The 72089-nt window shown below is 37.9% G+C and overlaps 1 non-coding gene across 1 annotated transcript; it reads right to left on the bottom strand.

The window, feature by feature from the left end:
• Positions 1 to 41831: 41831 nt before the first annotated feature.
• LOC140885708 (small nucleolar RNA R71) lies at positions 41832 to 41937 on the bottom strand. The gene has a single exon (XR_012151126.1). It is a non-coding gene; the product is annotated as a small nucleolar RNA R71 (small nucleolar RNA).
• Between the last annotated feature and the right edge of the window lie 30152 nt (positions 41938 to 72089).

Genomic DNA, 72089 nt, shown 5'->3' with positions numbered 1-72089 from the left:
AGTCCCTTCATGCATGCGACACATCATTAACTCTTTTACAGTAGCGAACCTTTCAGCTCTCGATTGAGCCTCAAAAAGTTCCTTGAGTTGTACGTGAATGTCAGCAGCATTCACGGTATCCTCAAATCGCCTCTGGAGTTCATCAGACATCGAAGCTTGCATATAGCATTTGGCCTTGATATCATGGTCCCACCATTTATCAAATTTGGCCAACTCTTTCGGACTTATATCAGCTGGTGCTTCCTTCGGAGGAGATTTTTCTAACACGTAGAACATCTTCTCCGAGGTCAAGACAATCTTCAACTTACGGAACCATTCCGTATAGTTTGCGCCAGTCAGTTTGTTTTGTTCGAGAATAGAGAATAGTGGATTGCGCGAATTCATCTTAATGAAATACTGAAAAGAAACAGACAATAATCAGTGATTGTTTAATTAATTTACTAAGACATAAATAAGTCAAAATTTATTTTATGAATCTCACTCCCACTATTTTAACGATTTTACTACCCTCTAGTGAAAGACGAGAAACATTTTCTTTAGTGGGAACATGGAGTCTAATTGACAAACTATAGTCCCGAATAATATCAGCCAACCATAATTTTCAAATGGTAGAGCCCAATTGCTTCCAAAGAAACCTCCATGTTTTTTTTACCTCATGTCCAATAAGGCCCAATAATATGACGCCGTTTATTGTGACACGTCAAGATGACCCATCAATATTAAGTTGTGATGGACGGTCGCCATGTGGATCCCCAATAATATGAGCGAATCCCATGGGAGTTCCATCCAACTTACAACATGTGTCGATCCAATGTACAGCTTTCCGACGAACGGGCCCCCCCAATAATATGAGCCGGACCGTATCCGCGGGTAGCATCTCATACATTGATCGTTGATGGAAGGTAGGAACATTTAAACAATATTTAAATTTCCTTTATTTATCTTGATATCAATTTTAAATCATATTTAAAATGAGGGATTTTTAATTTTGAAAATTTGTCTCATTATTTAAAATTTGTATGCTTGCGGGATTCATACAATTTAGTCTAAACATGCATACAACAATAATATCATATATTATTTTAGGATGATCGATTCCATTACTAATCGACCCGTGGTTGCCAATCACGAGTCTAAGTCCAATCCTAGGTAATATGCAAGTATGCAATGCAATCCTATTACATTAAGCTTCCAATTTACATTTCTTCGGTCTTTATCATTGCTTGCTGGTCCCACCTCCATCTTCAAAATTTCCCACTATTATTTCTATTGAATTTACAATAAATTACTATGACAAATAAAGGGATACATTATAGGGGTGGGAACGGACCATAAACCAGGCCAACTTTTATTACAAATGATAAAATCAAATTTGGGCCATAAACCAGACCCATTAATAAAATCCAACAATCAATAATAAAGCCAAATGTAAACAAACTAACATACACCTATAATATTGGTCATGGCAATCGATCATCCTTATCCAATAATATTTAATTCAAAAATTAATTTATTGGACATCATGCAATGACAATAAATATAAATAGATAAAATCATATTTCATATGAAACGACCCTAACTCTATAATAAATAAATATGCGGAAATTTTTTTTTTCTACTAAATAAAATATGTACATATATGCCCATACATATATGCACAGAATAAAATATTTAAAATAAATACATGACTAAATAAATAAACAATTTAAATACTTAAGAAAAATTGCATTCTTTGAAATAAATAAATATCTGAGTCAACCCCATAATTAAAAATATACTGCATAAATAAAATAAATAAAAAGTGTGCATGCACTAAAATATTTAATAAAATATTCAAACACCTCAACCCCTAAAAATTAAAATGTATCATAACACACATGCATGGTGACTCAGAAGCTGTCACGGTCACGGGGCCACTGCAGCTCCGCTCATACGTCCTCACCACCGGTAGAGGTAACCTGCTCCTCTACATACTCACCTGCACCATATCAGTGTAGTGAGCCTAGAGGCCCAACATGCATACTAACAAGGGTTTAAAATAATTTAATACACTTTCATACATAATACTTATACTATAAATGCATGAGCATGCCTTAAAAATAATAACATAATTGTTAATGAAAGGAATCACTGAATTATACATAACATACATAATATCATACATACTTGAGTTGTTGAGCACTTATTTTCTTAACATCGAATGGTCCTATCCGTAAGTGTGACCCATACTTATAGTGCGACTGATCAGTCTAAGAAACCATCGTACGAGGCTGGTGGCGAACCACCCATACATAAATGGCAGAAACTGCCCATACATAAATGGCCACACTACTTCAATTTCCACCTATAATATTTTATTTGCTCAATCATAGAACTTCAATCATAGCATAAAAATTTATTTCATGAATGCATGCACTTAAATAAATTGTGTGTCCTTCATTTATATTTAATTTATTTTCTAATATCATATAAATATTCAAATAACTTGTCATGCATAAAATAATTAAATATAAACTCAGGACACATGAAATTTCTCATGGTTTGGTTCAACTGCTGGCCCTAGACATGCAAGCCCATTTAACTTAAGACTTGGCCCATTAGTGTACTTAAGCCCATTAACAACCTTTCTAGGCCCAATAAATCAACCAAAGCCCATTAAAACTAAATTAGGCCCAATAACACTGTCCCTGGCCCAATGGGCCTAAAAGCCCAATAACAGGCCCAATAACTTTCATGGGCTTCCAAGCCCATAAAAATTTCTGGCCAACTTAAAAATTTAAATAAAATTTAATAAAAGCCCAAAAATAATTAAATTAACCCAAAATAATTTAATGGAGCCCAAATAAATTAAATTTTACTAATTAAATTTTTGGGAATTTAATTAGCCCATTTAATTCCTAATTAACTTAAAAACTTAAAAATAAAAATACCCGAGCCCAAATAAAATAACCCGGACCCGGACCCACTTAACTTAACCCATATTATTTTAGACCCAACCCGGACCACATGACCCGACCCGGATCCACCAACACCCAAAAACCGAAACCCTATTCTCCCTTTTCCCCTTGCCACGGCCGCCGCGTGCAGCAGTCCTTTAGGGACTGCTTCCGCCTCGCTCCGGCCGCCCCTGGCCGGAGCGCCGCCGCCCGGACGTAGCCCACGTCCGGGCGGACCGAACCTAGCCCAGCCCCGGTCCCCATGCAACCTAGCCAAGGAACCCGAAGCAGCCTTCCATGAACCCTAATCTGTGCAGAAAAATGGGCAGTCATGGTTCAGTCCGAACCAGACCGATCCTAGCCCCTTCCAGCCCATGTCTGACCCTACCACTCGACCCTAGGGACCCCAAGGAACCCCTCTAACCATGGACCAGCAGCCCACCTAGCCATGGACATGAAAAACGTGAGTCATGAACATCAAAGCCAAAACCGAGTGCTTAAGAGAACAAATTTGAAAAAAACTTGCTGTCAAAATGATGAGTCTCGGTACTACACACCCACACACATACATACACTGATATAGGATTAAAAAGGGAAGCAAATCATGCTTTAACACCGATTGATAGAGCTAAAACGTGTACGACGGGCTTCGGGACGACGGGGCGACGACGGGATGACTTCAAGCTAGAAAACTCACGGCTAAAGCTCTTGGATGGTGATGGCCGATGATGAAGAGGCTGAGGAGTGAGGGTGACGGCTGATGGGGGAGGAAGATAATCGGCTAGTAGGGTTTTAGGTAGATTAGGTTGATTTTAGTGTTAAATAGAATATAGGTTAAATTAATAAAGATAAAAAGGTTTTTAATTATTAAATATGCAACTTAAATTCTTAATTAAAACTTTAGAACTCTGATACATTTTAAATAATAATGTTGGTTATTGAATAAATTATTTTTTAGAAATTATGTCAAAACTGTATGTATATATGAAACGACCCTAGATATTTTACTGAATAGTCTAAATTTTTAAATAAAAAAAACGCTGAAAATAAAATTTCGTCTGGAACTCAACAGATCAATAGTAACTCATATTACTATTCACCGACATAAACATTTTTTTTAAGAATAACATTATTTTGAAATAACACTAATTAATTAAACCACAAAATATCTGAAAAGCGAAAATAAAAAATAAAGATTCTCATACTAAAACTTGCAAGAATCGTAACATTAAATAAATATTGACAACCTAAACAATTTGCACAAGTTCCTAAATTTACTCACGACCCTTAAACAAAATAAATGACATCAAACTAAACGTTATATAACATTTGCGGAAAGCTAGCATAGGTCGGAGGGTGTCGTGCTTTGCCGCATCGCAATCTACTCAAGCGTACGTCATGCCTCTCGATCACTTTGAAAGCCTAACCTGAACTAGGAAACTACATCAAAAAAATGTAGTGAGCCTAAAGACTCAACAACTATAAAACTTTAATAACGAGTACTAAATAATTCATGCACATGCCTTTAAAATAGTGTACTCGTCAACTTTGAAACTTTACTTGAAAAATGCTTCTAAAAGAAAACTTGAACTTAAAGAGGTCACATGCATTAAAACTTACTCAGCTTGAACTTGAAACTTTAACTGAACACATGATTGAAACTTTAACTGAAACTCATGCTCAAAACTTTAACTAATCTTTGACTTAAACTTTTCTGTGAATTTAGATCCTTGATTGTGACTATTGGTTCGACTGATCAATCTATAGTTATAGTACTATACTAGAAAGAAAACCAAGATGTCTCTCGGTCCCACATTGCCCCTCGATGACAAGAAAACCAAGATTTCTTCTGACCCCTCCTTGTCCTTGCTGATTGGAAAGAAAAACAAGATTTCTCCCGGCCTCTCCTTATCCTGCTGATTCTTAAGGAAATCAAGATTTCTCCCGGCCTATCCTTACCCTGCTGATTTGTAGGAAAATCAAGATGTCTCCCGACCCCTCCCTACCCTGAGTTTGGCAAGTAAATCTAGACATCTCTCGGCCCAACATTATCCTGATAAAGTCACAATCAACTCTTTTCGTTCAAAACATTTTCCCTTGACTCAAATTACGTAAAACTTAACTTATCTTGAAAAAAATTTCTTTTAAAATAACTCAACATTACTTTATTGTCTTTCTTCTTTTGTAAACATGATATAAAAAAAAAATCACTAAGAGGGAAAACTTAAATAATCATGCATCAACACCTTAAAAATAGACTCCAAAATATACTAACACATTTTAAAGTGAGATCTTTAAATGATGCAAATGGTGGTTAAGGTGTTGTAGCGACCCAACCCGGATCCACTATGATATGAATTTACGAGGTGCTCGAAGATTCATTGTAACGCCCAGAAATTTGTCACGTAAATCCGCATGCATAACTAGGGGATTTAATAATTTTAAAATAATGTAAAAATGTGTTAAATTGTTTTTATGAATGATTATTTAAATTATGTGATTTATTTGCATGTTTTAAATAATTTCTTTCGCCATTTAAATCTGTTTGATGTGATTTATGAATTTATTTGAGAAATCTTATTTTTATGATCGCGTAGGCGGGGCCGTGGACGGACGAGATGTTATTTTCACCCAAAATATTTTATGAGATTGTTAGGAGCCTTAAAATATTATTTTAAGGTATAATTTGAAGAAAATTATGGTATTTATATATATGTATATTTAGATGTCCATTTTTACCCAAAATAAGTCATTTTAATGACTTTTATTAAGTTTTAAAAATCACCTATTTTATTATTTCGGGATTTATTAAGTTTTAGCAAAATAGCATGTATGTTTTTAAAATTTAAATTATAGTAATTATCTATCCAAAGTATTTATTTAAATATTTAACCTAGACTACCCAAAATATTATCCTAAGATCTTCTACTCTCCTCCTACCCTTTACCCTACGTAAATTCACCCCTAAGCCGCCTACAACAGAAACCATTCTCACTCATCACACACTTTCACGTAAGTTTGAAGAAAAGTTTGGAGATTTGACGTCTCGATCATCCCGGTGCGCCGATACGTGTTGCTATCACTTTTTGGATCAAGAAATCATCGAGGCACGTTTGATTTCCATTCTTAAACACCATTTAAATTATATACACTGATTTTTACATGAAAGAATCTGTTAATGTATGAGTTTTTCAGATTTTGCAAGAGATTTTTCATAATTCATGCATAACCCACGTTTTGATGTATAATGGCTCAGTTTGGCATGTTTCCTATCCTTGGACTGATCGAGTCTGCTGCCTCTTGGGTCTTGGGTCTAGTAGGGTCCCTTAGGGTCGTTTTGGCATGATGGTTCAGTCCTAAGAGTGGCTGGTTGTGGCTAGAACCCTACTGGTGCATGCGTGACGGGCTGCACAGATTCTTGGAGGAAGGAGGGATCGGGTTCAGCATAGGGGGGGTTTTGGCTGAGCCTAGTTTGGTCCTAAGGTGCGTTGGGACCCTGGGGTGGTCCAGGTGTTGGAGCTCCGGCCGGTGGTGGCCGGAGCTGGTCAGAAAAGCCTTGGTTTGGGGGCTGCGCAAGCTGCGCGACAAGTAAGGATGAGAGGGGGGTCGGCTGCTCCATGCAAGGCATGGGGCTGGCCCAGGGCTGTCTGTTGGAACCAGCAGGACCCTGGGGTGGTCTTGCCGGCGGAGCTCCGGCCAGGGTGGCCGGAGCTGGGCGGTAGCAAGGGGAAAGGGGATGCTGCCGTGAGGGTTAAGAAAAGAGGGGCTAGAGGCTTGTCATGTGTTTAAGCGGGCCGGGCTCGAGTTTTTGGGTCCGGGTCGGGTCTAAAATTTGATGGGTCAAATTATTTTAGCCCAGGTCTAGATTTTTAATAATTAGGCTTGGATATTTTATTTTAATTAATTAAGTGTTTAAGTTAGTAATTTATGAGTATCCAGGCAGCTAGTACCCGTGACCATAGCTCATTTATGATATTGATGTTTTAAGAGTAGAACGTTTATTTTCGCATATGTTTTATTATTATGGATTTTTAGTATGTGCATGAAATTTAGATTTGAGTATTTATTTTCTAAGTTTTCATGAATTTTTGTGAAAGAAATATTATTTAGAAATTTTATTATAAAATTCTTATGAAATATTATTTAGTAATTAATTTTAAGTATTTATTTGCATGTGTGTACCTTTAATGTATTTTTTGTGTATTTGTATTTTAAATTAAGTAAAATTATTTTTAAGTATGATATATATATGTATGGGCATATATATATTTTTATTCATTATTTTATTATCAGAGAGTTTTTTTTAAAAAAAAAAAAAATTCAGTAGTAGTTTTAGGATGTTTCAATTAGTATCAAAGCCATGGTCCTTGGAGGGTGACTAGCCTGCTGCTCGAAACTCAGACACCGCACTGCCAGTCTGTAAGTTTTAAGTGTTTTAAATTATGATTTATGCATGGGACACATGAGATATATTTTAATGATTTATGAAAATGAGAATTTAAAGTTACGAGAGATTTAAAGTCAAAAATATTAGTTATGCATTGCGATTTACGTGGGGAAATATGTGGTGGTTGCTAATATGATGGCAGGAATCACCGCATTGCTGGAGCAACAGGCAGCACGACCCCGACTTTCACACGACGAAGATGTTGCGGAACGGTTCCAGAAAAAGGGACCGAAGGAGTTTTCTGGTGCCACTGACCCACTCGTGGCTGAGGGGTGGATTCGTTCCTTGGAGACCATATTTGCTTATATAGGACTCACTGATGCCGATAAAGTAAAGTGCGCGGTGTACATGATGAAAGACGATGCTGCCTTTTGGTGGGAGGGCGCAGTTCGAGGTGTGAACCCACAGACTTTGACGTGGGAGGAGTTCAAGCGGATGTTCTTCGCCAAATATTTTACTGAGGATGTGCGCAGCCAAATGATTCGGGAGTTCATGAGTCTCCGGCAGGGGGACAAGACGGTGGTTGAGTATATCAAGCAGTTCGAGAGGGGGTGTCATTTTGTGCCCCTGATTGCTGATAGTGCCCAAGAGAAGATGAGACAGTTCGTTGATGGGCTTAGGGCGGACATCAAGCATGATGTACGCATGATGGACGTCACCACTTATGAGGCAGCGGTGAGTAGGGCACTACGATCCGAGGATGGTAGGAAGGAGATCTTGAGGGAGCAGCAGAGGAAAAGACAGTTTCAACCATCGTACCACGAGTCGTATCCACAACATGATGAAAAGAAGCAGTACACTGGGCCGTCGAAGGGCCCAAATCCACCGAGACAGCAGGGAGCTATCGTTCCTCGTGCAGAAGCACTACCTCTCTGCCAGAAATGCCAGAAGCCCCATCCAGGACCGTGCATGAAGGGATCAGACATGTGCTACCATTGCAAGGAACCGGGACACATTATGCTGCACTGTCCCAAGAAGAATGCTTCCGGACGTGTCTATGTGATGGAGGCGGAGGAAGCAGTGCCGGATACTTTGCGCATCACGGGTAATTTTACATTCATATTGTTCCAAGATTTGCTCCGTGATTTACAATCAAGAATTGAAGGATTTGGAATTCATGGCAATCAAGTTGAAGTACTTGAAGATCAATTTGGAAGATGTTATAATGCTATTGAAGGCCAAAAAGATCAAGAAAATGAAGGATTTTCACGACAGGACAACGCTCCAGCGCTTCAAATCAGGCGCTCCAGCGCCGAACCTTCATATTTTGAAGCGCCCCAGCGCTAGTCAATCGGAGCTCCAGCTCTGTACGGAGAGCTCTAGCGCTGACGTCCTAGCGCTCCAGCGCTACCGCACTTACACACAGTATGGCATGTAGTGTGTGTTTTTGGATTTTTGAGTATTTATGATATTTTTTTTCTATTTTTGAGTATTCTAAGCCTACTAGAAAACTTTTAGATGATATCTTTTGATATCTTTAGCATTATTTTGCGTTATCTTTTATTATTTTGTAGTTGTATTATAAATACAACATATACATTCATTATTAAAAAATAACATAGTTCATATTATTGATTTTATCAATTGAAATTCTCTCTAAAATTTTGTTCAAAGCTTTGCTTTGTTTTCAAAAATCAAACTTATCAAAGTTTAACAACTTTGTGGCGTTTGTCGATTGATTATCTTCGTGGGTTGTCAAAGACAGGTTTCTTTGAAGGCCCCGTTGTGATCGATTGTTTATTCCGCAATTATCTGTTGCTAGTTACATGTTCAACTAGAGGTGGATTTTGCAAACTTACTTGTTTCAAAGATAGGAAAAAATCGTTGTTTCTTTTGTTATCGAATTGAGGTGCGATTCAATGAAGTCGTGTTGCCTTTCATACATAAGATTCACATCATTTGGTATCAGAGCTTAAGTTTTTGATTCAAGTAAGTCGTATCTGTAAGGTCTGAAAATATTAAATTATTAATTATGAGATTTGAGAATTAAATTCCATATTATGGGTTAATATTGATTTGAGAAGTTATGGAAATGATAGATTTAATTTTCGAGCCGAAAATATTTAATTTGAGAATTTACGGATTTTGAGAATTAAATTCCGAGAATTCTTAAATTAAAAGAATAAATATTCGATTTGAATATTTATGAGATTTAAGATTAAGTTCCATGTTTTGGGAATTAACGAAGATTAATTGTGAAGATACAAACCGATCAGGGACTGATTTGCAAATATTGAAGTTGCAAGGGTTAAAGTGCAAAAGGCCAGGATTATTTAATTAATCCAAATTTATTTATTTTAATCCGAGTATATTTAATTTGGGAATATTTAGAGTTTCGATTTTAATTCTAATATTCTTAAATTATTTTGGATTGAAATTGAATTAAAACGAAGGCCGAGGACTGAAATGCAATTAATGAAGACTTGAAAGACTAAATTGCAAATATGCAATATATATCCGATTTGAATCAGATGTATAAGCATATTACGTGGATTGTTCAGAGAGAATGAGAAATTCAGAACAGAGTTCGAATTCCCTTTTATTGTCTTGAGATTTTGATTTTTTAAATTGCCGTAACTTTTGATCCGCTCGTCCGATTTCAATTCCGGAAGATGTTCTGGAATCCTTGTGACGAGGGCTTCGATTTCATGTAAGTATTTTGATGTTTCTCATAGGTTTTGAAGAAAGAAATTTGGCAGAGATCAGATTATGACTTGATATTTGTTTTCATGAGTTCGTATGCCGTTCGATATCGAAACCGACTTGAATATTGATTATTGCATGAACTTGAAACGATTTCCAGCATATATTTCGAGATGTATAGGTGCTGAGATGCTGGTTTAGGATGGTATATTGCTGATATATGATGAATATGATGTTAGTTGAATTCGATATCGTTTTAGTAACCGATTTTATACCGTTATGCCGTCGGTTCAAGAGTTTGGTCATGTTTGAGTTTATAATGCTTGAGCTGAGTTAGATATGAGTTGGTTGCTGATTTATACAGCATGTTTATACTTCATATCAGATTATACTTTAATGTTTCGAGTTCGAGAAGCTACAATTCGAATCGGTCAAGAATTGAGCAAAGTTTTGTAACTCATTTTGCTTGAAGTTTGAGTTATGATTGAGCTGATTTTTATGTGAGTTGTAGCTGATGTAAATAGCTTGATATGATATGTTTCAGATTGTAAATAAGATATTCGGACTCGAGATTTTAGCATTTGAGAAACGAGATCGAATAGCTCAAGGTTGAAGTTATGCTACCTTGAAGATTGGATGATGAACTTGAGCAAGTTTGATTGTTATTCTTTGATGAAGATTGTACAGATTTGAAGCAACTAAGACTCAATGAAACGAAAGGTATAAGACGATATCGAGTTTCAGGACTATGATACTCAAGATTTATGAATCTTGAGTAGTCCGCCAAATCACATACTAATTATGTTTTCTTTTGATTGAAGAACTTGTTATTGTTTTGATGTTGTCGATCCATCCCAGGTAGTGGATCTTTTATTTTGAGTTGATATGATTTTGATATGATGATGATACAAATTGATTCTATGCCAAGGTCGGAGGACGACTTTATTTTCCTATGCCAAGGTCGGAGGACGACTTTATTCGAATCCGAAATGATTTTGATAGATGGATATCCATGTCAAGATCGGAAACGAATCTTGATGGCAACGATGATTTATGAATCAATTTTGAAGCGAGCTATGCGTTATTTTTACTCTATTCTTGAGTTGATATGTTTAGGGTTGATATGAATTTATTTAACGCATTTATATGTCGATTATACTGAGAATAATTTCTCACCGGAGTTTATCTGGCTGTTGTTTTGTTTGTATGTGTGCATTGCAATAGGAGGGGCAGGAGCATGGTTGAGACGACCTTGATAGCTCGGAAGAGAGATGTAGCAAGTGTGGACTCGGGTTATAGGTTGAAAGAATGATACTTTGATAGCATAGAACTTGATATGAACTTGTGTTTAGAAGCTCACCTTTGAAGATGATGTGTAGCTTATTGTTTCATATCTTTATGCTATTTATTGGATGTAATAAGCTTGTGTTATAATGCATGAAACTTGTTATATGATTATATGCATGTTCTCAGATTTTATAACATGCTTAGATTTGATTTGAATGTTGATATATACCTTGGATTTGGTTTTGACAGCAAAAACTCAGCAGCAGAATTCGAGCAAATAAGGGCTCGCTCGATCGGGTAAAAGTTACCGATCGAGCGAGGCCTGTTTTTCAAGGGCAGTGAATTTGATTTTCTTGCTCGCTCGATCGGTAGCTTTTGGCCGATCAAGCGAGACTTTTTGTGCTGCAGGCCGAGACTTTTGATTTGATGCTCGCTCGATCGGTAGCTTTTGCCCGATCAAGCGAGGCTCGGGAAATTTTAAAAAAAAAAAATTTATGCTCTTGATTTATTATTCTTTAATTGTTTGATTAATTGTTTAATTAATCATTAGTTGCCACAAAATGAGATTAGCAACCCGAGGTCCTCATAGTATCCTTCTTTAATCTATATTCTTTCTTCGTTCTTCGTTCATCTTTCCTTGCTCTTCATTCTTCATCTCTCTCATCTCAAATTTCTGTGTCATTCTTTCAAACTTGTTATCCAAGTCTCGTGTCTTGTGCTACAAGTTATAAATTCAAAAAAAAAGGGAAAAATCGAAAAAAAAAAGCTTAAAAAAAAAAGAGGGAGAAGAAAAATAACTTGTGTCAAAGTCTTGTGTCTTGTGAGTATTTGGGTAAAAAAAATTATTATTTCAATTTTCATAAGTCTCTTGACTTGTTTTTGTGCAATCTACGTGAGTCGATTGGCAAGTGTTTACAAGTTTTGAACTTTAGAGTTTGATATTTAAAATCACAAAGCATATTGTATTCTTATAGATTTCTTTGGAGTGACTTGTGAGATTTTGGGTGAGAAATATTGTAATTACTAACCTTCTTCTTGCAGGTACGATGTCCTATAGAAATTATTTTGTTGGAGGAGATGATGAGTACATGGAGAGTAAAAGGAGATTTTATGGGTGTGGTAGTAATGGAAGTAATAAAAGTAAAATTCCATTGTTCCATGGAGATGAGGATCCGGAATTGTATTTGAAGTGGGAGAAAAGGGTAGAGAGTGTATTAGATGATCGTGATATTTCTGAATCTAGGAAGGTAAAACTTGTCATAAAAGTGTTTACCGACTATGCTTGCACTTGGTGGGATAGGTTAGATGAGAATCGGGAGAGGCGTGGAATGAGTCCTATATCTACGTGGGATGAGTTGAAAAGGGTGTTGAGGAAACGCTTTGCTCCTAATCACTATGAGAGGAGAAGTGTTGTTTCCAAACGTGAGCATCAAGGTACATCGAAACTTACAAATTCTAGTACCTTTGATATTGCATGCTTATGGTGTCATAGAAAAGATAAGCATGATATGAGCCAGTGTTTTAATGAGGCTATAATGAAATTGGAGGATTCTCGTGTAGAGATTGAATCTAATGGTGTCGTAGAGTTTGAATCAAAAGTTGAAGTTGAGTCGATAATTGAGGATGAAACTTCATTGATTGATGATGTGAGTGTCAAAATTTGTGCGGTGGAAGGAGAGTGGATTAATGAAAAATCTTTTATTGTACATGGTGTGGTTGATAATGTTGGAAAATGTGAAGTAGTAGGTGAGTTTGTAGTTGTTGAAGAGTTATCTAATATTTTTGTGGTAGATGAGAGTCCTATGGATGTTCATAGTGGGACTAGTAATTTGTTGTTGGATGAGTCTTGTAATCTTGCTATTCTATTGAGTCCAAAAGAATTTCTTGAGGATCAATTGAAATTCGAAAATTTGAGTGATATGGCTAAAAAAATGAGTGATGAAAAAAGTAAGATAGCCATTGAAAAGGAAAAAGAAAAAGAAGAGGCCGAAAAAATGAGTGTTCAAAAAAGTGAGATGGCCTTTGAGAGAAAAAAAGAGAGGAAAGAAAAGAGAGGAAAGAGACCAATAAACATAGAAAATATTATGGTCCAAAATAGTGAGGTTGAAATTTTTGTGCAATTGAATGAAATTCCTAAAGTACTTATGTACAAAGAAGTTTTATCTCATTGTGATGATATAGCCGGTTCAATCTCGAGCAACGTTTGTTCTTCTTTGCAGAATTTTGGAGATGTATTGATGAGCAAGCAAAGAAGATACAACATGTTGGATCCATGTGAAGTAGGTCACACACGAAGTGAGGTTAGAGATTTGAAAGTTGTTTCATTCGAGAGGTATGAATTAAATGTTGAATACCAATCAAATTTCTACTTTCAAAGGTATGATCTCAATTCTCAATTGTTGAGATTTAATGACTTCATTGAGAGATTTATGAATGTTCTATCTATGAAATATGGATTGAATTCAAATCTTAATCTTAAGTTATTGGAATCTAGGTATTTGAATAATTTGGATCAGATGATAGTGTTGAAATCATTTGTTGATCTTAATGTGTTGGAATCTTGGTGTGATATGAGATTAAGCAAGTTGATGTATGTTGTTGTGAATTATTTGAATTATTTTTATGTGAGTCAATTGTGCATGAATAGTATAGGTTGGAAGTCCTATTTGTTTGATTGGTTAGTGTTGACTTTTGGGCTAGCTAATGTGCGTAATATTTTCATGGGATTGATGAGTTGTGTTTTGCATGCCTCTAGGGATATATTTGTTGTTGTGTGCTTTGATTATATCTTAGTATATAGCAAAATTTTTAAAGTGCATGTTGAACATTATAGAGTTATGTTAATCATGTTGGATATGAAGTTTTTGGGTCATGATCATGTTAGAAAGTTGAATGTCTTTCGTGCAAAGGAACTTATTGATTTTGGTGTAAGTTCTCAAGGATTAAGAGTTGTTGGTGAAGAGTTGATTAAGTACCAACGAGGTAAGAAAAATGTGTTAATTACTACACTATCACAAAGGTATGAGTTCTTATCTCTTTTGGTTACAAGGTGCTTATGGTTTGAAAATGTTAATGAATTGCAAGAATGGGTTAATAATTTTGAGGATGTGTTTGAAAAATACTTGTGCAATGTTAATGAAAAATTTTATGTGAGCACGTATTTGTTTAAAGAAAATAAGTTTTTCTTTATATGTTCGTCATTGCATGATTTATTTGATGAAAGGACATGTGTGTTCAAAATAAAGTGTAATTTTGAGAGGTCCAAAAGAATGAGTATAATGGATGAATATTTGTTGTGGTTACACATGAAGAGATATGTTGAGTGGAGTTGTAAGTGGGATAATGCATGTGAGTTGTTTCTTATTCCTAGAAAACAATGGTTGTATTTAACTATGCATTTTGTGTTAGGGTTAACTAGGTCTAAGAAGGGGAGGAACCTGAGTTTTGTAATGCTTAACGGAATTGTGATCATGTTTATGCATGCTAGTGGTTATAAGGTGTTTAGTTTGAGTACGAGGAAGTTTTTATGTCTTGACATAGTTTTGAGTGTGCAAGGTATATTATTGCTTATGAGAAATATTTTTAAAGTTTCTAAGTTTTGCTTGGTTTTTGTAGACAAGGGGCAAGATTTGAGGACAAATCTTTTTGAAGAAGGGGAGTCTGATATGAATTTAGGAGGTGCTCGAAGATTTATATTGTTCCAAGATTTGATCCGTGATTTACAATCAAGAATTGAAGGATTTGGAATTCATGGCAATCAAGTTGAAGTACTTGAAGATCAATTTGGAAGATGCTATAATGCTATTGAAGGCCAAAAAGATCAAGAAAATGAAGGATTTTCACGACAGGATAGCGCTCCAGCGCTTGCGCTTCAAATCAGGCGCTCCAACGCCGAACCTTCGTATTTTGAAGCGCCCCAGCGCTAGTCCATCGGAGCTCCAGCTCTGTACGAAGAGCTCCAGCGCTGACGTCCTAGCGCTCCAGCGCTACCGCACTTACATGCAGTATGGCGTGTAGTGTGTGTTTTCGGATTTTTGAGTATTTATGATATTTTTTTATATTTTTGAGTATTCTAAGCCTACTAGGAAACTTTTAGATGATATCTTTTGATATCTTTAGGATTATTTTGCGTTATCTTTTATTATTTTGTAGTTGTATTATAAATACAACATATACATTCATTATTAAAAAATAACATATTTCATATTATTGATTTTATCAATTGAAATTCTCTCTAGAATTTTGTTCAAAGCTTTGCTTTGTTTTCAAAAATCAAACTTATCAAAGTTTAACAACTTTGTGGTGTTTGTCGATTGATTATCTTCGTGGGTTGTCAAAGACAGGTTCCTTTGAAGGTCCCGTTGTGATCGATTGTTTATTCCGCAATTATCTGTTGCTAGTTATAGGTTCAACTAGAGATGGATTTTGCAAACTTACTTGTTTCAAAGATAGGGAAAAATCGTTGTTTTTTTTTGTTATCGAATTGAGGTGCGATTTAATGAAGTTGTGTTGCCTTTCATACATAAGATTCACATCATTTGGTATCAGAGCTTAAGGTTTTGATTCAAGTAAGTCGTATCCTTCTTTAATCTATATTCTTTCTTCATTCTTCGTTCATCTTTCCTTGTTCTTCGTTCTTCATCTCTCTCATCTCAAATTTCTGTGTCATTCTTTCAAACTTGTTATCCAAGTCTCGTGTCTTGTGCTACAAGTCTTGTGTCATTTTAAGATAATAATATGTTAAACTTGATTAAGGGTTGGTAATTAACCAATTCCGAGATTTAATCGGACTTTAGAAGCAAGAAATAAAATTTCATTGTCTGAGCCAGTTCGGACGATCCAAAGAGGACTTCGGACGGCCCGAACTTGACCACCAGGGGCTCCAAAGGAAAGCTTGGTGACTTCAGAGTTAAGGCTGGTTCAGACGATCCAAACTCAATTTCGGATGGCCCGAACTTGTTTGTGCCAAGAAGGCAGGATTACTCAGCAATGAATTTTGACAAGTGTCAGACTTAGAGCACTTCGGACGACCCAAAGTAGAGATCGAACGATCCGAACTCGACGTGTCTTGCATACAGACAGTGAGTTGGATCGGACGATCCGAACTCAGGTTCGGAGGGCCCGAACTCATCCGAAACTTTTCTTATAAATAGGGCTCATTCGATTTCATTTTGAAATACGAATTCCCGAGGTTCCTTCTTCAGTTATATAGTGTGAGATATACACTTGAGGGCCCTATCGGTTATAATAGAGGTTCTGAAATAACCAAGGAGTGGTTATAGTCATCCGGGACTAGCGACTCCAAAGGGCTATCTATGGACGAAGGTATGGTCCGGGAATCTATTTAAGTTTTGGGAGTAATTATTAGTTTAGTTAAGGCTTATAGAATTTATGTAGTGATACGGTGAACTTTTGAATAAAGGCTTGGAACCTAGGATCCTACTATACTTGAACTAGCCTAGAGGTACGTACACATTGACTGAGATTGCCAGCGAGTATACATGTTTATATGTTGCATTTATTTGGCATTATTATATGGCATGATATATGATTTACCGCTTTCTATATTCATATGTCATGTGCATATACACGTTGAGCCTATACCTTGTTATACCTGACTATAGAGCCGCTCAGCTCAATACTCGATAGTCTGTCACTGAGAATACCGCGATGGCGGGGGCATTTATGTCTATCTACTCTGGTGTACTAGACGAGTGTGGTTGCACCCAGAGGTTGATCCGTGCGGTGGCAGCACTCATATGGCGCCGATACTGAGCATGACTTTTCAGATGATCCTTTACCAGTCATCATGTTGCATGCATTATATACATATGTTTACTCATGTCTATGTACTGGGCGTTAGCGCTCACGTCCTAGTTGTTATTTTGGACACCCTATTCCATGGGGCAGGTCACAGGATGGACGAAGCTGGTAGTTCGAGGCAGGACTAGGGAGCCGGAGCTTTTCAGGGGAATTTATACAGCAGAATTTGTTTTAGCTGTATAATGTTTACTTTTAAGTTCTTCGATTTGGTTGTATCACTAAAGATTTAAGCCTGAATTTGTTTTACTAAGCTGATATGTAAATTATGGATTATGTTTCCGCACGTTTTTACTCTGTTAAGTATTTTGCTGTATTAAGTTTAATGCTTGCTATTAGTTGCCAGTTAGTAGGTGATTCCATGCAGGGTCACTACATTTTTGGTATCAGAGCATGCTTAGATTTTGGGATTAGTACTTGGGATTTAGAATTAGTTTTGAGTAATTCTTGCGCATTTGAGATTTTAATGTCCAATTATTTTCAGGATATGGCTGACGAGAGTCACGGTAGTGTTGGCCAGGGAGGTGGTCATCATCATCGTCATCACCACCATCATGATGATCAACATCATCATCATGAGGGTAGACGTCTCTACTCTCTCAATAAATTCATGCAAGTAGGACCGAAACCTTTGGTAGAAGGCGAGAAACCTGAACAAGCAAGAAGTTGGATGTCTAAACTCAAGAGTACTTTTCGTGCTTTTGATTGTACTGAGGATCAGAAATTGGAAGTTCTAGAATTTGTTCTAGAGGATCGAGCACGTTTTTGGTGGGATGACAAAGCTGCTCAAGCATGTACTGAGAGAGGACAGGTGACTTGGGGAGATTTCTGTCAGCAGTTCCAGAAACTGTATTTTCCTCCAGCTGTTCGCCAAGCACGATCGATGGAGTTGCTTACTCTGAGGCAAGGATCAATGACTATCGATCAATATCAGCAACGATTTCTTGATCTGCTACCTTTCAGTCCTCATATTAATGAGAGTGATGCATCGAAGTATGATCTCTTTTTACAAGGCCTGAACCAAGATATCTACTCACAGGTTGTTGTCTGTGATGACCCAGTATCTTATGAGACTTTGGTGAACCGTTGCCGTCTTGTGGAGACCAGCAACAGGTGTGCACAGTTGTTGATGCCAGCACAGCTTAATGGATCATTTGAGCCGAGAGCTCAATCTGTTGTAAGACCTACGTCTTCTTCTACTCCTACTACTTCATCTGGATCTCGTGGTTCACGAGGTATGTTCCAATTTGGGAAGACGAAGAAGAAGGAGTTTTGTAGTCACTGTGGAGGGAAGCATCCTGCAGCTTCATGTCGAAGAGCTACTGGTGCTTGTTATATTTGCGGTCAGCAGGGAAATCTGCGAAGAGATTGTCCTCAGCGCATGGGTTCTGCTAGTGGATCGGGATCACAGGTTGGATCTCAAGCTTCTACTTTTCCACGACAGCAGCCAGCACCACAGAGTTCTTCTGGTTACCGTCCCCAGACTCAAGGGCAGGTATTTGCTCTGTCTCAAGAACAGGCTACTGAGGGAAGCGATCGCATGTTGGCAGGTACCTTTCTGTTATGTGGTATTCCTGCACTTGTTTTAATTGATACTGGAGCATCGCATTCCTTTATTTCTAGTCGCTTTGTTAAGAGAAATAGATTACCTTATGTATCATTGGATATGAATTTAGTTGTATCTACTCCGCTGGAGCAGGAGATAGTAACTATGCGTCTAGTTATGGGTTGCATTCTAGAGTTTGAAGGTAATGTATTGTCAGCTAATCTGATGATATTAGCGATGACAGATTTTGATTGTATTTTGGGAATAAATATACTGACTTTGTATCATGCTACTGTGGATTGTTATCAGCGTCTGGTATAGTTTTATCCTGCTAAGGGTGATAGCTGGTATTTTTATGGTAAGGGTGCGCGACCTCCGAAGTCACTTGTTTCGGCTCTGAAGGCATGTCATGTCTTGGAGTCAGGTGGGGAGGGCTACCTTATCTATGCAGTTGATATGTCCATGAGTAGTACGGGTATTGATCAGTTACCGGTAGTCAGTGAGTTTTCTGATGTATTCCCTGATGAGATTCCTGGTTTTCCTCCGGTGCGAGAGGTTGAATTTGGAATTGATTTAGTACCAGGAACTACGCCTATATCCCGAGTGCCTTATCGTCTAGAACCATCAGAGATGAGGGAATTGAAACAGCAGTTATAGGATCTGCTTGATAAGGGATATATTCATCCGAGTGTTTCTTCGTGGGGATCACCTATTTTGTTCGTCAAGAAGAAAGATGGATCGATGCGATTGTGTATTGATTACAGGCAGTTGAATCGTGTCACCATCAAGAATAAGTATCCTTTGCCGCGGATTGATGATCTATTCGATCAACTACAGGGTACTTCTGTTTACTCCAAGATAGATCTGAGATCGGGATACCACCAGATGCGGGTACGAGACTCAGATATTTCTACGACTGCTTTTAGGACCAGATACGGGCATTATGAATTTCTGGTGATGCCATTCGGTTTGACGAATGCACCGGCAGTCTTTATGAATCTGATGAATCAGGTATTTCGAGAATATCTGGATAGATTTGTCATCGTCTTCATTGATGATATTCTTTTCTATTCTCATGACAAGGATGAGCATGCATAGCATTTGAGGATTGTTTTATAGATGTTAGGAGATATGCAGCTGTATGCGAAATTGAGCAAGTGTGAATTCTAGCTTGATCGGGTAGTGTTTCTCGGTCATGTGATTTCTAATGAAGGGATATCTGTTGATCCTAGTAAGATAGAGGCAGTGCTGAACTGGTCTCGTCCGACGACGGTTGCTGAGAATCGTAGTTTCTTTGGTCTAGCTGGATATTACCGTCGGTTCATCGAGAATTTTGCACAATTGGCCAGACCTTTGACACAGCTTACACGGAAAGATGTTGCCTTCATATGGTCCTCGGATTACGAGGAGTCATTTCACGAGCTGCGTGGACGTCTTACTATTGCACCTGTGCTAGCTCTACCTTCTGGATCAGGAGGTTATGTTGTCTATACTGATGCCTCTGGTCAGGGGTTAGGATGTGTTTTGACACAGCATGGACATGTTATTTCCTATGCTTCTCGACAGTTGAAGACGCATGAGAGTAATTATCCAGTACATGATCTCGAGTTAGCCGCCATTGTATTTGCACTCAAGATCTGGAGGCATTATCTTTATGGCGAGAAATTTGAGATATTCACGGATCACAAGAGTTTGAAGTATTTATTCACTCAGGAGGAGTTGAATATGCGACAGAGACGCTGGATGGATCTTCTGAAGGATTTTGATTGTGAAATCAAATATCATCTAGGTTCTGTTAATCTTACTGCTGATGCCTTGAGTCGGCAGGTGAGACTTTCTGCACTTCAGAGTAATGAAGTATCTCATATGATTCAAGAGTGCTGTTCATTGAGTTTTACGCTCAAGCACAAGAATGGGAGAAATGGGATTCGATTGTATACTATTTTGTCTGAGCCAGCATTGTATTCTCAGATCAAAGATGATCAGATATCTGATGTTAAGACTCAGCGTTTGGCACGTTTATCCAATGGAGTTAATACATCCTAGATTTCATTTTCAGGCAGATGGTTTATTGTGCTTATCTAATCGAGTGGTTGTACCTAATGTTGCGGAGCTCAGGAACGATATTCTATCTCAAGCTCACAGGAGTCGATTATCAGTTCATCCTGGAAGCATAAAAATATATAAGGACTTGCGAACTAGATTCTGGTGGAAAGGGATGAAGAGGAGAGTGTATCAATTTGTTTCGGGATGTTTGGTTTGTCAACAGGTCAAGGCTGAATATCGACGACCAGGTGGATAATTGCAGAATCTTGAAATTCCTGACAGGAAGTGGGAGCACGTAACTATGGATTTTGTTACCCACTTACCTATGACTTCACGTCAGTGTGATGCTATCTGGGTTCTTGTTGACCGTTTGACAAAATCAGCACACTTTATTCCTTATAACCGGGAGTATTCTTATGATCGCATGGCACGTTTATACATCCAGGAGATAGTGCAATTGCATGGGATTCCAGTGAGCATAGTCAGTGATAGAGACCCGCGATTTACCTCACGTTTTTGGGGTAGTTTTCAGGAGGCGTTGGGTACCACTCTGAGTTTGAGCACTGCATATCATCCGGAGACTGACGGACAGTCAGAGCGAACGATTCGTACATTGGAGGATATGCTACGTTCTTCTGTCATGGACTTTGGCTTATCTTGGCAGGATCAGTTACCTTTGATCGAATTTGCCTACAATAACAGTTATCATTGTAATATTGATATGGCACCTTTCGAGGCATTGTACGGTCGATGGTGTCGTACTCCGTTATTCTGGGATGAAGTCGGGGAACGACAAGTCGAAAGTCCTGAATTGGTGCAGCAGATTGTAGACAAGGTAGATTTGATCAAGCATAGGAACAAAGTTGCTCAAGATAGACAAGCCAGTTATGCTAATATTCGTCGCAGGTCACTTCAATTTGAGCCTGGTGAATATGTGTTTCTACGAGTATCACCTTTCAGGAAGGTGATGAGATTCGGCGTGAAAGGCAAGTTGTCTCCTCGTTTTATTGGACCTTTCCAGATACTGGAGAAGATCGGAGATGTTGCATATCGTTTGGCTTTACCGCCAAATCTTTCCAGTATACATAATGTTTTTCATGTGTCGTTACTTCGACAATATATAGCTGATGAATCTCATGTGATTCAATCTACTGATATTCAGCTAGAGCCAGATCTGTCTTTTGTTGAACGACCAATCCGTATCTTAGACAGAAAGGAGAAAGCTCTTCGGAACAAGACTATACCACTTGTGATGGTACAGTGGCAGCGCCGAGGCATTGAAGAAGCAACTTGGGAAACTGAGAGTCGTATGCAAGCAGAATATCCTGAGTTTTTGCTTTGTATTTTTGATTACCATGTAGTTGTAATTACATTTGTTGTAATAAAACATGGTTTGATATTTCATATTGTTATCTTAATTTGTCTTTAGATGTTATTTCGCGGACGAAATATCTAAAGGTGGGGAGAATGTAGTAACCCACAACTCATTTTAAGATAATAATATGTTAAACTTGATTAAGGGTTGGTAATTAACCAATTCCGGGATTTAATCGAACTTCAAAAGCAAGAAATGAAATTTCATTGTCTGATCCAGTTCGGACGATCCGAAGAGGACTTCGGACGGCCCGAACTTGACCACCGGGGGCTCCGAAGGTGAGCTTGGTTACTTCGGAGTTAAGGCTGGTTTGGACGATCTGAACTCAAGTTCGGACGGCCCGAACTTGTTTGTGCCAATAAGGCAGGATTACTCAGCAATGAATTTTGACAAGTGTCAGAATTGGAGCACTTCGGACGACCCGAAGTAGAGATCGGACGATCCAAACTCGACATGTCTTGCATGCAGACAGTGAGTTGGATCGGACGATCCGAACTCAGGTTTGGAGGGGCCGAACTCGTCCGAAACTTTTCCTATAAATAGGGCTCATTCGATTTCATTTTGAAATACGAATTCCCGAGGTTCCTTCTTCAGTTATATAGTGTGAGATATACACTTGAGGGCCCTATCGGTTATAATAGAGGTTCTGGAATAACCAAGGAGTGGTTATAGTCATCCGGAACTAGCGACTCCAAAGGGCTATCTACGGACGAAGGTATGGTCCGGGAATCTATTTAAGTTTTGGGAGTACTTATTAGCTTTGTTAAGGCTTATAGAATTTATGTTGTGATGCAGTGAACTTTTGAATATAGGCTTGGAACCTAAGATCCTACTATACTTGAACTAGCCTAGAGGTACGTACACATTGACTGAGATTTCCAGCGAATATACATGTTTATATGTTGCATTTACTTGACATTATTATATGGCATGATATATGATTTACCGCTTTCTATATTCATATGTCATGTGCATATACACGTTGAGCCTATACCTTGTTATACCTGACTATAGAGCCGCTCAGCTCTATACTCGATAGTCTGTCACTGAGAGTACCGCGACAGCGGGGGCATTTATGTCTGTCTACTCTGGTGTACTAGATGAGTGTGGTTGCACCCAGAGATTGATCCGTGCGGTGGCAGCACTCATGTGGCGCCGGTACTGAGCATGATTTTTCAGATGACCCTTTACCAGTCATCATGTTGCATGCATTATATACATATGTTTACTCATGTCTATGTACTGGGCGTTAGCGCTCACGTCCTAGTTGTTATCTTGGACACCCTATTCCATGGGGCAGGTCGTAGGATGGACGGAGCCGGTAGTTTGATGCAGGACTAGGGAGCCGGAGCTTTTCAGGGGAATTTATACAGTAGAATTTGTTTTAGCTGTATAATGTTTACTTTTAAGTTCTTCGATTTGGTTGTATCACTACAGATTTAAGCCTGAATTTGTTTTACTAAGCTGATATGTAAATTATGGATTATGTTTCCGCACGTTTTTACTCTGTTAAGTATTTTGCTGTATTAAGTTTAATGTATGCTATTAGTTGCCAGTTAGTAGGTGATTCCATGCAGGGTCACTACAGTACTTACGTACCTTACTATAGGTAGTCCTAACAGTACCACTCTAGGTTCCAAGCCTATCATCAGCTCTACAATTCAAATTACTCATGGATCAATAATTAAGCTCTAAAATACTTAACTAAGCTATTGCATACTCCCAAATATTTTAAGGAGACCATAGGTATACCTGAGTCCATCGTCAGCCCGCTGATGGCGATTGCCTCAAAACTTAGCCACAACTCCGCTACGACACCGGGATCACTCCGCTACTTTTGGATTCCCAATAGGACGCATAGAAATCTCTAGATCTGACTAGAAATGGCCATGGGAGAGAGAGAAGAGAGGAAAAAGGGCGAGTTAAAAGTGAGCCTCGGCACCTCTATTTAATATTTATAGACGGAGATCGGAGCATTCGATCCCTCATCGGAGCATCTGATCGTTAATGGAGCGTTCGATCACCTCTTCGGAGCCTTGCATCCAGACGTAAGCAATGACGTCACATTGCTAACCTTGAAGATGATGCAAGCCCTAGCCAGATCGGAGTGTCTGATCCTACCGACGGATGGTCCAATCCCATCGGATGGTCCGTTCTCAATCGGGCCGTCCGATCATAACTGATATTACGGGCCATTTTCGAGTGTTCTGGATCTATTTTTGAACTCTTTAGATCCTTTTGAAAATCCTTTAATCATGTTTTAATAAATCTAAATATGATCATTCGATTAATTGCTCATTAATAGTTAATTCCGGATACGGGTCAACTGGGACGGAGCTAGGATATTAGGTCAGTGTGGGCGACAATATGCAACAAAAAAAATATACAATTTTATAATCATAAAACATGCAAAATAATTACCTTACAATTGTTCTTTTCGATTAAAAAAATCTATGCATTGTAGATTTATTGAGTTCCTAATGAAAAAAGTATAATATGTTTACACTCAATTAATACAATGAAATTTAAATTAAAAAAATTAGGTTTAAGCAATAAAATATCAAGAATAAACCAATACAAATTTATAATTGAATAATGCTAGAGGTACAACTAATATATCGTAAAACGATATTTACAATAATTATGTCGTGATATTTTGTTATTATCTCGTGAGATTTTGATCTTATATAGTGAGATTTTGCATTCAATGTATTATGAGATTTAATAAATTAAATTTTTGTATTGAATTTCGTATGGTGTAAAAATTATTGTAAAAATTTCGTTGTACATATAACAATGCTCTTTATAATTTTAGAACCCTATTGTCAAAAAAAAATAATTATAGATTAATCTTAATATATTATGCATCAAACCAATTTTTTTTTTTTTTGTGACTCACTAATTTCCTGCGATAGATAGAATGTTTCAAATTAAAAAACCCAATTTCAAGGATGATCGTGTCATGCATGTGGGCTGGGCTTCAAAAAGAAAAAAGACCTTACACCTCTACTATACCTATATATATATATATATATATATATATATATATATACTATTTTTTTTTGGGCCCAGTGTGGGCAGCTGCCCACACTGGGCCTGGGCAAGATCCGCCCATGCGGGTCAATATAGGTGCTGCCGCCTCTAAATTAATAATTAATTCCCTCAACTTTCTCTTTTCTCAAAAGTGGCACAATCCGAGCATCAGACCCAAAAAACCCACAACTTGGTCATCCTTTACCCGGAATGCTTCAAACTTGAACCAACATCTTCTACACACTCTAAATTTACCCAATAACTAGACCTTAACCTCTCGAGCAAACCCAGGCAGTTCGAACAAAATGGATTTCTGGGCAACAACTACGTTCGACAAAATCCTAAACTAGTCACCTCACATTAGACCACCCTTAACCTATTCCAAACTTAACCGAATTGCTCCGATCCCCAGTTGAACTAACATGACTCTCACATCCTAGACTTGACCTAGGATCAGCCCACAGCTAGCCCTTAAAAACCCAACCACCCACCCGAACCGATTTCCAGACAGATCCTTACAAAGAACCAAAAATCTGCACAACTACACTACACAAACTCTGACCCCTTCAACCCATGATAAATCCACCTAATAACATACCCTCCCACACACCACGAGCCACCTCTAGAACCAACCTTAGCCCCTAGACCACATGGGGTCTCAGTTAAAACCACCCAAGCCGAACATTAAGAACCACATTTCACTCGATCACCAACAAACCACAAGGCCCTAACTCCAAAACTGAGCAACGTTCCCTACCAACACTTGAACCACTCCAAACACATTCAAAACATCACAATGAGTACTCACGAACCTATCCATGGCAGCCCCTTCAACACCACAAGAAACATTTCGAAAATGCACTTAAAATACTAATTTTGAAAATAATTAAATAAATCCTACAATTTTTTTAACTGATTATGACTACTCAAAAATCTTTAAAATAAAGCTTATCTACCTTCCTTAACTTTTAAAGATTTAGAAAAATCTCTAAATAAAAAAATACCTCAACATCCTCGACTCCTCTCGTCGGCCCTGAAATAATGCAACTCAAGAATTATTTTTAAAAAATCAATACTTAAACATTTTGATGTCACATTAATAATTAAAACATTTAAATACTAAACGAAGTGATTAAAGTAATTTAAATAAACTAGATAAATATATAAAATTCATTTAAATAAATACACAAGCGGATTAAAAACTTTTAAAACCGGTTGGTTAATTAAAAGCATTTAAATAAGCAAGTTTAAACCTTTAATATCATTAAAACAAATAATTTGTACAATAAAATCATTTAGATAAATAATTAAAAATTTATTAACACATAAATCAAATAAATAATTTAAATCAATTAAACTTAAAAATAATCATCATAATATTTATTTAATTTTATGAATGCAATTTAATAGATTGGATTTTAGGCGTTACAATATATATATTTATATGGCTCATCAAGTTAATGAAAGGGCCTATATTTAGTAGGGGTGTTTACATTTTGGTTAACCGCTCGAACCGATCCAAATATGATTCCATTTTTGCTTTTTAGTTTTTCGAATTTTCGGTTTTGTTTTTTTGTCTCGGTCAACCGAACCGAAAACCGATTTTTATGTTTATATTTTTAAAAATTATTTTATATTTTTAAAATTATTTTATTTATTTTTATTAATAATAAATAAATAAATAAAAATTTAAAAACTAAAAATTCGGTTAAACCGAAATCCGAACCATAAAACCGAATAGGTTTTAACCGAACTGTAAAATTTGGTTTGGATTTCGGCTTTGAATTTTGGGTCGGTTCGGTTCGGATTAAATAAACACCCATAAACTATTTAATTCGTCTCAGACCAAATTTATCTTAGGACCTCCCCTGATTGTAGTAGATCCATAATAAAAGAAGTGTGTGATTATTTCAGATGAAATGAAACAAAATATATGGTAAATCTAAGACAATTATTGTATGAGGTCTACTACATGCTAGATGTAGAGGCGCATAATAGATCGATATGAAGATCATGGGATGTCCTGTAATAAATCCAGGTATTGTTATCTTCTTCTTGGTTCCTTCTTTCATAACCCAAGCTCAGAGAAGGAAGAGATATATAAGAGGGCCCTATGGAGCATGTGGTCACGTCTTCCATAACCTGAGCTCGAAGAACGAAGAGATAATATTGACGTGAACATCATGAGTTGTCCTGTAATAAAACTAGGTTTGGTTTACCTTCGTCTAGGTTCCTTCTTCATGAACCGAGCTCGGATAAAGAAGAAAAAAAAAAGATAAGAGGGCCCATTGGAAAATGTGGTCAGTTCTTCCATGATTTGAGCTCGGAGAAGGAAAATATAAGACGAAACTATGGAGAATGTGGTCAGAAATCCATAGTTGAACCACCAATTATTCCCATAGTTACTGTAGGACCAAGCGCTTGCCGCTTTACCAAAAGTTATAGCTGGTGATAATGGTGCAACTCAAATCTTTTAAACCGCAAAATAGCCCAAGCATCATGGTTCGACCGCTCTACCAGCAGGAACAATTATTGCACCCCAACAATCTCCACACCCCCAATAATTGCACTCCTTGCAATAAATGGGAATCGAACCCATGACTTTGGCTCTGATATCAATTGTAGGACCCAGCGTTTGTCGCTTTATCAAAATCTATAGCTGGTGGTAATGGTGCAACTCAGATATTTTAAACCGCGCAACATCTCAAGCTTCATGGTTTGGCTGCTCTACCAGCAGGAACAATTATTGCACCCCAACAATCTCTTTTCTTATTGTTGCAGGGACGGATCCAAGAATTTTATTAAGGGAGGGCAACCTAATAGAACCAAAGATCACAATATATATATATATATAAATATATATATATATATATATATATATAAATATATATATAATCTACCCTTACAATTTGACATTTTCTGAAAATAATTAATAATAAATTCATTCGACAAACTACAAAACATATATTTATCAATATAAGTAATTAATATTCGTAATAATTTTCACAGCAAAAATTTTCCAAACTCACAAACTTGTAAGAAAATGAGTATGTCACATATTTTCTTGCTTCGATAATTTGTTTTTATTTGGTTTAAAATACTTAAAATTTATTTGTGTTTATGTTAAAAACTTAGTGCTTGGGCTTCAATTTTTTTAAGACTATGAGCCACAAATTTTTCAGTCACTTTGTACATATTAAACAATGAAGATTAACTTAATTTTTTTTTTGGGATTTTCTCTTTTTATTTTGGTGTTTGGCTCTTAATTTATGTCATAAATTATTATTTTTAAATATAGAAATATATTAGTATTTTTATTAAACAAAATTTAAAAGAGGGGGGGGGGGTACCCTCCCTTGCCCCTTAGTGGAGCCGCCCCTGTATTGTTGGATCCGAAAATGCAAGGAATCTTGATTTTGATGATATAAAAACTTGCTATTGTATTTCTAACAAATTTACGAAGTGTGCATCTAATAGATCACAATTAAAAGTGCTAACTTGTTGAAATATAATCTTAGCTCAACTTAGTTTTTGCTTTAGCTATTTGTTTCAAGCATATCTTTTAGCTCGATGATCCAAATGACAAGCCGTCAAAACCATCGCATGGCCAACGCAAAAGTTTACAAGTCATATCTCGCCAGGTGGACCAATTCGGATGATATCTAGGCCAAATTATTGTCTCAAGATAGAGGTGGATGAAGTGTAGCAGCAAATAGCATGACAGAAATGTTCTGGTTTAATGGTCATATCTCTCAGCTCCGTTATCCAAATGGAATGATTCGGTATGCGTTGAAAATCTAGGAAGATTATCTACAAATCATCTTCACAAGTCAAAGTTTGAATCAGAGCCTAAGTTGCTGATATATTGAGTGTAAGTTCTGGTTAGCATAGGTTGTTTACAGAACTCAAGTCTGTACATAGGCTGGTAGTTTGAATAGGGATGGCAACGGGGCGGGTCTAGGGCGGGTCTGCTAAACCCGAGACCCGCCCCACCACCTTTTGGCCCCGCCCCGCCCCGCGAACCCAACGGGTCCAATTCAGGTTAGACCCGTTGGACCCGCCATAAATTAAATAATTTTAAATTTATTAAATTAAAACATTTAAAAATTTAAAAATTAGCAAAAATCATTAAATTTAATTTCAAATATATATATCGATAATATTTGAGATAAAAAAAAATATTCTTACAAGTTAAAATTTATCAATTTGTAATTAATTAATAATTATTAGCCAAAAAATATTATAATGATATATTTTTATACTTAACTTATCATGATAAAATAAATTCATTTCAATCCAATAATATTATATACTCAAATTATGGATAAAATATTAATTATTTAGTATAAAAATATAATTATATATTATTAATATTACATATATATTTTATATTTATATATATACATGTATATTTTAAACCCGCTTGCAGACCCGCTTTAGCGGGTCTAAACCCACCCCGTCGGGGCAGGTTTCATGCGGAACCCGACCCATTTCCATCCCTAAGTTTGAACATATCTATCTCATATGAAATCCAAATAAAGTGCTTCTTGATGCGTTGAAAAGCAATAAGAATGGCTACAACTTTTATGTTCATATCAACGCAACAAGAATTATGAGTACTTTAATAGACAACATTCACTCACCTGTTTAAGCTCTCCTCAACCGCTGAAGTTCTCCTCGACCATTGTTGAGCAGCTCTGGTATTTCGAGCATAACTTTCGCATATAAACTCCGAACTGAGTGATTTTTAATGTGTTGAAAATCCATGATAAGGGTTACAATTTTCATGTTATCACTTTTCCTAGAAAGCAAAGAATTATGAGAACCTGAACAGACAACATTCATTCATATGTTTAAGCTCTACTCGACTCCTCGACTGTTGTTGAGCAGCTATGATATTTCGAGCATAACTTTCGTATATGAACTCCTAATTGAGTGTATATTGATGTGCTGAAAAGCTAAGATAAAGAGCTACAACTTTTATGTTTATCACTTTACCCTAAAATCAACGCAGCAAAACTTATAACACTTGAACTAACAACATTTACTCGAACAGTCGAAATGTTCTCACTTGGCTCTCAACCGGTAAGATACTCTCACTTGCTCTCACTCGACTGCTCACCAAGCTTGCCACCTGATCTCACTCGATCGCTCACCAAACCTTCACTTGTTCCCGCCAGTCGATTGCTCCAGATCCAGATCCAGATCTAGTCAATCGGTCAAAGCTTCAGTCCAAAAACGCAAATAGGACCGTTGTGTTTTCAGAAACAATACACAATATTTTTCAACAATCATATTACTTGTATCTAACGTCTATATCATTTTTGGAGGCTATAAATATAATAAGATCTGGAGATTGAGGAGAAGAGAGAGTGGAAAACCAAAAGAGTATTCGGCTAATAGCTTTATCACATGAAGAGGGCGTCAAAACAGATTATTTAGCTTAGTCAAGAACTTGCCCTTGGTGTTAAGAACACAACAAAGTTTTTGAGCTTTCACAGTCAAGTTTTTCACACTCCAACCCAACTCACTCACACATATTTGTTAGATGATTTGTATAGATTATTTGGGTGAGAGTCTTTGCCCAAAGACGTAAAAACGTTAAAGATTGTGTAAACTTTGTATCTTCAGTGTTATGTCATTGGAGAGAGATTGAGAATCTAGGAGTTCCGACTTAGGCGGTGGGGTAAATCCTATGATTGGAGTGAGTGTATTACAAGACGTTGTAATAGTCAAAGTTTTCTAGTGCATCCTTGCAAGGGGAAGATAAGTGCTGAAGTAGAAGTGGTTGAGTCTCCGAACATCCATAACAAATATTCGTACATCTTTACTTTATCGCATTTACTTATTTTTGCTGTTTTTGGATGGTTTGTTGAAGCATTTTATGTGTTCTTTAAATTACCAAAATGTTGTATACAAACTGTTTGATAAAATGTTTCAACCAAAATATTTTTACTATCTCAACTTACAATCTTTTCAAATGATTTCTCAAGCGCTTAATCGATTTTTAAAGGGATTATTTCGAGTGTTTTTCGCTTTATTTTGTAACCATACTTGATATAATTTATCGGTGTTCGGTTCATTTTCGAACATTTCAAGAACGAGCTATTGTAGCTCAAAATATTCTTTAATGTGTGTATTCATCCCCCTCTACACACACACTCCATCCCCAACAGTTAGCTAGGTCAACCGTTAATGTCGTCTCTATGCTTCAGTCATTTCATTCATAAGTGTGTGAGAGGTGTGTTGGTGTGCTATTTATCTCACATTGGTTGGGTAAAGTTCCTGGAATTTGTTTATATAGACAAAGACAATTTCCATCTTGAGCTAGCTTTTGGGGTTGAAGTTAGGTCAAAGTCCAAATCTTAACATAATATCAGATCTCAGACTCATCGTTATGTGTTGAACCGCCCATAGTTGAGCATTCCATGCTTCGGCCACCCGTTTATATTTCCAGGCTCTAGTCTTTTCATTATGAGTGTGCGGGTGTGTTTTAAGATGTTTCACATCGGCTGGACATATATAGGCTTGGATAATCCTTCTTTCTTGAGCTAACACAAAGACCAGACCCACCGTTATTTATTGAACTGCCCATAATTGGGCGTTCATAGTTGGATCACCCGTTATTATTTCCATTGTTATGTGTTAAACTACCCATAATTGGGTGCACATAGTTGAGTCACTTGTTAATGTCTCCATGCTCCAGTCATTTCATTGGACGTGTGAGATGTGTGTTAAGATATCCCGCATCGATTGGACAGGACAATTCTACCAACTATGGCTATTCATATATTTATAATATTATAAGAAATTTAAATAATGCTACTAATTAAGGGAGAAAAGTAAATAGTAACTGAATTTTGGTGAAGTTTTTTTTAATATATTAATAATATCTTTAATTTTTTGTTTTTTCAAACATTGATTTACTTTTTTTTTTGTTTTTTATAAATACTTTTATTTTATAATTCAATTAAAAAATTTATGAAATAAAATAAATTAAAAATAAAATCACGATCGTATAAACACGTACATGTATTCTGATACGCTAATATATATATGTGTGTTGTATGTACGTGCGGAAGACATGACCACCGATAATCATGGCTAGTCATATTGTACGTAGTACTTCATGAAATTGCACAATTTCCAACTCCAAAAATACAAAATAAGTTAAGGTTGATTGGTACATTTATATTAAGTGAGACATTTGATTTGTTATTAATCAAGAATTTGATCAATGTGGTGTATTTGAAATCCATCGGATTTTATTGCTTAAACTGTATAATTTTTATGGATTAGATTTGAAATCCACTTAAATTGTTTTTTCAATCTAATTGATAATTTATATGTGTGGAAGGGGTTTTGGATGTTTACTTATTATTTTTACGTAGATTAACTTAGGAAATATTTAAGTAATTAACCTCAAGTTCAATCTCACCTTTGAAAAATAATCTCCTATTGTTTATTACAATGGTTTACTGTTTTGTTCTTTTTAACATGACTTTTATTATTAAATATTAGATTTTTAACCTTCTCAATTTGATGGAAATTTAAAGATGCCAATTTGTCAAAGTATTGTCTTAGTTAGAAAATTTTATGGTTTGCTTTATAAATTATAATTACATATATAATTTAATAAGTTTTATTTATTAATATAATTAATATGACTCTTTTACTTGTCAAATCCTCTAACAACTAAGATGATTCACGAATTATATTATTTTTAATTGAAATTTTTTAATTTTATCTATAATTTACTCTATTTTTTTTGCTTTTAAATACGTATAAAAAAGAACGAAAATCAGAACATAGGTACAATTTTTTATTGATTTATTTGCTGAGTGGATAATTCAGAATGTGGATTATTTATTTTTTATTTTATTTTATTTTATTTTATTGTCTTGGAGAAATGGAAGATGGTAGAATATTAAGAGGGGAGAAATAAAAAAAGAAAGTAGGTCAATAATACAATTGATAATTAAGAGACAAACAAAGATGAGGAGGGAAAATTAGGATTTTGGGTGATTAAGTTTATTGAGATTAAATTTTAAATAACATAAAGAGTAGTTTGGACATATATTAAATTAAAACTTTAAATAAAAATTAGTTTACAAATTAAATAAAAAATTAAGAAGGTAAAAAATTTAAGTAATGAGTAAGAGAGGTGTTAGGATCGAAAATATGCGTAGAGTGGGGAGGGGGGGTGAATACACTATTTTAAAATTTAAAGAGTCTTCGATCTGATTTGTTAAAATCAGACAGAAGTTTTTGTTGCTTAAAACTTTTGATCTGCTCAAAAGATCTGAAAGATAACAGGCGGAAGAAATATTTCTCGCAGATTGAATATATGTATAAATAAGGCAGATAAGGTAAAGTAAGTGCAGTAAATAAATAGATATAGTTGTTTCTGGATGTTCGGAGATGAATTCTCCTACGTCACCCCTTCTTCTGTTTTCAGAAGGATTTCACTAGAAGACTTTGACTTATACAAGTCTTTGTACAAATTCAATCTAATCAATCCTTTGAGAATAACTCCTAGCAATACTTTCTCTCGAAGCAGATCGAACTTTTTTCTTTGAATTACACAGCACAAATACAGAGTGTAATTTGGTGTTTTGATCTGGATAGCTATGAATGACTTTGATCTGGATCGATTTCGTATATGCTTCTTTTGAAGTTTGATCGATCTTGAAATATCTTCTAACTCAGAATATCGAGACTCTTTTCTGATGATGTGGGCATCTGAGTTATGCTGAGTGAAGGCTTTTTGAATGAACTTCGATTTAGATAGCTTGTATTTTTTTTCACTATTGGTCTCGTGTTTGAATCTTTGAAGTGTTTGAGTATTTATAATCATCAAAAGTAGCCGGTGAGCCGCCAATCAATCTCTGATAGATAGCCGCCAACATATCTTAATAAATAGCTCACAAATCTTGACTTTGATGGAGGCAGATTAACGTTCAAAATATCATTAAATGATTTTGTCTTTTCTTCAACAATCTAAGAAACGGTTACTTTGAAGTGAAGCTTTTGATCTGGTTGAAATCATGTTAGATCTGTCTTAGATCGATCTGTAAAATCCGTTGAGAGTCTTCTTGATTGATCTGGATATCGGACACTTGTTCTGGCAATTTATACTTCAATTGTTTTATCCGAATATCTTGTATTTGATCTGGCATTATATTTGATCTTGAAATCTCGGACATTTTATCTGGAAGAATCCGAATAGATTTAGCCCATAAATTATTTTATTACTTGGTTTTGTTTTGACTTGTTATCACCGAAACTATTAGGGTTTGATCTCCAACAATTTCTCCCTTTTTGGTGATGTCAAAACCAAGTTCATTTTCGGATCAAGTTTTGATAAAGGTGATAGATCAAAGAGCTTTCCAAAATTATTTTATCATAGATCGAATAATAATTTTAGACAAAATAAATGTCAAAAATTAATTTTCCAAGATAATCAGATATACTTTGCTCTTCTTCTGATCTGGTGGTCCTTACTTTTTTCCTTTGCCTTTGGATTTAGATGAGATAGCCTTTTCCCCATTTTTGGCATCACTACTCTCAGATAAAAGGTCTAGAATAACCGTGAGTTGAGTACCAAAAGTGTCATGAATCTGTTTATTGTGAGCTTCTGTAGAGGCTTCGAGTCTGTCAAGTTTTCGAAGAATATTTATATATTCTCTAGCTTGTTGCTTCTGAACACTCAAAACAGATTCACTAATGTTATTTATTATTGTCAGCACGTGTGATTTGAAATCACGAAGTTCTTCAGATGTCTGGATCTGATTAACGTGCATTTCTCTGACAATAATAGGTAATTGAGCCAAAGATTCAGAAAGAGAATTATCAGACCTATCTTCATTTGGACGAGAAGATGAAGTTGATGTAGCTTCAGGTGAGGCACAAATTTGAAGTAGTGGAGCAGAGATAACCGGAGGTGTAAGAACAATATCATCCATAATCTTCGATGATATATCTGGATCTGTAATCTCTAAGAGGGTTGCAGATGGAAGACTTAACTTGTCTTTGAATATGATGGTAATAGGCCTTAATAGACTATGAATAAGATCAGTCCTAACTACCTTAAAGATAGGAGGCAGATCCATTACCAATCGTTCAGAAGAGACGATCTCCATAGAATCGTCATGAAAGTGATGACTTTGTTCATCCATTGGAACGAACGGTACCATTGCTGTGTGCGGATCAATAGCAGAGATCTTCGTTCGTTCTGGAGAGTCCACGATCATTTCTTCAATAAAAAAATCTTCTTGAGCAGAGGTATCAACTAGCAACTCATGTGCAACTAGTTCTTCTGTAGGAGTAAGAGTTTCATCTTGTAAGGTTGTGAGAACAGTTGATGCAGCCAGTGGTACCTCTATTTCAATTTCAAAGTCAGGATGTACAGAGAGGTCAGTTTGTTCTGTAATGATAAACTGATCACTCGATGTATCTAAAAAATGAGATGAAGTCAGTGGTTCCTCGGATAGGGATTCCTGAGCAGATTGATCCATGGGAGCAACATCAATGATTAATGACTTTTGTGGAGGAGAGGCAACTCTAACAAGTGAGACAGTTGGAGAATTTGGATCAGTAGACAGACTGAGTTCATCCGATAAGATAAAATCATCTGTGGCAGATTGCATATCAGATGAAGAAGCCTGCGCTTTGATTGGAGCTTCCAGAGGAAAGTCTTGTTTCATTAAGTTTGCCTTTGTAGTGAACACATGAGCATCATTCTCCAGTTGAGTAAGTGCGGCAGATATATCAAAGATGTTCAAACTAGTGGGATGAAGCTTTGCTCTCTGTATTCGAATGTGAGATCGAAGAATGCTTTCCTGAAGCCTGAGTTTTACAAACTCTCTTCTTTCTAGAGCTCGAGAAATGACTTGAGTCTCAGCCCATTCAAGAATTCTTTCTTCAAGAGATGCAATGCTCTCCAGTTTGTTCAAATTTTTGATATTGGTGAAGTGATCCTCAGTGCGATGAAATACCCATTTATCAAAGATGTTCATCTTTAAATCGACATGTTTGACAATACGATCAGAAGTCAGATCAATTAGTTGTTGAGTCTTTGATTGTGGATTTGAGACATCATCAGGCTTTTTGAAAAATCCAGAGCAAAAAGCAGTGATTTTCATCTGAGACTGGAGGGACAATATGTTCAACCATAGAAATCGGTATGGCGGGAACTGGTTCAGGTTGGGTAGGCATAGGGATCCGAGGGGGGAGTCTAGATGTCCTCCTTTTCTTTTCAAAATGTGGTGCAATAACGTCTGCAAGGATCCTTTGATCTGATTCTGAGGTCTATGAGTCAGAAGAATGAATCACCACCTTTCTTTTTGCTGAAGATCTTTTCTTTGGAGTAGCCTTTTTGGGAGGTGATACTTCTTTAGCAGCTTCGATTAAAAGAGGCTTGCTTTCATCTGGAAGAGTAAGATCTTCAATTTCATCTGAATGAGATTAACCATGTTTGAAGACTATTAATTGTTTAGCCCTGTAAACTTCAATTGCTCTCTCATTCAGAGTCTTATGCGGATGAAGTGCAGATGAGGGTCCCAGATGGACATTCAGATCATTCAATATATCTCCAATCTGAACTGCAAATCCCTGGGATTGTTCTGCAAGAGCAGTTATCATAGCAGATAGGATGTTGAACAGAACAACAGACCAATTTACAGTAATACCAGCAGAAATAGCAACCATAACATCAAATTTTTCAGATGTAATATCATCAAAAGAACCTGCTTTGGCCAGAAGAGACTTGGCCACAATATCGTGCAAAATTCTGAATTTCATCTTCAATTTCTTCTTTTTGCAAGGAATGCGGACTGGCTTGTCCGTCAAGGAGTACATGCTCTTCATCTGTTTCTTTGTTTCGGTAAAGATAGTCGAGAAATCAGTGATGCCTTGTCGAGGTAGATCGAATGAAGTGGTGAATAAATTAGATGTAAGTTGAACTGATTCTCCACCCAAGGTTGCAAATATAACACCGTCTTTGAATTTGGCTGTCTGAAAGAATTTGGGCAAAGCCTGCTTGTATAGCGATTTCCCTCCTTCGAGAAATTTTCGCAGTCCAGATGCTTCAATTGTTCTAAACATGTCCACCATTCCTTGATCTGTAAGATCGAATATGGTGTGGAAATCAACTAGAAGAACGTTTTGTGTAATGGGTGTCATGTTGTTCCTGCAAAGATCAAAGATACGAATGCGAGTATTCTGTTCTTGCAAAACAAATTTAGGGCTTCGTAGAGATTTGAGGAAGAATAAATCCGATAAGTTTAAATAACCTAAATATGTGGCACATGACGTAAGAAACTATTAAAATTCAAATAAAATGCGGCTGATGAGATATATCAAGCACGCGACAAATAAAATAGTATTTTAATAAATTCTTGGGAATGGAAAACGACAAACAAACATCCCCTTAAAAATTGGACACTCGGATGAAAGATCTGAGTAACCTTTTGCAATTTCAAAGCAAGAGAGAGAGAGAGAAAGTAAATAATAAAATCATGAGTTCCAATCAGTCTGTTGAAGAGTTTAAAGAGGAATTGCAAGAGTTCATCCTTAAATGAGTGATGAGGCTTTGGTTTAAGGTTGAGGAGATACGGATGTATCAACAAGCTCCATTCCCTCCACGCAAATATGAGGATGATTGCGAGTTAGAAGATCGCAAGGATAAGTATATGGAGTTGCTGGGTGCCATCACTGTTGATGAGATTCTTACACATCAGGGGGTGTCCTTTCTGATGTACAGGAAGGAGGTGAAGGTCCTTACTCATCTGATTAATGTAGGTGAGTACAAGGGTAGGCGATTTGATCCGGCCCTGATTGAGTGGTTGAACTTGTGGCGTCTTGATGCTGATGTGAGGAAGATGGTCTGGGGTCCAATACGACAGACTCTAGGTGATTAGGGTAGGTATTTGAAAGATGTAGTTGTATTTTGTAAGCTTCCGAAGTTTATGAAATGAAATATTTTGCTAAAATCTTTCTATCTTGTTCAGTAGATTAAACGAAGTGAGGTAGCAATAAATACAGAATAAGACTATGAAAACTTCTAAAGATAAATAAGGGAAAATCAGATGAGATTGTTCCTGATGAAAGTTTATCAACGCTTCATCAAAAGCAGATGAAACATTTATATAGTCATAAGAGAGATTACCTAGAAAACTAAACAGACAATAAATTAAATGCATAAGATAATAATGATATTTTGAAAGTTTCGAAGCAAGTTAATGTGTACACATAAACAAAAAAAGAACTATTTGTGATTAGACATGCTGTCTGTGAAATAATTGCATGTCTAATTAATTTCTTTCATGAAATATGAACTGGTATTAAAGTCAAAGTAATTTTGATAGGCTTTGAGAATTGATAAGTGCAATTTTTGCACTTATATTTTATATTAATTAGGTTGGCTTTTGTTGTATTTTGAGCGATATTATGCATTTCTTTTGTTGTTTGTGTTGTTTGCAGGAATTTGAGTGTTAATTATTTTATTTGAGAAAAAAGGGACAAAAAGAATTGGAGAAAAGAGTTGAAAAATGGATTTGAGAGTTAATCAGTATAGCGCCCCAGCGCTATCATTTAAGCGCTCCAGCGCTATACGGAGTCTTTCGAAAGGTGAAAAGTCGAGGAAATAGCGCTCCAGCGCTATCATACCAGCGCTCTAGCGCTGTTGAGGAATATTTTCGGGCGCTCCAGCGCCGAGTTCTAGCGCTCCAGCGCTAGGCAGTGTTCAGAATTTTGGAAAGTCTTGATCGAGTTTTTAAAAGGATTTTATGACTTATTTTGGAGGATAGGAGGGTTTAGAGAGGATTCAGAGCATAAGGACGGCGATTTAGAGTTTAGAATTATACTGACCCGCAATTAATCAAGGTAATTAAGGAAATTAATTACTAAATTTGGCCTAAAAGTATCCGAAGTGGATCGGAAGCTCCGTGCCAGGATCGGAAGCTCCGATCGAGATCGAAAGCTCCGTCGGCAAGATCAGAAGCTCCGATCGGGATCGGACGTTTCGTTCTGGCTAGGGCTGGCGTCATCACCGACGTCAGCAAGATGATGTCACTGCTTACACACGTGAGGTGACATCGGACGTTCCGATGTCACGATCGGACTCTCCGTTCGCGATCGGACGTTCCGATGAGGGATCGGACGTTCCGATCGCCGTCTATAAATAAGGGGTCCGAGCCCTCATTCTGTGCACCGGTTTCTCATCCTTTCCTCTGGTTTTCGAACCTTCTTACTTAGATCTACGGAGTTCTAGGCATCCTATTGGGAATTCGAAAGTTGCCTAGCGATCCCGACATCGTAGCGGAGGTGTGCCTAAGTTTTGAGGCGATTCTACACCAGCGGGCTGACGACGGACGAAGGTATAATTTGGCTTCCTAAAAATATTTAGGAGTATGCAATAGCTTAGTTAAGGCTTTTAGAGCGTTTATAGTAATGCATGGACTTTTGCATGTGTAGACGCAGTAGAGCAGACTTGTAGGCTTACCTAGACGGGTGTTCTAGGAGTTGACCTGCAGTGTTAGAGGTACGTAAGTACTGACCGAGATAGCCGGCATGATATTTATACATATGTGTGTGATGCATGATGTATGTGCTGTATTGACTATGTTTTACTGTTTTTAGCACATGCATATGTTTTTACGGAGACTGCATCGGGTATGATGTGAGTCATGATGGTTTCCATCAGTCAAGGCGATTCTTCCTGAGGATTCGTGTCTTGGGAATATACGAGTACCACGCGGAGTCGCTCTCTTGCCCTGTACTGTGTATTCCAAGCGCCATGAGTAAAGTGATTTAACCCTGATTTTTAAAGTCATGTGCATGCTCATATTTGTATTTATATCATTGCTTCCGTATTGAGCGTTCTAGCTTACACCCCTGTGTTTGGGTATTCGTTGTGTACCTTCTGACGGGGCAGATTTGAGGCTGAACGGTCCCGGTGGTTCCCAGCAAGGTTGAGGTTGTTACCGTGCAGAGGTATTTTGTTAGGGATTCTGATACCCTAATTTCGATTTGGTTGTATAAAAAATTATACACTGTTTCTATCGTCGGTTGTATTCTGCCGATTGGATTTGTTGTACTTTGGAATTATCCGCTATTTAACGCTTTAATTATTGTTGCTTGCACTAATCACTCTGATTAGGTAGTGGATCCGGGTAGGATCGCTACAAGAATTGCACAAGAGCTCGAGAATTCGGTACGAAGACAGAAGACGGCGGCATCCGGCGATGGCGAAGTTTCATTCTAATTCGTTCTAGTTTCTCTTTAAACTATATTTTTCTTAGTTTATGGATTGTTGGAAAAACATGTCTTATTTGATTTTGAATTGCGTTATGAACTAATTTCTTAGTTTAGAGGTAGACGGATCTTGACTGAAAACCATGATTGAGATATTTTGATTTATATATTTGAATTCTTCGCACAGTTTATTTGTGTTTTCCTGATTTTAATGCTTTCAATTTACTGGTCATAGATTGAATGATATATTATTTAGAATCTATCACTTGAGAGAGGAGATTTTGAATATGACATAGGAAAATACATCTTTGGTGTTTATATTGTTCGAGAGACATATAAATCCATAGAAGTTTTAGAAGAATTCTTGTGCTATTTATCGGATTTAATAATTGAACTTTGATAGAGATATTGAGTTTGTTATTGAATACGAATTTCTGCTTGACACTCGAGTGAGGTAGTAGAAAATAATAGGGATTCTTGGCTAATAAACTAGAAGAATTGATAATTGAACAATCATTAGAAATAAATTGTAGTGAACAGTCAAGTGAAGTCGAACCTCTAGCATTCTTCGCTTATTGAATTTTTCTCTCGTAAACTCGTGGTTATTTAGTTTTGTTTCTTGAAAATTTTAGTTTTATAAAAATCAAACCATTTTTGTAGCTCTACATAGGATTAGGATTTTATTAGTTGCAAATATTTGATATAATATCATTTATTCATTCTCCGTGGGATCGACTTGGACTTAATTCCTATATTATAACTTGACACCGTGCGCTTGCGAGCGAAAAACACGCAACATATTTTTGGCGCCGTTGCCGGGGAATTGAATTATATTTGATTTATATTAAATTGTGCTAATTAGTCTTAATTTTGATTTAGAGCATTTTATTTTATTTTGTTGGTTTTAATTTTAAATCTTTCCTCTCTATGCAGTTTATGCGAAAAAGCCAAAGTTACGACTCATGCTCTTTGAAACGGAAATTGAGAAAACTGCTAAAGCTTTGAGAAAAGCTAGAAGAGAAGAGTTGCAACAAATAGCTGAAGAAAGATAAAGAGAAAGAGTTGTCAATAATGCCCCGGTGCCGATCAAAGATCACTTTCGACCGGTGATCAATACTCATTATTCTGGGATAGCTAGGCAGAATATCACAACAAATAATTTTGAGTTGAAGCCAGCTCTGATTAATATGGTGCAGCAAAATCAGTTCAGGGGTGCAGCTACTGAAGATCCAAATTTGCACCTGCGTACTTTTCTGGAGATTGCTGACACAGTAAAGATTCATGGTGTTACTAAGGACACAATCAAACTATGATTGTTCCCGTTCTCTCTTAGGTACAATGCTCGTAGTTGGTTGCAATCACTAATTCTTGGGAGTATCACTACATGGGAGGATATGGCTTCCAAATTTCTGGCTAAGTATTTCCCACCTGCTAAGTTGGCTCAGTTGAAAATAGAGATCACTACATTCAAACAGCAAGATTTTGAGCAGTTGTATGAAGCCTGGGAGCGGTACAAGGAGTTGCTTAGGAAGTGTCCAAACCATAATTTTCCAGATTGGGAACAGATCGAATTATTCTACAATGGTTTGAATGGGCCAACTCGTATTTCTGTGGATGCTGCAGCTGGAGGTTCATTATTTTCTAAATTTCTTGAACAGTCTTATGAGATGCTTGAGCAAATGACTGTAACAGTTATCAGTGGCCAAGTGGGAGATCTGCAATAAGAAAGCCTTCTGGAATTCATGAGGTTGATGCATTCACTGCTTTGACTACTCATATGGCTACTATTTCTACACATTTGGCTGCACTGACCAAAGGAAATCAAATTTCTACTGAGACAGCATCACTGCGACTGCAGTAAATTCTGCTGATGGATTTGAGAGTGTGGAGCAAGCGCAATATGTGAACAACAAGAATTACAATAATTATCGAGGTAATCCTGTACCCAATCAGTATCATCCTAGTTTGCGTAATCATGAGAATTTTTCCTATGCAAACAATAAGAATGTGTTGAATCCTCCACCGGGGTTCAATACTCAGAATGGTGAGGGTAAGGCATCTTTGGAAGATCTGGTGCATAATTTTATTTCAGAGTCTTCTACAAGATTTAAGAGGAATGAGAATAAGCTGGATAGTATGGAGACGCACTTGACCAATGTGAGCGCTTCTATAAAAAATCTTGAAACACAAATTGGTCAATTGGCGAATGCATTGAATAATCAGCAGAGAGGTGTGTTTCCTAGCAATACCGAGGTTAATCCTAGAGAGCATTGCAAGGCTTTTATTCTTAGAAGTGGCAAGAAACTTGGAACAGATAAGCCGAAGGCAGTGGATAATGAGGAAGTTGAAGAGATTGTGGTGGAGTCCAAAAATTCTGATAGCAAAAATTCCAGCAAATCTGCAGTTGTGCCTGAGGAACCGCATGTGCAAAAATCTGTTCTGCCATATCCTCAGCTGTTCAAGAAGAAAGCGTTGGATGAAAAATTTTCTAAGTTTCTTGACATCTTCAAGAAAATTCATATAAATATTCCATTCGCTGATGCTTTGGAGCAGATGCCGCATTATGCTATATTCATGAAGGATGTGATGGCAAGGAAGAGAAAGCTTGAAGAGTTCGAAACAGTGAAGTTGACAGAGGAGTGCAGCGCCATCCTGCAAAAGAAATTGCCATAGAAATTGAAAGATCCAGGGAGTTTCACTATTCCTTGTATTATTGGTGGTGCGACTGTTAATAGGGCATTATGTGATTTAGGTGCAAGTATTAATTTAATGCCTTTATCTATTTTTAGGTCTTTGGAGCTTGGCGAGGTGAAACCAACCACGATTACTCTGCAGTTGGCTGATCGTTCTTTGACATATCGTCGAGGAGTTGTGGAAGATGTCTTGGTAAAAGTAGATAAGTTTATTTTTCCTGCTGACTTTGTAGTGCTTGATATGGAAGAAGATCAAGATGTCCCTCTAATTTTGGGGAGACCATACTTAGCGACTGGCAGAGCGTTAATAGATGTGCAGGAGGGTGAATTAACTCTATGAGTTGATGGTGAAGCTGTCACTTTCAATATCTATAAAACCATGAAATACCAAGATGAGGTACATTCTTGTAATCGCATTGATTTATCAAATTCTTATGAGAATAATTTTTGTGTAGGGTTGGAATTGGAGGACGCATTGGCTAGGTGCTTGATTAATTCCATAAATCAAGTGGATGATGATGATTGGGAACTTAGAGAGCAATTTCTTGATCTTGAAAGTTTTCCAAAGGAAAAAATGGCCAAGACAAAATTAAAGCATTGTCTGAGGAAGTCAAAAAAGAGGTACCAGTTTCTACTCCTGAATTGAAAGAACTGCCTGGTCATTTATGTTATGCATTTTTGGGAAAAAATTCGACTAACCCGGTAATTATTTCATCTTTTCTTACTCATGATGAAAAGGATAAATTATTAAGAGTCTTGAGAAAATTTAAATCTGCTTTGGGTTGGTCTATTTCTAATATCAAGGGAATTAGTCCCAATATTTGCATGCATAAGATTTTAATGGAGGAGTCGTATAGTAGTCCTTATGTTGATCATCAAAGGAGGTTAAATCCTGGGATGAAAGAAGTAGTAAAAGCTGAAGTGTTGAAATTATTGAATGCTGGTATTATTTATGCTATATCTGACAGTTCTTGGGTGTCGCCAGTACAGGTTGTGCCGAAAAAAGGAGGTATGACTATGGTAAAAAATGAGAAAAACGAGTTGATTTTGACTCGTACTGTTACTGGTTGGAGAGTTTGCATTGATTATAGAAGGTTGAATAAGGCTACTAGAAAAGATCATTTTCCTCTTCTCCTTTTATTGATCAGATGCTTGACAGGTTGGCAGGTTATAAACATTACTGTTTTTTAGATGGCTATTCTGGCTACAATCAAATTGCTATAGCGCCAGAGGATCAAGAGAAAACAACTTTCACATGTCCCTATGGTACTTATGCTTTTAAGAGAATGCCATTTGGTTTGTGTAATGCACCGGCTACTTTTCAGCGGTGCATGATGGCAAATTTTTCTGACATGGTGGAAGAAGTGATGGAAATTTTTATGGATGATTTTTCTGTGTTTGGGTCTTCTTTTGATCATTGTTTGCACAATCTGACCCTTGTTTTGCAGCGTTGCCAAGAGAAAAATCTAGTGCTTAACTGGGAAAAATGTCACTTCATGGTGCAAGAAGGCATCGTACTTGGGCATAAAGTGTCATCTAATGGGCTTGAGGTGGATCGAGCAAAAGTGGTTGCGATTGAAAAGCTTCCACCGCCAAATAATGTGAAAGCCATTAGAAGTTTCTTGGGACACGCCGGGTTTTATCGTCGTTTTATCAGAGATTTTTCTAAAATTACTAAGCCTTTGTGTAATTTATTAGAAAAAGATACATCTTTTATTTTTGATGATGCGTGTTTGCAGGCATTCACAAAGATCAAGGAGGCATTAATTTCTGCACCTATTATGATTGTGCCTGACTGGAAAGAGCCGTTTGAAGTGATGTGTGATGCCAACAATTATGTTGTGGGAGCAGTTTTGGGACAAATAAGAGATAAAATGTTTCGGGCAATTTACTATGCCAGCCGCACTCTTGACGGAGCCCAACAAAATTACACTACTACTAAAAAAGATATGTTGGATGTGGTGTTTTCTTTTGACAAATTCAGGTCTTATCTCATTGGCTCAAAAGTAATTGTTTACACTGACCATGCAGCTATTCGTTATCTCTTTGCCAAGAAGGATGCCAAGCCGAGATTGATTCGGTGGATACTTTTACTACAAGAGTTTGACTTTGAAATTAGAAACAATAAAGGGAGTGAGAATTTGGTGGCGGATCATCTGTCTCGCTTGGAGTTGGAAGGAAGAGTTGAACATGGCCTCATCAAGGAGCAATTTCCCGATGAACATCTTTTTGAGGTAACTTTTAAACTTTCTTGGTTTGCTGATTTTGCTAATTTTCTTTATTGTGGTGTTTTGCCTCCAGATCTTAATCATCACCAAAGGAAGAAATTTTTTCATGATGTCAAATTCTATCTGTGGGATGATCCATTTGTGTAAGGCCCGAGATTAATTAATATTAATCCAAATTTATTTAGTTTTAATCCGAGTATATTTAATTTGGGAATATTTAGAGTTTCGATTTAAATTCTAATATTCTTAAATTATTTAGGATTTAAATTGAATTAAAATAAGGGTCGAGGACCAAATTGCTAATAGTGAAGATTTGAGGGACTAAATTGCAATTATACTTGAAAGTTATCAGATTTGTATTGCAAGACTCAGCATGAAACGTGTATTTGCCTTAGAAATTTCAGAAGTTTGAAGAGAGAGCCCGTTCTTCTTCTTTTTCCTTTGAAACGTTGATATTCAAATTGTCGTAACTTTTGAACCGGTTGTCCGATTTCGATTCCGTAAATTGTTCTGGAATCCTTACGATGAGGGCTTCGATCTCGTGTAAGTTTTATGTTGTGTTATATGGATTTCAAAATCAATAAAGGGCAGATATCAGATGTTGAGTTTTCGATTATGTTTATCGACGTTTATGCGATTCTATATCGAAACCGGATTGATGAGTTTGTGTTATTTCTATCCAATCATGATTCCAGCATATTAATCGATTTTTATAGCTATTGAGATGAGGATTTGAATGATTTATCAGCTGGTTATTGACTTGAATATACGTATGATTGGGTTTTGAAGTTAGAAATGGTTTCGGGATTACGTCGGTTACCGATTTTGAATTGCTACGTCATTTAATCGAGTTTTGGAACTGTTTTGATAGCCGATATTTGAGTTGAAGTTGTTGTTGAGATGTTTTGAATGTTATAGTATTTTTCTTATTCAGTTTTAGTTGAGTTTGAAGGCTAAACGACACAAGACGTCGACTTGAACTAACGAAGAAAGAGTTGAGGTTTGAAATGCGATTGATTGACGACCTTTTGTTGTTTTCGACTCAATTTTGATATGATAGATTGAAATGAAGTTTGATATATGTGTTTTGGTTGTATCTTTCAGATTTAAAGAGTTCAGAATCAAAATAAACGAAGGTATAATGACGACATCGTGAAGTAGGGATTTTGAAACTCAGGAACGACTAATCTTGAGTTGGGCCGCAAAAACCACATACTTGTTTATGTTTTTGATTTGATTGTGATGTTGTCGATCCATCTGAGGTAGTGGATCTTTATATTTGAGTTGATATGATGCTATATTGAATTGATTCTATGTCAAGGTTGCTGTTAACCTTATTTGCGAGTCGGTTACGAACTCGTTAGATGGATATCCATGTCAAGATCAGTTATGAATCTTGATGGCCTCAAAGTTATGTGAATCAATTCGTATTTGAAGCGTTTAGGTACTCTATTTGTTGAGTCGAGTTTTAAATAGAGTTGATATGATTTATTTAACGCTTTCTATATGTTGGTTATACTGAGAATTGTATCTCACCGGAGTTTATCTGGCTGTTGTCTTGTTTTGTATGTGTGCATGACAACAGATGGGGCAGGAGCTAGTCATCGATTTCATTGACAGCTGGGAGAGAGTCTAGCACGTGAGGATTCGGATTGTAGATGTATTTAGAAGCATGGTAGAACACTTAACATGATATGTTGGAAGAACTTTGAAACAAGTTGTGTAATCTTATGTTTTGAGTACTTTGTGATCTAGTTGAAGTTGTAAAAGCTAGTTTATTATGCTCAAGACTTGATTTATGAGTATATGTATGTTTATAGAAGTTATATCATGTTAGTATCTTTGATTGATGTTGAATTGTGCCAAGATGCAAGCCTTGACAGCAAAACCTTTTCTGCTGAATTTTCTGGAATTTGATGGCTGCTCGATCCGCAGAAGTTGGCGGATCTAGCCAGGCCTGATTTTTCCAAAACAGAGAAGCTGAAAAATGTGCCTGCTAGATCGGTAAGATCTTACCGATCTAGCCAAGCACTATTCACAAAAAAAAAAAAAAATTTAAAGTATTCTTTTTATATATGATTAATTGGTTTTAATCATTAATTGCCCTAAGATGAGATTAGCAACCCGAGGTCCCCACAACAGGTGGTATCAAAGCATAAGTTTCTTGGACTGAGATTAGATGAGCGGGGTAGATCGAGTCTTCTATTCTGATTTATTTATTGCTTTCATAATTATATGGTATATGATTGATTGTTTACATATATTAAATTATCACATGATGCTGTGATAATTTGTGAAGAATATGCTATACAATGGTTTGAATTACATGCTATCTGGTTATTTGATTGAAGTACTAGCATGTATTATCAGGATGAATCAAAACTCGATCTTTTATGAAGGTAATGTGGACTGCAACAGACTTGTTGTAATTGAGATTGAACTGTACACTAATCTGTTTGATTATCAGATAGCCTCCCCGACCAGCACCGAGAGTTAGACAGACGTTGGCTATGAATCAGCCTGAACAGACAAATGCTGCACAGGTCCCAGTGACAGTGTCTGAACATGGACAGGGTAGTACTTCTACTGATGAGTTTAGTGATGCTAATCCAATGGAGAAACTTCTGAAACAATTTCAATAATTCAAACCACCGAAGTTGCAAGGAACAGAGAATGCTGTGGAGTGTGAGAACTGGCTGGAAGATATTGAGCAGTTATTCGAGTCTATTGATTAGATGATCATCGTGTGAGACTGGTAATTCATCAACTGCATGGCCTTGCCAAGAGTTGGTGGATAGCGACGAAAAAAGCATTGGAGAACAAAGGTACTGTTATTACCTGGTCTGTATTTTGAACTTCTTTCTATCAGCGTTTCTTTCCTGTGTCTTATCGCAAGGACAAAGGAGCAGAGTTTGCAAGTCTACAACAGGGACAGTTAAATATCGAGGAATATGTTGCAAAGTTCACTAGCTTGTTGAAGTTTGCTCCACATATTGCTGTTAATGATGAAGCTCAAGCCGATCAATTCATCAATGGCTTGAATCCTGATGTGTTTACACTTGTGAATTCGGGAAGACCGAATACCTTTGCCGATGCTCTGAATCGAGCAAAGGGTGCAGAAGCAGGGATACTGAAACAACGAGGAGCACAGTTTGTGCCACAGCCAGTGAGACAGTCCCAAGAATAGTCACAGATTCCACCGCCACCTCGATTTGAAGCTGGTGGTAGCAGCAGTGGAAAGAAGAAAAGTTTCTTTAAGGGAAAGAGTAAACAGTTCAAGAGATCTGGTGGTAGTAACTCTTCGAGTTCAGGTAGTTCCTGACAGTCTAGAACTGGACAGAAATCTGATGTATATTGCACCAAGTGTGGTGGTCGTCATACCAATGAACAATGCCGAGGTGTATTTGGAAGCTGCCACATTTGCAACAAGATGGGACACTTTGCGAGGGTGTGTCCACAACGAGGTCTTGAGGGTGCACAGGGTGCGGTATCATCGAAACCAGTAAGTCAATCTACATCTTCTGTTCACTCTTTTCAACCACAGCCTGCAGCACTGAGTAGAGGAGGAGGTCAGACAGTGAATCAACCTCCCAGGCAACAAGCATGAGTGTTTGCATTGACAGAAGAGCAAGCACAAGCAGCACCGGATGATGTGATTGCAGGTAACTGTTTTATTTCTGGTTATCCTGCCTATGTCTTATTTGATACTGGTGCGTCGCATACCTTTATATCTAAATAATTTGTTACGTTGTATTCATTGCCTGTTGAGTCATTAGCTACTATAGTGTCTATATCTTCACCGTTGGGAAAAGGTATAATATCAGTAAAGTTTGTTAGAAACTGTGTACTACAGTACGATGGTAATGAAGTTGAGCTTGACTGTATCGTTCTTGGTTTTTCTGATTTTGATTGTATAATCGGTATTGATATGCTAACCAAGTACAGAGCAATAGTGGACTGTTTTCAGAAGATTGTGAAGTTCAGACCTGATATGACTGATGAGTGGAAATTCTATGGTAAGGGATCACGAGCCAAAATTCCTTTGATATCTATTATTGCTATGACTGATTTGTTACAGAAAGGGGCAGAAGGATTCCTTATTTATGCAGTCGATATACTGAAGACTAGTCCGACATTGACGGATATACCGGTGGTGAATGAGTTTGCAGATGTATTCCCTGATGAGATTCCAGGATTGCCACCATATAGAGAGGTAGATTTCGGTATTGAATTGATGCCAGGTATACAGCCGATATCGAAAGCACCTTATCGTATGGCACCAATTGAACTGAAAGAATTGAAAGACCAACTTGAAGATTTGTTGGCCAAAGGATATATCAGACCGAGTGTTTCCCCATGGGGTGCTCCGGTATTATTTGTTCGAAAGAAGGACGAATCGATGAGATTGTGTATTGACTACCAGCAATTGAACAAAGCAACGGCAAAGAATCGCTATCCTTTACCTCGTATCGATGATTTATTTGATCAATTGCAAGGATCGTTAGTATATTCGAAGATTGACTTACGATCCGGATATCATCAACTAAGGGTTAGAGACGAAGATATTCCTAAGACTGCATTTAGAACCAGGTATGGTCATTACGAATTCATAGTCATGCCTTTTGGTCTAACGAATGCACCGGCGGTTTTTATGGGATTGATGAATAGAGTATTTCAAAGATATTTAGATGATTTTGTGATTATCTTTATCGATGATATTTTGATATAATCTAAGAATCTGTATGAACATGCTGATCATCTCCGTACTGTATTGAGAACATTGCGAGAAGAAAAATTGTATGTCAAGTTGTCTAAATGTGAATTCTGGTTGCAATGAGTTGTATTTCTTGGGCATATAATTTCAGGAGATGGCATTTCAGTGGATCCGAGTAAGGTTGAAGCTGTGATCAGTTGGCAGAGACCGACATCTATGCCTGAAATTCGAAGTTTTATGGGCTTGGCAGGTTATTACCGTCGTTTCATTCGAGATTTTTCATCGATAGCGAAGCCTATTACACAGCTTAAAGAGAAGAATGCACCATTTATTTGGTCTGAGGCATGTGAAAGAAGTTTCGTTGAACTTAAGAAGAGATTGACTACAGCGCCGATTTTAATAATCCCTACAGGTACTGGTGATTTTGTTGTTTATTGTGACGCTTCTCACCAGGGTTTGGGATGTATTTTAATGTAGAAAGGACATGTTGTCGCTTATGCTTCTCGACAACTTAAACCACATGAAGTCAGGTATCCGATTCATGATCTTGAATTGGCTGCAATTGTCTTTGCATTGAAGATCTGGAGACATTACTTATATGGCGAGAAGTTTGAAATCTTTTCTGATCACAAAAGTTTGAAGTATCTGTTCTCACAATCTGAATTGAATATGAGACAACGACGATGGCTTGATTTGTTGAAGGATTTTGATTGTGAAATCAAATACTATCCGGGAAAATCTAATGCAGCAGCGGATGCCCTAAGTAGAAAGGTATGTGCTTTATCCTTGTCTACGATAGGTGTATCTAATTTGATTGAAGATTGTTGTAGTTCTGGATATGTATTTGAGACAGATAAAAAGCCGATGAGAGTGTATGCAATCAGTGCTGAGCCAGAGTTATTGATTCGTATCAAAGAAGCACAAAAAGCCGATCAGAATGTGCAGAAATTGATTGAAATGATCCGATCAGGACATCAGTCTGAGTACAAGGTTAGTGATGATGATATCTTGTATGTGAGATCGAATAATTGTTCCCAATATTGCAGATTTGAGACTGAATATTTTGAAAGAAGCCCATTGCAGTCGCTATAGTGTTCACCCTGGAGGCAGAAAGATGTACAACGACTTGAAGAGTCAGTACTGGTGGAAACAAATGAAGTCTGATGTGACTGAATTTGTATCTAAATGTTTGAATTGCCAACAGGTGAAAGCTGAAAGAAAGAAACCGGGTGGCTTATTACAGTGTAACACCCGGTATTTTTAATTACATAAATCCGCCTGCATAATTAGGATATTTAATTATTTAAATTTATGATTTATGGGTTAAATAATTATGTGAATTATTTATGCATGATTTAATTTATTTTTAAGCATTTAACCCATAATTAGTGATTTTTATGATTTTTAGTATTTTTATTATTTAATCGCGTAGACGGGACCGTGGACGGACGAGATGACAACTTTCTAGCCAAATTATTTTATGAGCCTTTTTGGAGCCTTAAAATATTATTTTGAGTTTTATTATCTCAAAATTTTAAGTATTTAATTTTATTTAATTTTAGGGGTCATTTTTATCCAAAATTAGTCAAAATATTGACTTTTTAGTATTTTTAAAATTTCCCTAAATTAATATTTCGAGATTTTATTTATGTTATCAGCTTTTTAAATGTTCAATTAAGAGTTTAAGTTGTATATTAATTATTTAAAACCTTTTTATATTTAATTATTTAACCTATACTCTAATTAACACCAAAAATTTAAACCTAATCTACCCAACCCTACCTTAGCCGATCACTCTTTCTCTCCCAATCAGCCGTCACCCTCCATCTTCTTCTTCTCCATCTAGCCGTCACCCAGGGAAGCCATAGCCAAGAGTTTTGAAGCTCCAAAAGCCCGTATTTTCGTCCCGTCGTCCCGGAACCGTCCCACGTTCGTGCTTCTCGTCATCTACGGTGTTAAGGCATGATTTCTTCTTGAATTTTCGTACCATCTCAGTTATATTAATATGCGTATGGTGTATGTATTAAATTCTTAAAGAAATTTCAGAAAAATATGTTTACCTCTCGGTTGCACACACATAGCGCCTTGTTTTTCATTGACATACACACGTTTCATGGTTATGGACGGCTAGGGTGCTGGTCAGGGGTTCCTAGGTGGAGGAAGGGTGGTTTGGGCTCAAGTGGCTCGAGTGGTTCGAGCCAAATGAGCCCAAGATTTGAGCTAGTGCAGTCGGCGGTCAGGGTTCGACGCAGGTAAGGGTTTCGTGTTCAGGGGCTTCGGGTTCTTGGTTCCTGGCTGCATGGGGGCTGGGGCCTGGTTAGGTTAGGTCCGCTCGGACGTGGGCTACGTCCGGGCGGCGGTGCTCCGGCCAGGGGCGGCCGGCAGCAGGCCAAGAAGGCCTGCTGCTCTCGGCCGAGAAGAATGGAGAAGGGGGCGGTCGGGTTCTAGGGTTAGGCTTGGATTCGGGTCGGGTCAGGTGGTCCGGGTCGGGTCTAAAATAATATGGGTTAAGTTAAGTGGGTCCGGGTCCGGGTTATTTTAGTTGGGCTCGGGTATTTTTATTTTTAAGTTTTTAAGTTAATTAGGAGTTAAATGGACTAATTAAATTCCCAAAAATTTAATTAGTACCATTTAATTTATTTGGGTTACATTAAATTATTTTGGGTTATTTTATTTATTTTTGGGCTTTTAATAATTTTTATTTAAATTTTTAAGTTGGCCAGAAATTTGTATGGGCTTGGGAGCCCATGAAAGTTATTGGGCCTGTTAATGGGCATTTGGGCCCATTGGGCCAGGATCAGTGTTATTGGGCCTAATTTAGTCTTAATGGGCCAAGTCTTAAGTTAAGTTAATGGGCTTGAGTGTAGGGCCAGCAGTCCAGAACCATCCATGAGAAAATTGCATGTGTCCTGATTATATATTTAATTATTTTTATGCATTCAAGTTATTTTAATATTTATATGTTAGTAAGAAAATTAAATTAAATATATATGAAGGACACACAATTTATTTAAGTACATGCATTCATGAAATCAATTTTTATGCTATGATTGAATTTCTACGGTTGAGCAAATAAAATATTTTAGGTGGAAATTGAAGTAGTGTGGCCATTTATGGGCAGTTTTCTGCCATTTATGTATGGGCAGTTTCTGCCATTTATGTATGGGTGGTTCGCCACCAGCCTCGTACGATAGTTTCTTAGACTGATCAGTCGCACTATAAGTATGGGTCACACTTACGGATAGGACCATTCGATGTTAAGAAAATAAATGCTCAACAACTCATGTATGTATGATATTATGTATGTTATGTATTATGTTATTTATGTAAGTTATGTTATGTAATTTTTAAGCATGCTCATTCATGTATATGTATGTATTAGTATTAAATTGATTTAAATTATTTTAAACCCTTGTTAGTATGCATGTTGGGCCTCTAGGCTCACTACACTGATATGGTGCAGGTGAGTACGTAGAGGAGCAGGTTACTCCTACCGGTGGTGAGGATGTATGAGCAGCGCTGCAGTAGCCCCGTGACCGTGACAGCTTCTGAGTCATCGTGCATGGTGTCATATGATACATTTTATTTTTTGAAGGGTTGAGGTGTTTGGAATATTTTATTAAATATTTTAGTGCATGCACACATGTTATTATTTTATTTATGCAGTATATTTTAATTATTGTTTTGACTCAGATAGTTATTTAAAAGAATGCATTTTTCTTAAGTATTTCATTATTTATTTATTTAGTCGTGTATTTATTTTAATTATTTTATTCTGTGCATATATGTATGGGCATATATGTACATATTTTATTTAGTAGTATAAAAAAAAAAACATTTCCGCATATTTATTTATTAGAAAGTTAGGGTCGTTTCAGTTGGTATCAGAGCACGGTCCTTGGAGGGGTCACTACTGCTATGCGAGCTCAGAAATCCACGCTACCGGTCTGTAAGTTTTAAATGTTTATAGTATGATTTAAATTTCTAGAATTTAAGTTAGCCTTAATTTTAAACACTTAGTTATGCATGGCGATTTACGTAAATAAATATGTGGTGGTGCAGAATGCCTCCCAGACAAGTGAACCGACGTGGGAGACCTCCACATCCACCTCCACCTCCACCGCCACCTCAGCAGCACCCCATGACAGCACTGGAGCAGGCCAGTGCTACGATGATGGCAGGGATTACTGCTCTATTGGAGCAGCAGGCGGCACGTCCCAAACTGTCTCATGAGGAGGACGTCGCAGAGAGGTTCCAGAAGAAGGGGCCTAAGGAGTTTTTGGGGACCACCGATCCTTTGGTGGCTGAGGGATGGATTCGCTCTCTTGAGTCCATTTTCGATTATATGGGGATCACAGACACCGACAGGGTGAGCTGTGCTACGTATTTGATGCGAGGCGATGCAGCCCTTTGGTGGGAGGGTGCAGTTAGAGGAGTCCATCTACCTACACTGACGTGGGCCGAGTTCAGGCGTATCTTCTACGCCAAGTACTTCACTGAGGATGTGCGCAGTCGCATGATCCGGGAGTTCATGAGTCTCCGTCAGGGGGACAGGTCTGTTGTGGAGTACGTGAGCCAGTTTGAGAGGGGCTGTCACTTTGTGCCCATGATTGCTGATAGTCCGCAGGAGAAGCTGCGACAGTTTGTGGAAGGCCTGAAGGCTGAGATCAGGCACGACGTGCGTATGGCAGACGTCTTTACATATGAGTCTGCAGTCAGCAAGGCCTTGCGTTCCGAGGAGGGACAGAGAGAGATACAGAGGGAGCAGCAGGGTAAGAGGCAGTTTATGCAGACAGGATATCAGCGACCATCTTCGCAGCCACCAGCGAAGAAGCAGTCTACAGGGTCATCTAAGGGCCCGAATCAGCAGAGGCCTCAGGGGAAGCCACAGCAGCAGACTAGGGGCAGGGCCCCTACTCCAGGGAGATATCCAGTATGCCCGAAGTGTCAGAAGATGCATTCCGGGCAGTGTCTTTTGGGAGCAGGAGTCTGCTATCGTTGCAAGGAGCCAGGGCATCAGATTGCTAACTGCCTGCAGAGGCAGAATGTCAGTGGGCGAGTGTATGTGATGCAGGCAGAGGAGGCAGACCCAGATACCTCCTTGATCACCGGTATACCTAACCCCTAGAACTTTTTCAATTCTTTGCTTTTGTTTATTGTGATTATATCTGAATGCCTGTTACTTGAGTTTAACTATCAGCATGCTAGAATAAGAATTTTGTTTCTTTGTGATTAGAATTAAGGATTTATAGTGTTTTAACCTTGGGAGCATAGTGGTATGAATTGTTGGGAATCTTCTGCGTGCAGGGAGAATTCTAGTTGGAGGCAACTCCACGTTTGCATTGCTAGATTCAGGAGCCACGCATTCGTTTATCTCCCGGGATTTTATCAGACGGATAGGCATTTCACCGGAGGTTGTAGACAGTGGTTACGATGTTACCATGCCATCCGGACAGATTATCACTACCACTAGTGTCATCAGGGATCTGGAATTGGAGTTGCAGGGACACTCCATTCGAGCAGATCTAGTGGTTCTTCCGTTGACTGGGTTTGACTTGATTTTGGGTATGGACTGGCTATCAGTTAATGGATCTTCGATTGATTTACGACGTAGGACAGTGTCAGTGAAGCCAGCAGGAGGTGAGATGTTTACTTTCTTTGCATCTCAGTCTAGCAGTATTCCTCAGATGATATCACTTGTTCGTGCAAGGAAAGTGTTGCGCCATGGATGTCAGGGTTTTCTTGCTAGTGTGGTCACTACCTCAGATGTTTCTAGCAGATCTTTATCAGATATAGAGGTGGTACGTGACTATCCAGATGTTTTTCCTGACGATGTTGCAGGAGTTCCACCAGTGAGAGAGGTGGAGTTCAGTATTGAGTTGTTGCCGGATACTGTGCCTATCTCTAAGGCACCGTATCGACTTGCTCTTATAGAGATGAGAGAGTTGAAGGAGCAGATTCAGGAGCTGTGGGAGAAGGGTTTTGTTCGTCCTAGCTTTTCTCCATGGGGAGCTCCAGTGTTGTTTGTGAAGAAGAAGGACGGCAGCATGAGATTGTGCATTGACTACCGAGAGCTCAACAGAGTCACAGTGAAGAATAAGTATCCACTACCGAGGATAGAGGATTTATTCGATCAGTTGCAGGGAGCTTCGGTATTCTCCAAGATCGATCTGCGATCTGGTTACCATCAGCTGAGAGTCAGAGATTCAGATGTGTCTAAGACTGCCTTTAGGACACGATATGGGCACTATGAGTTCTTGGTGATGCCCTTTGGGTTAACCAATGCTCCAGCAGTGTTTATGGATCTTATGCATCGTGTCTTCCAGCCGTATCTAGATCAGTTTGTCATTGTATTCATTGATGACATATTGATCTACTCGAGGAGCATTGAGGAGCATACACAGCATTTGCATACAGCCTTGCAGACTTTGAGAGAGCATCGACTGTTTGCAAAGTTCAGTAAGTGTGAGTTTTGGTTGGAGCAGGTGGCGTTTCTAGGCCACGTTATTTCTAGGGATGGGATTGCAGTGGATCAGTCCAAGGTGCAGGCAGTGAGGGATTGGGGGATTCCAAAGAATGCTTCGGAGATTCGTAGCTTCTTGGGTTTAGCAGGATACTATAGGAAGTTCATCAAGGGTTTTTCCTCTATTGCAGTACCCTTGACTTTCTTAACCAAGAAGAACGCGAAGTATACTTGGAGTCCAGATTGTCAGAGGAGCTTTGATCAGCTGAAGGATGCACTTACTTCAGCACCTGTTTTAGCTATGACAGTGCCACATGAGGAGTTAGTGGTGTACACCGACGCGTCCAAGCTTGGGTTGGGCGCAGTACTTATGCAGAGTGGCAGAGTTATCGCATATGCGTCGCGACAGTTGAAGATTCATGAGCAGAACTATCCGACGCACGATTTGGAGCTTGCAGCAGTGGTATTTGCGTTGAAAATCTGGAGGCACTATCTTTACGGCGAGAAGTGCAAGATTTTCACCGACCACAAGAGCCTCAAGTACTTTTTCACCCAGAAGGAGTTGAACATGAGGCAGCGCAGATGGCTTGAGCTTGTTAAGGACTATGACTGTGACATTAGCTACCATCCGGGTAAGGCTAATGTAGTGGCAGATGCTTTGAGTCGGAAGTCGTCAGTGGTATCATGTTTGACTATACAGTTACCACTACAGACCGAGATTCAGAGATTTGGTTTGAAGTGCTATCCGAGCGGCCAGGCACCGAGCTTGTCAGTGTTGACGGTGCAGCCAGTACTGCGAGATCGGATTAGAGAGGGACAGTCCACTGATGAGGAGTTACAGCGATGGAGACAGAGAGATGAGGCCAGAGGTAATCTCTTGTATACAGTGGAGGATGGCATCGTTCAGTACCGTGGGAGGATGTGGGACCGAACGTTGATCAGTTGAGAGCCGAGATTCTAGCAGAGGCTCATGCATCTCCGTACTCCATTCACCCCGGAAGTACGAAGATGTACCGAGACATGCAGTTATTGTATTGGTGGCCTGGGATGAAGAGTGACATCGGGAGAGTGGTGTCAGAGTGCTTGACTTGTCAGCAGGTCAAAGCAGAGCATCAGCGCCCAACAGGACTTCTTAGACCTCTCCCTATTCCGGAATGGAAGTGGGAGAATATTACGATGGACTTTGTGGTTGGCTTACCAAGGAGTACCAAAGGGTGTACAGCGATTTGGGTGATTGTGGATAGACTCACCAAGTCAGCTCATTTCTTGCCGGTAAGGACTACTTACACTTTGACACAGTATGCAGAGCTTTACATTAGAGAGATTGTTAGACTGCATGGCATACCAGTGTCTATCGTGTCAGACAGAGATCCGAGATTCACCGCAGCGTTTTGGAAGAGTCTGCACACAGCATTGGGGACCAGACTTTTGTTCAGTACAGCGTTTCATCCCCAGACAGATGGTCAGTCCGAGAGAGTGATCCAGGTTCTCGAGGATCTTCTGAGAGCTTGTGTCATCAATTTTCGAGGATCTTGGGAGACTAGACTTCCATTAGTGAAGTTTACCTATAACAACAGCTTTCAGTCGTCTATAGGTATGGCTCCATATGCAGCACTTTATGGGAGGAGATGCAGATCTCCTGTGCATTGGGATGAGGTTGGTGAGCGGATTTTGTTGGGTCCAGAGATTGTGCAGCAGACAGCTGACATCGTGACGCAGATTCGAGAGAGGATGAGGACTGCGCAGAGTCCGCAGAAGAGTTATGCAGATGCCAGACGACGCGATTTGGAGTTCGCAGTAGGTGATCACGTATTCTTGAAGGTGTCACCTATGAAGGGAGTAGCGCGTTTTGGACGGAGAGGCAAGCTTAATCCGAGATATATAGGGTCATTCGAAATCTTGGAGCGAGTTGGCACGTTGGCCTATCGTTTAGCTCTACCTCCAGGGCTAGCGGCAGTACACAACGTTTTCCATGTATCCATGCTTCGGAGATATGTCTCCAACCCGTCGCATGTGTTGGATTTCGAGCCCTTACAGTTGCCACCAGATCTTGTATACGAGGAGAGACCAGTGCGAATCTTGGCTAGAGAGGAGCGGAGGCTTAGGACGCGGGTCATACCGATGGTCAGAGTACAGTGGCTGAATCACTCGGAGGAGCAAGCTACTTGGGAGACCGAGGAGGATATGAGGACTCGCTACCCGGAATTGTTCGGGTAAGTACTTTAATTTCGAGGACGAAATTCAATTTAAGGGGGGGAGAATTGTAACACCCGGTATTTTTAATTACATAAATCCGCCTGCATAATTAGGATATTTAATTATTTAAATTAATGATTTATGGGTTAAATAATTATGTGAATTATTTATGCATGATTTAATTTATTTTTAAGCATTTAACCCATAATTAGTGATTTTTATGATTTTTAGTATTTTTATTATTTAATCGCGTAGACGGGACCGTGGACGGACGAGATGACAACTTTCTAGCCAAATTATTTTATGAGCCTTTTTGGAGCCTTAAAATATTATTTTGAGTTTTATTATCTCAAAATTTTAAGTATTTAATTTTATTTAATTTTAGGGGTCATTTTTATCCAAAATTAGTCAAAATATTGACTTTTTAGTATTTTTAAAATTCCCCTAAATTAATATTTCGAGATTTTATTTATGTTATCAGCTTTTTAAATGTTCAATTAAGAGTTTAAGTTGTATATTAATTATTTAAAACCTTTTTATATTTAATTATTTAACCTATACTCTAATTAACACCAAAAATTTAAACCTAATCTACCCAACCCTACCTTAGCCGATCACTCTTTCTCTCCCAATCAGCCGTCACCCTCCATCTTCTTCTTCTACATCTAGCCATCACCCAGGGAAGCCATAGCCAAGAGTTTCGAAGCTCCAAAAGCCCGTATTTTCGTCCCGTCGTCCCGGAACCGTCCCACGTTCGTGCTTCTCGTCATCTACGGTGTTAAGGCATGATTTCTTCTTGAATTTTCGTACCATCTCAGTTATATTAATATGCGTATGGTGTATGTATTAAATTCTTAAAGAAATTTCAGAAAAATATGTTTACCTCTCGGTTGCACACACATAGCGCCTTGTTTTTCATTGACATACACACGTTTTCATGGTTATGGACGGCTAGGGTGCTGGTCAGGGGTTCCTAGGTGGAGGAAGGGTGGTTTGGGCTCGAGTGGCTCGAGTGTTTCGAGCCAAACGAGCCCAAGATTTGAGCTAGTGCAGTCGGCGGTCAGGGTTCGACGCAGGTAAGGGTTTCGTGTTCAGGGGCTTCGGGTTCTTGGTTCCTGGCTGCATGGGGGCTGGGGCCTGGTTAGGTTAGGTCCGCCCGGACGTGGACTACGTCCGGGCGGCGGCGCTCCGGCCAGGGGCGGCCGGAGCCGGCCGGCAGCAGGCCAAGAAGGCCTGCTGCTCTCGGCCGAGAAGAATGGAGAAGGGGGCGGTCGGGTTCTAGGGTTAGGCTTGGATCCGGGTCGAGTCAGGTGGTCCGGGTCGGGTCTAAAATAATATGGGTTAAGTTAAGTGGGTCCGGGTCCGAGTTATTTTAGTTGGGCTCGGGTATTTTTATTTTTAAGTTTTTAAGTTAATTAGGAGTTAAATGGACTAATTAAATTCCCAAAAATTTAATTAGTACCATTTAATTTATTTGGGTTACATTAAATTATTTTGGGTTATTTTATTTATTTTTGGGCTTTTAATAATTTTTATTTAAATTTTTAAGTTGGCCAGAAATTTTTATGGGCTTGGGAGCCCATGAAAGTTATTGGGCCTGTTAATGGGCTTTTGGGCCCATTGGGCCAGGATCAGTGTTATTGGGCCTAATTTAGTCTTAATGGGCCAAGTCTTAAGTTAAGTTAATGGGCTTGAGTGTAGGGCCAACAGTCCAGAACCATCCATGAGAAAATTGCATGTGTCCTGATTATATATTTAATTATTTTTATGCATTCAAGTTATTTTAATATTTATATGTTAGTAAGAAAATTAAATTAAATATATACGAAGGACACACAATTTATTTAAGTACATGCATTCATGAAATCAATTTTTATGCTATGATTGAATTTCTACGGTTGAACAAATAAAATATTTTAGGTGGAAATTGAAGTAGTGTGGCCATTTATGGGCAGTTTTCTGCCATTTATGTATGGGCAGTTTCTGCCATTTATGTATGGGTGGTTCGCCACCAGCCTCGTACGATGGTTTCTTAGACTGATCAGTCGCACTATAAGTATGGGTCACACTTACGGATAGGACCATTCGATGTTAAGAAAATAAATGCTCAACAACTCATGTATGTATGATATTATGTATGTTATGTATTATGTTATTTATGTAAGTTATGTTATGTAATTTTTAAGCATGCTCATTCATGTATATGTATGTATTAGTATTAAATTGATTTAAATTATTTTAAACCCTTGTTAGTATGCATGTTGGGCCTCTAGGCTCACTACACTGATATGATGCAGATGAGTACGTAGAGGAGCAGGTTACTCCTACCGGTGGTGAGGATGTATGAGCAGCGCTGCAGTAGCCCCGTGACCGTGACAGCTTTTGAGTCATCGTGCATGGTGTCATATGATACATTTTATTTTTTTAAGGGTTGAGGTGTTTGGAATATTTTATTAAATATTTTAGTGCATGCACACATGTTATTATTTTATTTATGCAGTATATTTTAATTATTGTTTTGACTCAGATAGTTATTTAAAAGAATGCATTTTTCTTAAGTATTTAATTATTTATTTATTTAGTCGTGTATTTATTTTAATTATTTTATTCTGTGCATATATGTATGGGCATATATGTACATATTTTATTTAGTAGTATAAAAAAAAAAAATTTCCGCATATTTATTTATTAGAGAGTTAGGGTCGTTTCATACAGAGTTTATCGATTCCTAAATGAAAATGGGACCACATTTTCATGGACTTTGTAACGAAGTTGCCACGATCATCTCGAGGATGTGATGTTGTTTGGGTGATCATCGACAGATTGACAAAATCTGTGTGCTTTATTCCTTATCGAATGACTTATCGTCATGATCAAATGGCGGATCTCTATATTCGAGAAGTGGTAAGACTACATGGTGTGCCAAAGTCGATTGTATCTGATCGAGATCCGAGGTTTACTTCGCACTTTTGGCATAGTCTACAAGAAGCTCTAGGTACGTGCTTACATTTGAGTACTGCTTACCATCCTCAATCTGACGATCAATCTGAACGAACTATTCAGACGCTTGAGGATATGCTTAGAGCTGTAGTACTTGATTTTGTGTTACATGGCAAAATTCTATATCACTCATGGAATTTTCGTATAACAACAGTTATCAGACGAGTATAGAGATGACACCATTGAAGCATTATATGGAAAAAAGTGTAGATCGCCTTTATATTGGGATGATGTTTCTGAGGTACCTGAGTTAGGGCCAGATATGATCAGACAGATGACTGAAAAGGTGAAACTGATACAGCAAAGAATGAGAATAGCACAACAAAGACAGACCAGATATGCGAATGTACGACGACGGCCATTATCTTTTGATCAGGGAGATAGAGTGTTTCTGAAGATTTCATCGTTCAGAGGCATCGTTCGATTTGGCAAACGAGGAAAATTATCTCCAAGGTATATTGGGCCGTATGAAATTCTCGAGAAGATAGACAATCTTGCTTATCGACTCGCTCTCCCTATGTCTTTATCTGGAATACATGATGTCTTTCATGTATCGATGTTGAGGAAGTACATATCTGATGCATCTCATGTGATTCGCTCTGATGAAGCTGAGTTGGATGACACTCTTAGCTACTTCGAGCAACCTATTCAGGTTCTCGATAGAAAGACAAAGCAACTCCGAACGAAGACCATTTCATTGGTAAAGATTCAATGGAATCGACACGGAGTTGAAGAAGCGACTTGGGAAGTCGAAGAAGATATGAAGCAACGATTTCCTTATCTATTTCACTGATGTGAGTTCTTATTCAGTTTTCAGTTATTCTTTATTCTTATGAGCATGCGGACTGCATATCTATATTGTTTATCAATTCGAGGACGAACTCATGTCTTAGTAGGGAAGAAATGTAAGGCCCGGGATTAATTAATATTAATCCAAATTTATTTAATTTTAATCCGAGCATATTTAATTTGGGAATATTTAGAGTTTCGATTTAAATTCTAATATTCTTAAATTATTTAGGATTGAAATTGGATTAAAATAAGGGTCAAGGACCAAATTGCAAATAGTGAAGATTTGAGGGACTAAAGTGCAATTGTACTTGAAAGTTATCAGATTTGTATTGCAAGACTCAGCATGAAATGTGTACTTGCCTTAGAAATTTCAGAAGTTTGAAGAGAGAGCCCGTTCTTCTTCTTTTTCCTTTGAAACGTTGATATTCAAATTGTTGTAACTTTTGAACCGGTTGTCCGATTTCGATTCCGTAAATTGTTCTGGAATCCTTACGACGAGGGCTTCGATCTCGTGTAATTTTTATGTTGTGTTATATGGATTTCGAAATCAATAAAGGGCAGATATCAGATGTTGAGTTTTCGATTATGTTTATCGACGTTTATGTGATTCTATATCAAAACCGGATTGATGAGTTTGTGTTATGTCTATCCAATCTTGATTCCAGCATGTTAATCGATTTTTATAGCTATTGAGATGAGGATTTGAATGATTTATCAGCTGGTTATTGACTTGAATATACGTATGATTGGGTTTTGAAGTTAGAAATGGTTTCGGGATTACGTCGGTTACCGATTTTGAATCGCTACATCGTTTAATCGAGTTTTGGAACTGTTTTGATAGCCGATATTTGAGTTGAAGTTGTTGTTGAGATGTTTTGAATGTTATAGTATTTTTCTTATTTAGTTTAACGACACAAGACGTCGACTTGAACTAACGAAAAAAGAGTTGAGGTTTGAAATGCGATTGATTGACGATCTTATGTTGTTTTCGACTCGATTTTGATATGATAGATTGAAATGAAGTTTGATATATTTGTTTTGGTTGTATCTTTCAGATTTGAAGAGTTCAGAATCAAAATAAACGAAGGTATAATGACGACATCGCGAAGTAGGGACTTTGAAACTCAAGAACGACTAATCTTGAGTTGGGCCGCAAAAACCACATACTTGTTTATGTTTTTGATTTGATTGTGATGTTGTCGATTCATCTCAGGTAGTGGATCTTTATATTCGAGTTGATATGATGCTATATTGAATTGATTCTATGCCAAGGTTGCTGTTAACCTTATTTGCGAGTCGGTTACAAACTCGTTAGATGGATATCCATGTCAAGATCATTTATGAATCTTGATGGCCTCGAACTTATGTGAATCAATTCGTATTTGAAGCATTTAGGTACTCTATTTGTTGAGTCGAGTTTTAAATAGAGTCAATATGATTTATTTAACGCTTTCTATATGTTGGTTATACTGAGAATTGTATCTCACCGGAGTTTATCTGGCTGTTGTCTTGTTTTGTATGTGCGCATGACAACAGATGGGGCAGGAGCTATTCATCGACGTCATTCACAGCTGGGAGAGAGTCTAGCACGTGAGGACTCGGGTTGTAGATGTATTTAGAAGCATGGTAGAACACTTGACATGATATGTTGGAAGAACTTTGAAACAAGTTGTGTAATCTTATGTTTTGAGTAGTTTGTGATCTAGTTGAAGTTGTAAAAGCTAGTTTATTATGCTCAAGACTTGATTTATGAGTATATGTATGTTTATAGAAGTTATATCATGTTAGTATCTTTGATTGATGTTGAATTGTGCCAAGATGCAAGCCTTGACAGCAAAACCTTTTCTGCTGAATTTTCTGGAATTTGATGGCTGCTCGATCCGCAGAAGTTGGCGGATCTAGCCAGGCCTGTTTTTCCAAAACAGAGAAGCTGAAAAATGTGCCCGCTAGATCGGTAAGATCTTACCGATCTAGCCAAGCACTATTCACAAAAAAAAAAAATTTAAGTATTCTTTTTATATATGATTAATTGGTTTTAATCATTAATTGCCCTAAGATGAGATTAGAAACCCGAGGTCCCCACAATTTGTGTACAAGAAGTGTTCGGACCAAGTGATAAGAAGATGTGTAGAGGAAGCTGAAGCAAAAGAAATTTTGGAACAATGTCATTCTGCACCGTATGGTGGTCACTTTGGAGCCACACGGACAGCCGCCAAGTTACTTCAGTCTGGTTTTTACTGGCCAAATTTATTCAAAGACAGTTATATCTTGGTAAAATCATGTGATAGATGTCAAAGGATGAGAAATATATCTAGGCGTCATGAATTACCTCTCACCAATATTTAGAAGTTGAATTATTTGATGTGTGGAGAATTGATTTTATGGGACCATTTCCTATATCTTTTGGGCAATCTTACATTTTATTGGTTGTTGATTATGTCTCAAAATGGGTGGAAGCAATCGCCACCTCCACTAATGATGCTCATGTAGTGGTGCAGTTTGTGCAGAAACATATTTTCACGAGGTTTGGAACTCCAAGGGCCATTATCAGTGATGAAGGTACGCATTTTTGCAATAAAATCTATTATTCATTACTGACAAAATATGGTGTTCGGCATAAAGTGTCACGTGCATACCATCCGCAAACAAATGGGCAAGCTGAAATATCCAACCGGGAAATTAAGCAAATTCTGGAAAAGAATGTCAACACGAACCGGAAGGATTGGGCAATCAAGTTGGATAATGCACTATGGGCATACCGGACCGCGTTCAAAACTCCTATTGGCATGTCGCCATACAGGTTGGTCTTTGGTAAAGCATATCATCTGCCAGTAGAGTTGGAGCATCGAGCGTATTGGGCAGTGAAAAAGTTGAATTTTGATCCGAAAGCTGCTGGTGAAGAGCGATTGTTGCAGTTATACGAGATCGAGGAGTTTCGTAATCATTCATACAAAAATTCCAAGCTCTACAAAGAATAGACCAAAAAGTGGCATGACAAAATATTACTAAAGAGAGAGTTCGAGCATGGGCAGCATGTATTATTGTTTAATTCTCGTCTCAGATTATTTCCAGGTAAGTTGAAATCTTGTTGGTCTGGTCCGTTCACTGTGGTGAAAGTGCATTCCTATGGAGCCATTGAACTGAGCTGTAAAGATGGTCAAACCTTTCAAGTCAATGGGCAGAGGTTGAAACATTACTTTGGCAATGAAGTGCGGAACATGGAGAAAGTTGCTTTGATAGACCCTGCATAAACACCTCCAGAAAAGTCGGGCTGACGACGTTAAACCAAGCGCTCTTTGGGAGGCAACCCAAATTTTAATTTGTTTTTACTTTATTTTATTTTCTTAGTTAATTTTATTGAATTTCAATTTTTTTATTTATTTTACTAATTTTGGTACTAATTAAGAGTTTTATTGCAGGTACTTTTATGCACAAAATCATTCTTAGGAGTGCAAAAATTCGAAGCTCAGGCGCTCCAGCGCTAGCCTTACAGCGCTCCAGCGCTATTCTTTAAGTGCCAAAAGTCGAAGGTTAAGCGCTCCAGCGCTATTCGGTGAATTCAAAAGTCGAAGGTTTTGCGCTCCAGCGCTCTCTCGAACAAGCATCGGGCTCCCCAGCGCCGATTCTCATGCGCTCCAGCGCTACCGAGAAAATTCTGAAAAAATAAAAGGGGATCTCAGTTTTCATTCAGTCAAACCCTTCTTCATTCCCAGCGTTGTAATTCGCCGCCTCCAAACGACCCGAGACCTGAAAGATCGCAAACTTTCTCCTGAAAATCTCAGCCTCACCGTCAATTGCAACCTTTCATATGTTTATAGCATCGTGAGTTCCACAATTAGACATCCGGGTTCCAATATTTCTGCAGCTCGGGTTCAACGAGAAAGGGGATTCCTTCCCATCTTCGGCTGTAGCAGATCTGGTTCTAATTAAACGCGAAAAAAGGGACTCTTTGTTGTTCATCATCTCCCCAAATCGCATTGCTAGTTCTCTTGCAAGATTACTTGGCGATTTTCCGGGTTCGAGATAACTTGAGGACTTGTTAAATTTTATGTCCGAAATTTTTGGCTTAGAGGATTCGTTGGTTAGTGCTAAGTGTCAGTGGGAATTATGCGCATTGATGTTGTTCAATCACTGATTTTCTGAAGTTCATATTTTGGAGTTTAACAGTGATAGATTTGATTGCTTGAATTGTGATTACTCGGGTTGTTGGCGGTTCCTATTTGCAGTAACATTGTGTTCTGTTGAAGATTTGTGCTTTGTGCGTTCTTATCGGGTTGGCCGAATTGTTATTGTTGGTTGTGAGGCGTCATGAATCTTATATAGTGGTTGGAGATTGAGCGGAATAGTGAGCGGTGGTGAACTGTTGTGTTGAATTATTGCTGGTTGAATTGTGATTATTATTATAATGGCACCGAGAAAGAAACAAAAGCAGGGGGCATCTTCGTCAGGTACTTTCGATGCCCATCGGTTTTGGGATGAAGAGGCCGCCAAGAATTATCTTCTCATGGTGAGCAAGAGCATGGTTAGAGAAAGAGGTTTTGATCCTAATTCTCCTCTACCATTGTGGGATGTACGACATGCAGCTCATGAGCGAAGATGGACGGGTTTTGTCCAACCTCCCGGTGATGCCGTGGTTTCCTTAGTCCGAGAATTTTATGCCAATCTGAAGTGCAAGCATGAACAATACCATGTATTAGTGCGAGGTCAGCGGGTGGCTTTTGATGGGCATACCATTAACACCCTCTATGGTATGCCATCTATAGATGAGGATGAGTATTCGGCATTCAAGGCAAGTGATGTGGACTATGATAAGATTATTGCCATTCTTTGTGAAGAAGGGGCACAATGGAAGATGAAGAATGGATCAGTGGTGCATTTTCCTTCCGGGAAAATGAATCAAGACGTGAGGTCTTGGTTTTTTCTGATAGCTGCTCGTGTGTTGCCCACCAGCCACACTTTTGATGTGACAACGAAACGGGTTGTCCTGACTTACAGTATTGTCACAGGAAAGACGGTGAACTTGGGGAACATCATTCAGGACTCCATTATTGCGGCAGTTAAGGGCACCACGACTGGTGGATTGCCGCACCCTGCTCTGATCACAGCACTTTGTGCACATGCTGGAGTTACATGGGGTGCAGATGAAGAGCTTGTTAAGGTCCAAGGACCTATTACTGGGACTACACGGGAGAATGTACCGCCACCTCCGAGAGCAGCAGCATCTCAGGATCGCCCTGCTAGTAGCAGCCAGCCACCACCACTACCATTTCAGGGAGCTGATACGCTTTATGATGAGCGATTGACACGTTTGGAGCAGAGGCTAGACATTCATTGCCGTCGGACTGATCAGTTCATGGATTATATGGTGGATTTCGCGACGAGCCTTTCCCAGCATTTTCCTGGATCCAGCGAGTATCAGCCGTTTCCCCAGCCTCCTGTTTGGCCCCCTTAGGTTGATGACATGGACGATGACCACTGACGGTCATTTTTGTAGGTATGTGTATGTTCCTTGTTATTCTCGATATATTGCACATTGAGGACAATGCACATATCTAAGTTTGGGGGGGGGGGGGGTGTTGGGGTGTTGTTGTTTTGGATGAATTGATTGTTGTTGACATTGAAGTGAAGTTTGAGTTGCCAGTTTGATGGGTTGTTGCATGCTAAATTAGTCACTAGTTCTTGCATCTGTGTTTTTAGTTTTTGCATTTGTATTGTGTTTCTGCATGTTGTGTTTTCTGTCTGCTTTATTGTTCGTTTGTTTGTTTTTGTGTTTGTTTGTGTGTTTATGTTTTTGAAAAAAAAAATGTGTGAAAATTAGAAAAACAAAAGAAAAATGGCCTGTGATGATGAAGTTGGAAAAAGAAAAATAGTTTATAATCTAGTGTTGGCGACATTGTATCTTGAGTTCTCACTTTTTATGCACTATAGCCTTGACTGTCGATACTCCTGATAAGTAGAAAAAGTTATGTGGATTTTGTAAGTGGATTGGATAATTTGATTCCTAACTCTGGCGATTTATGCTCAAAACCGAGGTAGACCGATACAAGCATAGAAATGGTTTAGGCAAAAATTTAATTGAGGACTCCATCCGGGTTAGGAATAGGGACTAAAATCCTAGTCGCCTTATTCTTGACTAAGTATGCGGATTAAATTGGTGCAAAAGTAAAAATCTAAATTTTCTTACAACTCCATCCGGGCTTGGACAGTGTTTGAAATCCTATTCACTGTTCCATGCTAAGTTTGTGGAAAAAATAATATAATGGGTTTGATGCTCCATTCGGGCTATAGATGAGGGGATTGAAATTCGAATCCTATCTTTAGTTATAGCTAAGTCTGCGGGTAATTTATGAGGCTAAAAGAAGAAGAAGTCCTTTTGATTTATGCGAGTCGAAGTTGAACTTGGTTGAGAGTATTCTGAATCTAGAGAGCGGGGTAAATGACTTTTTGAGACTTGCTGGTTGCATGATTTGATCGAAAGTTAGGTGGGTAGATGAGATTGGCTAATCACACACACACGAGGACTCTTGAGAAAATTAGCTACTCATGGATTAATTATTGAACATCTGAGGCCAGTTGGATTATTCTAGTTTTATTGCTTTCTTGTGTGTTTTTAATTCCTTGTGCGTCTTAGTTTTTTGTTTGTTTTGTTTTGCTCGGGACTAGCAAAAGTCTAAGTTTGGGGAGATTTGATAAGTGCAATTTTTGCACTTATATTTTATATGAATTAGGTTGGCTTTTGTTATGTTTTGAGCGATATTATGCATTTTTTTTGTTGTTTGTGTTGTTTGCACGAATTTGAGTGTTAATTATTTTATTTGAGAAAAAAGGGACAAAAAGAATTGGAGAAAAGAGTTGAAAAATGGATTTGAGAGTTAATCAGTATAGCGCCCCAGTGCTATCATTTAAGCGCTCCAGCGCTATACGGAGTCTTTCGAAAGGTGAAAAGTCGAGGAAATAGCGCTCCAGCGCTATCATACCAGCGCTCCAGTGCTGTTGAGGAATATTGTCGGGCGCTCCAACGCCGAGTTCTAGCGCTCCAGCGCTAGGCAGTGTTCAGAATTTTGGAAAGTCTTGATCGAGTTTTTAAAAGGATTTTATGACTTATTTTGGAGGATACGAGGGTTTAGAGAGGATTCAGAGCATAAGGACGGCGATTGAGAGTTTAGGATTGCACAAGAGCTCGAGAATTCGGTACGAAGACAGAAGACGGCGGCATCCGGCAACGGCGAAGCTTCATTCTAATTCTTTCTAGTTTCTCTTTAAACTCTATTTTTCTTAGTTTATGGATTGTTGGAAAAACATGTCTTATTTGATTTTGAATTGCGTTATGAACTAATTTCTTAGTATAGAGGTAGACAGATCTTGACTGGAAACCATGATTGAGATATTTTGATTTATATATTTGAATTCTTCGCACAGTTTATTTTTGTTTTCCTGATTTTAATGCTTTCAATTTACTGGTCATAGATTGAATGATATTTTATTTAGAATCTATCACTCGAGATAGGAGATTTTGAATATGACATAGGAAAATACAACTTTGGTGTTTATATTGTTCGAGAGGCATATAACTCCATAGAAGTCATTAGAAGAATTCTTGTGCTATTTACCGAATTTAATAATTGAACTTTGATAGATATATTGAGTTTGTTATTGAATACTAATTTCTGCTTGACACTCGAGTGAGGTAGTAGAAAATAATAGGGATTCTTGGCTAATAAACTAGAAGAATTGATAATTGAACAATTATTAGAAATAAATTGTGGTGAACAGTCAAGTGAAGTCGATCATCTAGCATTCTTCGCTTATTGAATTTTTCTCTCGTAAACTCGTGGTTATTTAGTTTTGTTTCTTGCAAATTTTAGTTTTATAAAAATCAAACCATTTTCGTAGCTCTACATAGGATTAGGATTTTATTAGTTGTAAATATTTGATATAATATCATTTATTCATTCTCCGTGGGATCGACTTGGACTTAATTCCTATATTATAACTTGACATCGTGCGTTTGCGAGCAAAAAACACGCAACATTCTTCTCAAGAAGGATTGATGCAATCCTCTAGATATGCAGATTAACTTTTATCAGCTCATAAACAGCATTGATTGGACAGTTGTGAAGTTAATACAATCGATGTACCTATAAAATCAAGACTAAAAGAAATATTAGAGTCTCAAGATAAAGCATTCAGAAGATAATAGCTAGTATGAGTAATAGTAATGGTTTATCTGTTGAGCAAGAGTATGAGATCCGGAAGGATTTGTACAGGAGGAGAGTTTTTTAGAAGGGAATGAAAATGTGGTATTTTCTTGACTCTCTACGTTTTCCTCGCTGTGCTAACCTTCCTCCATTGACTCCTGCAATGCGTTGCCGTAATCATGCTATAATGCGATGGTGCAAATTCATGCTTGGTACTCAAAATACTCGAGATGTCTTGAAGTCTTCAGGAGTTCGGCTTCTCATTCTTCTCAAGGAGCGAGATGAGATGCAGAACATATGCTTTGAAGATGACGTCTGCAATGGTCAAGGCTCCCTAATTGCTTGGATGATCAACTGGAGCCAAGAAATGCATAGTAGAATAGATTCTGCTCGTGTAACTTATGATTCAGATCAATGAATGAAATGCAATATCTTTATGTTTTTCCATCTGTTCCTCTGTTCTTGAACAAAAAGTTTTATTATTGTATAGCAAATATTCCCCCTAAACAAGTGCTTAACTAAATATCAATTAAACCAAGAACATTATGAAAATAAAAAACTTAGCGTCGGGTAAAGGCTTTGTAAAAATATCAGCAACTTGCAGATCAGTTGAGACATGTTCCAGACGAACATCTTTCTTTTGAACATGGTCTCGGATGAAGTGATGGCGAATGTCAATATTTTTTGTTCTGGAATGCAAGACAAGATTATATGTAATAGCAATTGCACTTGTATTGTCACAGAAAATAGGTGATTCAGATGAATCAATACCATAATCTCTGAGTTGTTGTTGAATCCATAGCAATTGTGCACAACAACTTCCTGCGGCTAAGTATTCTGATTCAGCTATAGATGTAGCAATAGATGTTTGTTTCTTACTAAACCAAGAAATAAGCATGTCTCCAAGAAATTGACAAGTCCCACTTGTGCTTTTACGATCAATTCTGCAACCTGCATAATCTGCATCTGAACAACCAATAAGATTAAAACTTGAATCCTTTGGATACCATAATCCGACGTTCTGAGTTCCTTTAAGATATTTGAGAATCCTTTTGGTAGCAATGTAGTGAGATTGCTTAGGATCGGATTGAAATCTTGCACACAGACCGACTGAGAACATAATGTCGGTCTGTTTGCTGTCAGATAAAGTAAGGAACTTATAAGTCCTCTGAATAAGGCTTGATCTACTGAAGGTCCAGCTTCATCTTTATCCAATTTGATTGAAGCTCTCATTGGTGTACTAGCAGCAGAGAAATTCTCCATTCCAAATTTCTTTAGGACTTTCTTTGTATATTTAACCTGATTTATAAATATTCCTTTGTCCATCTGTCTAACTTGTAATCCAAGTAAGAATGTTAATTCTCCCACCATACTCATCTCGAATTTGTCCTGCATCATCTTAGAAAATTTCTTACAT

This window comes from Henckelia pumila, chromosome 2 (assembly GCF_033568475.1).
Source record: "Henckelia pumila isolate YLH828 chromosome 2, ASM3356847v2, whole genome shotgun sequence".
Taxonomy (NCBI): Eukaryota; Viridiplantae; Streptophyta; class Magnoliopsida; order Lamiales; family Gesneriaceae; genus Henckelia; species Henckelia pumila.
Note: the sequence above shows the minus strand (reverse complement) of the source record. Positions and strands in the feature narration are given on the sequence as shown.